We start from the raw sequence: 62,277 nt of genomic DNA on the forward strand, positions 1-62,277 counted from the left end.
GTGTCCCTCTAAATATTAATGTTGGCCAAGTAATTACCCATCTCCCCCCACAGAATATAATGATCCAGATATTGAGCTGGAGATAAGGGCACACTGTAAATATCTATTTTTAGTGTCAGTGCGTGTGCAAGGCTGCGCATCAGCATTCCTGAAATACTGAAAGTTGGTCGAGACTCTGTGCACCGAGGGTAAAACTGATGAATGAGTTAAGAGAGCAGGAATTCCGGCTTAGTGGGGGCTCACTGGGAGCAGTGATTGGAGGTTTCTGTGGGGGCAGCGGTTACCAGGCCTGGGGCAACTTTCCCGGGACAGGTTAGACACCGTTAGACACCGACACGACCGGTGTGTTCAAAACATGTATTTAGTTCACAGGTTATGAGGGTAGCTGTGGGCTATAGGGTTTGTTTTCATCAAGTCACCTTCTGTTAGCTACCACAAACCCGGATGTAGGGTATCACCTTCAAAATAAAAGCATCAGCTTATGCAGGTTCTTCTGACAGCAGAACTTTTTGTCATTTGTTTGTTGAAACACATCGTTTTCGCTTGATTTTATTGTATTAACAAATAAGAGCCACATTGTGGACACACTAACCTTACCTGAAGGGACATTACTACCCTTTTTAAGTTTCGTTTTATTTTATTTTATTTTATTTTTTTAATCTTATATTTTATTGCATTGCATTTGATTTCATTTTGTTTTATTCCCTTGAATTTACAACAAAACCAAATTAGATTATATTAACTATCTAAAGTAGCTAATTCACCTACATAGGCTACTTCTACAGAATAAATAAATGATATAAAGTGAATTTGTTGCATTACTCTGTATTTTCCCATGTTTGCAAAAACGGATTTAATAATTATTGGGTATTTGTTCACGTATTTGCAAAATTATGACAGATTTTGATAGATATCTGAGATATTCTATTCTGAGAATTTGATATAGATAAGGCTAGATATATAGATATACAGTAGATGTAGATAGAAATATGGAATGGGGTCATCCCATAGACTGTATATAAAGGGCCATCCCTATGTTCCCAGGGTCCTATGTTCCCAGCCCACTTTTTCCCAAAAGGACCCAGGGAACATGTAATTTTTGGTCCCATACCTGGAAGTGGAGTCGTGACTTTGCAGATTTTTGAGTGGAGGAAATGAAGAATGAAGAAAGGAGTTGGTTAAGTTTAGTAATAAATAAAAAAGGTCAGATAGAGGCTAGACAAGCCAGATAGACAGAGGGAGTCCAGATAAGTAACATAGGACCCTAATTTTGAAAAAGGGTCCTATGTTTTCCAGTAGCCTATGTATTGCGACCGGGGAACATAGCTACATACGCTCCCAGTGGAATTAGATCACAGACGCCTTCCCTTTAGTTTTAGTTTGGTAGTTTCCACCGGAAGTGGTGCAGTGTGGTTGTATGCGTCTTGACGGCGGTCCGTCCTACAGGTTGGACACGTTGTGCTCGCCTCAGACTTTGTTGTAGCTGTATACCTGGGAGCAGACGGGGCGCACCTGGGAGCGAGGTGTGCCTGCTCTGCTCTTCGCCTCCACAGAGTCCACTCGGTTTTCACTTTCTGATGACAAATTCATGACACAGGAGGGAGAGAGAGAGAGAAAGAGAGGGGGAGAGAGAGGGAGAGCGGACTTTGGCTGTGGATGAATAATTAAACCGCAGAGCACAGAGGAGCTGACATGAGGAGCTGAGCCAAAGCAGCAGCGGCGGAGTGCGCCCTACCTCCCGCCTGTGTCCTGACTCAGAAGAAAAAAAGCTCCACAGGTGTTTTTTTTTCTTTTTTTCTTTTTCTTTTTTTAATTATTATTTTTTGTGACACTTGACCTGAGTCCACTACACTGTGATCATCATGCTCGGGGCGGAGAGCAGGGTGGAGAGCCGGCTGAAGAAGCTGGAGTCCCTGATGAAGAACCCTGAGTCGGCTCTAAACCTGGGAACCCTCCTGGTGAGTTTTCATGTTTTCCCCCTCGGGCTCAGACTCAGGTAGACTAGGCAGAGAGGTAATGATTTACCTATAAGTGGAGCCCTTCCCTGACTTATTGTTCTGTCACGATAACCTGAAGAGACACGTCTTAAAACAACAACCGGGGCGTATAAACAAATGAATATCCAATGACACAGCTGTGGGGGGGGAGAAGTGGTAACATACAGATTGTTGTTATCAGCTGATGTCAGTTCTCTTTATTTATGGGTGAGATCATGAAGATAAGTGCGTGTGTTGACTTAACCAAAGCTCCATTTATCATCAGTAGCCTATGTACTTCTAATCAGGGATATACAGCTGAAGGGAAACTCCACCTTAAGTCTAATAAGTGTAGCTTTCCTTTTTCTGTGCTGCAGGAACAGGGAAGGAAAAAGTCAGTAAAAAGTTTTAACAGAAACTGAAACTGAGTCTAAAACAAAAGTGTTAGTTAATTCATTCATTCATTCACTCTCTCTCACCACTCCATCACTGTCTGCCTGTGATTACCTGTGATTACCTGTTGAGTGTCTTGGTGTGGCCTCCCTCTGACCTGTCCCAAGAATGTCCTCCAACAACTCTGATGACACTAGTCTAGTATTGCCCCTGCTAACAGCTGCCCCACCTCGGTCAGCAGCAACAACCACTAGCCTACACCTTCTTGAGCTGATAGGGAGACAGGCCTTTTGTTACCTGAACGTCACCTGACAGCCTTTCTTTTAGTAGGTCACCTCACCTCCCGGAGAACCAGTTTGATATAGAATTACTGTAATGCCTACACACAGAGACACGTTTGAGGAAATGTCAACACGGGAATCACACTCTGATGAAATGATGAGTTGATATTAACAGAACGTCACCGGCCATAGATGGTTGGTTGGTGAGTCAGGTTATTTTGGTGCCATCTGTAAAGAAAACCCACCCGAGCATGCAATAGGGGTCAATAATGAGGTCAACGCGTGCACAAGTAAAGAAAGATTGGATGGTGGATGTAGGCTACTAACTGGTGCATACATAAATCTGTGTCTGAAATATTTCCTGCTAAAGGGAATGTGTCTATTCTGAGAGCTGATGAGTCACAGGTAAAAGACCCCGTTCTTATCTTCACAAGAACAGCCCCAACTCACGCCGTACAAAAACATTAATGGGATTGCCCTGACGACATATCCAAACCTCACCAGTCATCATTTTCAGTTTTAGCAGCCAGCAGCAGCGCCGTCAGCTGCGCCGGGTTCCAAGCAGCTCTGGAGTGGAGATAACAATGGTCGCCCATGCTGCCTAATGCAGGGAGCGACCGCACAGGAAGCTGGAGTCACTTCCTGGAATTGAGATGGAGATAACCCCCACCGTGACCTCACGTCACTATTTCCTGTTTGTCCACAATTATTTTTGTTGTATTCACACAAAAGACGTTTTTTTTAAAGCATTTCTTTAATCTACGGAACAAAAGGATTGTGGGGTCTTACACAGTGAAGTGTTATATTTATTAAGTGCTTGTTCTGCAGGGCGTTGACTTATCTATTTTAATCAAATCATCCTATCAGTTATCATTCAGCCTGTGAAAAATACACAAATTCTGAGGGCCTGAGTGAATTAAAATGTCTCGCTGTGTTTCAATTTAAGATTAAATGAAGCGAAGACAAGGCACATGTTGTCATATTGTACAGGCTGGAACCAGGAACTTCCTGCTGTTATTGCGTAATCAAATGAATGGAATAAAAAACAATTAAAGGTAGTTGCAGTTGCAGTTGCAATTTCCTTTTTATTGACAGAGTAGATTATCAATCATCTCAGCTCTTCATGAGTGTGGTTGATGTAATATCGCCAAGAATTACATATAATAACTGATCAAATCTTTAGCTTATGTGTACTTAGGTTAATATATCAATGAAAACAGAAGTTAAAATAATAATAAAATTAGTTTACAGGCATATACCAAGGACCTTGAAACACACATTCATTTATACAATGTAATTGCATTGGAAAAAACAAATGAGTCAGTACTTTGTTACTTAAAGCGTACTTAAAGCACATTTGTTATGCTTTAATAAAGCAGTTTGGCCACATACCGATTGTGACTCTGAAAATATAAAGATTTACTGATTGGACAAATTAATCAATTATAAAAGCACTTTGATCAGCATTTTTTAGTAATAACACATTCAGTCCAGTCAGTGTACTTTAATATACTGAATGCTGTGTGTGAAAGTTTTTCTATCTGCATCCAAACATAATGATTGATCAACGTACTGGTGGAAGAGGAAATACATAATTTAATTCAGGAATCTGAGGAACAATTCAAGGCTGGCCCACGTTTGTTTCAGGGAAGTCGTCTTTCTTCAGCGCTCCTCAGGACGGTGGAGGCCGGATTTGTTCGAGTGGGACACGGTTTACATTTTGATGCAATCTGAGCAACCTTCATTGTTGGTGATCGCGCTCTGTGACGGTATGAGCTCACAGTGAGTGGAGTAGGTGGGCGGCGGTGTTGTTCTGGTTGGAGAGAGGAGACACGACGCAGCTGTAAACTGCACAATCATGTTCAGATCTGCTCAGATTCCAGAGGGGGAAATCAGACTTGATCGACGTTTTTCTTAAAGTCTTGACGGGACCAGACAGTCCGTCATGGGAGGAATCGCTGGATAGGAGCGTGATATTATGAGAGACTCAAACTGGGCTTTATCAGGTCTTAAAGGGATTTTTACCTACAATGGCAGCTCACAGTTGACTCCTGTGTCTCACTGGTGTTGTGGAATAGAAGAATGCAAATGACAGTTTATGTTTACACGATCACTCTGTATAGGGTAGATCTTAGTATATATCCTGTAATTACAATCAATGTAATTATTTCTAGTCAATGGAAGCATAAAACCCATTAACACCACATGTGTGTAGCTGAAGTAGTGCACATCTGTAATTCTAACATGAGCTGATTGATGTTTGGTCAAAGGTCATTTCTTTTTTTTTTTTCTTTTTTTTTGTGCAGAATTTAAAAGAATATAGCATAGAACATAATAGGTAATAATGAAACAGTGCAGGGAGAGGCAAAAAACCACGGTGGGCTTATTTGAAGCCTCCACCTTATAATAATATTAATGTTACAATTTTAATGTACAAAAGCACAAAATAACCTGAAAAAATTAATAAAAATATTAGTGTCTAACAACAATAACATAGAAAAGAAAAAAACAAAACAGAAAATATAAGTGTGTGAGTGTGTCAACAATCAGTCAAGTCCACTGTGACGTCCTAACACAACGAGTTAAAACACAGACACCTGAAAGGAAGAAACAAGGAAGTGATGACACTTTATATCCAGAAGGTCAAAGGTCAACAAACACATTTTTGTTATTTGTTGTTATAACTCAGGCGCACATAGATGGTGACACTGGTGGACTGTGTGTGTGTGCATTTCAGAAGTCGTAGCTTCTTTGCAGCAACATCCACATTTGAAACGTTGTGAACAAACCCAAGAAATGTGACTCCTTCCTCTCTCGGTGTGATCTCTCCAAAACCTTTTGTTAAATCTCATCACTACACACTATATTGAGTGTGGACAGAAGTGGATGTAAAAGTGCAATTTGACCGTTGGTTGGCCGGAGCGATGCGACTGTGAGGAGGTAATTCTAGTTACATAAGGTAACATGAGGCCAGCAGGACGTGTCATGGCGGCCCGGGATGACTCAAGGAGCGACTTTGTATCATGACATCAAGAGAGTAATATTTAATGTGAATGGGCGGTCAGTTTGGTCAGTGTCGACACTACTAACGCTGCTGATCCGGTGTGTGTTTTGATTTCGTTGTCATTCATTGTTCAGTTTAGTCACACACACACACACACACACACACACACACACACACACACACACACACACACACACTCTCAACATACTCCAGCTGATTATGATTTATACCTGGATCAAATATTGCAGAGTTCACCCTGGAAAACTCCATAATGCAGTGATCATTATCTTGATCCAGCACACACACTCACACACACACACACACATACACAGACACACACACACACACACACACAAACACACACAAGCTGTGTAAAACGATCACAGATCCTCGAGCGCTCAGCCTGAATCCAGAACCATAAGCTGTTTGTCCCACAATAGCTTCTGAGCCTTTAGGTCTATTTCCACTCGTCTGCGGTGTCTCTGTCTGTGTGTGTGTGTGTGTGTGTGTGTGTGTGTACGGTGTGTGTATCTGTGTGTGTGTGTGGGGGGGATCTCTCTTCACCGCTGCTATTTAAAGGTGCAGAATTGTTCCACATGCCGCTGCCCACCCACTCACATGTCCCCGAACAAACAGGCCGAAAGACACCACTGCGACTCCCTCACTCCCCCTCCTGTACCACTACCACACACACACACACACACACACACACACACACACACACACACACACACTCATACTGTTGAATGACTCTACTTGACCTCTGTTTTTGGGGGAGCTGGGGGTCGTACTTCTCCCTCACCCACCCACCCACCTGCCAGCTCGCCCCTGGCAGCCTCATCATGCGTTTGGATCTCGGAGACATTTCGGTTCTTGGTGAAACCCGACACCGCCGCTTTAAGCAGCGATGACACCACTGAGGCCCGGGGGCTTTCAGTCCTGATGCTGCCCCTGCTGCCCCTGTGTGTTCAGCTGCAGGCGGGGGAATGTGTGTTTTCTGGCCGGAGTGGGAGTGGGCGTAGGTGTATAAGGCCTGTGTTTGGGCAGAGGGGGGCTGTAATGGCATCATGTGACCAGTTTCTGTTGTTGTTTGACTTGTTATGTCTATTGTCATTGTGTTTTTGCGCCGCTGCACGTCTGCTTCCTGATGTTCTCTGCAGCCACTGTTTCATTTTGTAGAGCACAGTTCACAAAAATGTTCTTTCCCTCCTTCATTTATTCATTCATTCACTTTTCTTATCTTTTTTATCGCTCTGCAGAAGGACAGGGCGTGCTGTCCTCACAGAGTTATGAGAAAATCCTCTTAAATATTATTTCCCGACATAAATTAAACTTTACATCAGCAAGTTTCTCAATTTGTCAATGAAAAAGCAGCAATATCTGCTTCTAAACATTTTTTTAATAAACCTATAAGTAAAACAATATAATTGCAAATGACTGTGTTTCTTATTATTTACAAAGTGTGAATAATTTTTTCTTCTTCCTGTCTCTCAGGATTCCATGAATGCATTGGCGAATGACTTGAACTACCCCGCCCTGCGGAAAAACAAGAACATAGAGGCATTTCTGAAACGCTGTAAGTGCTACAACATGTTATTACTGATTTACATGTTTTACGCCTGCAGAAATTCTACCATGAGAAAGTCAAGACATACAATAATGTGTTTGTCAATGCACAAAAACTTTATGTAAAGATTCTTCTTTTTTGGGGGGGGGGATAATCAAAAGCATGATTTTACTAAACCTTGCAAAGAAAATCCACATGTTCAGAATCTTTTCTTCTTCTTTTTTTTCTCAGTTCAGCTGCAAATAGTTCATGTGCACAGAACTCATTTGCAAAAGGTCACAGACAAGATAACAAACAACTGGAATAATATTTCTGTAGCATGATGATCAGAGAAATGTTTATATAACAAAATTAACTGCTGTCTAATCCTGGCAGAATTGAAAGAACTGTTGTTTTACGTCTTATGCAGAGATCAGATTGTGTTTTATTAAGTGATACAACCTTTCAATGTGCAGCCTGACCTTTGCGTTGCTATGTTGTTGTGTGTGTGTGTGTGTGTGTGTGTGTGTGTGTGTGTGTGTGTGTCTTGACGCAGATGAAAAGGCGGTGAGCCAGCTGCGAGAGCTGCAGGTGAAGCTGGAGGACTTTGAGAAGGTGAAGCTGATCGGGAGAGGAGCCTATGGAGAAGTGCAGCTGGTGAGATGTTGAAGAGTTAATCGCTGCCCCCTTTCACTCTTTTCACATCACAACTTGCGTCAGAGTTTCTTCTCCAGATGTTTTACAAAGGCAGCAGCAACACACTACGAATGTGTTGGCCACCAGAGGGAGCAACAACCTGTGAATAGACAGAAAAATGACACGACTCTGCAGCTTCTGCGAGTTTGTTTGTTGGTATTTCAGACACGATTGGCATCTTCCTCAACCTCCTGATCAAGTGAATTGACTTTTGGTTTTAAAAAACAGGGGGATTAAAGTAGCTGTAACTCCAAACTACAAGCTTCTCAGGTTTCCAGATGTCTTGAGCTGATGGATTCTGGTCTCTGCTGAGCGTTTTGTGGTAGTAGAAACAAGTCTGGACAGGCTCATTGTGTAGGAGAGGAGTGTAAAGCCTGAGGAGGGTGTGTGTTGAGGGGGGTGGGTTACTGTGTTTTGCTTGAATTCATGTGTAAGCATGTCTTTGTACGGGTGTGCCCTAGAATTACCGCCTCCGCACGCCCCCCTCCCCTCCCCGACTGACTGTCTCACGTTATCTTGGTCATTGTGACACTGTTACATCTTGTTCTTGTTGCCCTTGTACAGTTTGTCACTGTTTGTACGCCGACGTGTCCTCTCTCTTTCTCGGCCGCAGGTCCGTCACAAGGCCTCCCAGAAGGTCTACGCCATGAAGCAGCTCAGCAAATTCGAGATGATCAAGCGGTCGGATTCGGCCTTCTTCTGGGAGGAGAGGCACATCATGGCCTTCTCCAACAGCCCCTGGGTCGTTCAGGTGTGCACATGCAAACACATGTTTTAACCCCAACGATTAGATAAAGTGGAAGGGTTTGGTTTTTGTCTCCCGTTACAAAGAAAGAGCAGCTTAGGTAGAAGTTGGACTGAGATGGTGCTCATCACCCTGGGTGCACCAAATGTTATTCCATCCTGTCTAATACTAAGTCTGGGACTCTTCACTGCTTGAGTTATAACATGAATTTAAAAAAAAAAGACTAAAAGAGAAGGGGAAGATAATGCAAAATTAAATCAACTAATTTATGAAAATGAATTTAAAAAAGACTTATAACAATATAATATGAGAGATACAGTACCTTCTTCCCCATTTCCCCTCATTCAGTCCATTTATAGTAGACTTCAGTTTGACTTATTTGAACTTATTCAAGAAGTCATCCACAAGTAGAATTATTCATATCTATCCAAGGATAAGATCTTAGAGTATCAATTTCAAACTGTATGAACAAAATAAAAAAAAAACTATTAAATAAGTAAATGTGCTATATGAATAATTGCAGGTATGAACCATAACAAATGCATGCAAAGAGTCTGGATTTATTAAATCCAGTGTAAATAGATAATAATAAATTGTTCAGTGACACAGAGCAACGAGTCTGCAGTCGACTTTGACTGACTCTGTTTCCCGTCTCCTAGCTGTGCTGTGCCTTCCAAGACGACCGCCACCTCTACATGGTGATGGAGTTCATGCCCGGAGGCGACCTGGTCACGCTCACCATGAACTACGACATGCCCGAGAAGTGGGCTCGCTTCTACACGGCCGAGGTGGTGCTGGCACTGGACGCCATCCACTCCATGGGCTTCATCCACCGCGACGTGAAACCCGACAACATGCTGCTGGACGAACACGGACACCTCAAACTGGCCGACTTCGGCACATGCATGAAGATGGACTCGGTAGGATACGAAACTATTTCTGTTCTGTGGCCTTTAATCCTGAAGAGAAAACAGCTGCTGGAGACTGGATTGACTTTTCTGTTTTATGACCAGTTTATTCTGGGCCTTAGTGCACCACCATGTGTTCAGACTGTGAAGTGCTGCACCCAGAAGTTTTTGTGCTGCTGAACAGCCCAATCTAGACTCCAGAGGCAGAGGTTCAACCTCTGTTCTGAGGCAGGAAGTGTTTGTTTTTTTTTCCACCTTTTGTTTTTACCACAGCAGTTTCAAAATAACTAGTTTGCAAGTGGACGCACTGGAGCTCTATGAAAATCTGCCAACAGACGAGGGGTCTGAAAATACATCAGCAAAACTGTCTGGAAGAGTTAAAACGTTGCTATAAATTCACTACATACATACAGTACATACATATTACATAGAGGAGGAGCCTATATATATAATTTATAATTCTTATGGGACCTATATTTTCTCAACAAAATGTAGGTCACAGCTTATAAAGCTTTTTTAATTTTTTTTATTTTAAGTATATTTTTTGGCTTTTTATGCCTTTGTTGGACAGTATAGTTGAGAGAGACAGGAAATGGGGAGGCAGAGAGAGGGGAATGACATGCAGTAAAGGGCTGCCCGATCCGGGACTCGGCGCCCCTTTGTCCCTTTTTTAAAGAGCGATTTTTCATGTTTTTTGGGTCATGGAGAATGTGAACAAATAGCCTTTTTGGTATTTTCTCTTTTTTTCTCCCCTTCTGTTGTAAATATTGTGTATTTGTGTGTGTGCAGTCGGGCATGGTCCACTGTGACACCGCTGTGGGGACACCAGACTACATCTCCCCCGAGGTGCTCCAGTCTCAGGGTGGAGATGGCAACTACGGCCGCGAGTGCGACTGGTGGTCTGTAGGAGTATTTATCTACGAGCTGCTGGTCGGTAAGTGACCCACTGTTTAGTCACACATTTTTTTCTATTGACTAATCTATTAATAGAGTATGATGCAGCGCCTATATTATGTAAAGTCCTGTCCTGTCCTGCTGGAGTAAAGCTGTAACTGTTGAGTCATCAGTATAATCAGCCCAGCAGACACATTATTACAATTCTTCCTTCATTTTTTATTATTTTTTTATTTTGTCTTTCACAGGTGAAACTCCCTTCTATGCCGAGTCGTTGGTGGGAACTTATGGAAAGATCATGAACCACAAGAACTCCCTCGTCTTCCCAGACGATGTAGAGATGTCAAAGGAAGCCAAAGACCTGATCTGCGCCTTTCTTACCGACAGGTTTGCACATGGAGCTTTAAATCATAAAAAAACAACACTTTTTTGTGTGTGCTTCTGAAAGAATTCAGAATATTTTTACAATTTCATGCTGCCTTGCATGTGCAGACAGTTGGATAATTTTTTTTCCTTTGTGACTTTACTTGTTACACCAATAGCTGTACCACACACCAGTGAAACGCTGTTCTTTGGATTGTAGAATAGAGCAGAGAGCAGTCACATCATAATTCAACTTTAACTTTTTCTTTCTTTTATCTAAAAAGTAAAATTTGTCCATCCAATCATCCTTTAACTTAACACAACTTACTCTGTTCTCTCTCTGTGCTGTAAGCTCCTATTTGAGAAGAACAACCTCATAAATGAACAGTGTGAGGAATGTGGCAAAGATAAGTGGAGCAGGAGTAAATTCACCGCCGTATCAGCAGGAGCTTATTTGATTCAAGAAATAAGTTATTAAGGATAAGGCTGAAGATGTTTAATTTGATAGTTACGTTTCTTATTTCTAACAAAGAGCCCAATGCTTCCCTCCCTCAGCCTCTGTGTGTGGCATTTATCCTCTGAGCCATTTGCACCTAGTGAAGATGAAAACATTTAAAAACATGTGACAAATAAATAGTTTTGACAGAGTTTTAGTTTTGTAAAACAGCTTGGTGCTATAGCTGTAGTTTAAAGTTTTAACATTCCTCAAACGGAAACACAAAGTGTATGTGTCGGGGACTATTTTTACCGGCGGATTCATACATATTTGAAGTTTTAGGGAGTATTTTCAGGGCGTAAAACAAAACACAGAACCCTGGTTTTATATTACAGTGAATGGACTACTGTTGTGCAGACTACTACCCATTTACCCACAATTTGAATGCAGCCTGTATCTGACTGGAAATCTTATTATTCCTTAGTTTGCATAATGCCTCATTGTTAATGGGCTGGGACATATTGACTTTTACTTGCTAGGCTGTTTTGCACTGTTTAGACCATTGAATAAGAGTCATTGTTGTTATTAATTCACATAGATTAACACATGTCATTAATAATGACATTGTGTAATTCAGTCCCCACTGTCGGATACAAAATAATAATTCATATTGGCTATTTATTGGCCAGTCTCACTCATAAATGATCAATATTAGCATCAGGGCATCCCTAGGGTGGACATGTCACTCAGAATTATTCATTTTCTCCTCATAATCATCATTTATATCAGTTTTTAGATGCACAGACACTCGTCCTCTGGATTAATCATCAGATCATTATCATTAAATAAAACCAATAAAGTGTCTGAGACCATTTAAATACACACAGTGCAGTTTTTATTTACCTAGTGACATATCATCACCATTAAAGGTAAAAAAGTTACATGAATGGGTGTGTGGGTGTGGGCGTGGGTGCTGTACTTGGTCCTCGGCCCAGCCCCTTTGGAAGAAACCACTTCCTGTTTACATTAGTGGCCCCGCCCCCTGGTGGGCTCAAACACAGGCCCTTTCTGCATCAGTACAGAGCAGCCTTTCATTTGTCCTCCTCACTCTGTTTATTTACCTTCGCACTCGCTACTCTCTGCGCCACAGACAGAATCTCACATGTGTGTACGGCGACCCAGTCACACACCCACACACACACACACACACACACAAGCCTTTAGCACTGACCAATTCACCGCTTAACCCACATGCTCTGTCACTGTCCCCCGGCGTTGCTGAATCATTCCTGTGAGCACAACCATCTTCTTCTTTTTATATATCTGTTTTCTTGGTGCCACTCTTCATTTCTCCATCCTTCCCTTTTTCTTTTTTTTTTGTGCTGTAACTTTCTCCTGCAACTTTTCTGACTCGTGTTTGTAAAAGTCCAGCTTGGTTTGCATGTCTTGACTTTTTCTTTTTTGGGTGGTGGGGTTAAAAACTCTGCTTTTTTTTCTCTTTCTTCTTCCCCGCCCCTGCCCTCTCTTCCTCTTGGCTGGGTCTGGAATGTCCCACACGTGGCAAAGCCTAAAACTGCCGCACCCCTCCGGCCCTGTACCCAGCGGGGAAGGAGGGAGTAAAGGGGAGACGAGGCAGGAAAGAGAGAAAGAGAGAGAGAGAGAGAAAGTGTGTTTTTAGTTTTCAGCAGCAGCTCTAGGAGTTGTGTTCGACTCAGTCAGGTGTGTTGCCCTCTGATCCGCCTTCCTTCACTCCCTCTCTCCTCCTTGGATCTATATTATCTTGTCTCTGACTGGTCAGTGGAGGTTTTCAGGCGTGTCCGGCGTCCAACCGGTGGTCATGCGGCTCTCCATGCTGGTCAGTGTGGTTTTTAGAGAGCCGAGTGGTCACTCTGCCTAGCCTGTGTTTTTTGGGGATGATATGTTAGTGATGGTGGTGGTGGTGGTGGTGGGTGGAAGAGGAGGAGGGGGAGGGGGAGGGGGGGCGGAGCAGGGTGTGTTTTGTGTGTTTGGGCCGAGCAGCCTCCGCTCACAGTCTCGGTCCTGTCGCTGTGTGCAGGACGGTTCGTCTAGGCCGCACCGGAGTGGACGAGATCAAATGCCATCCCTTCTTTAAGAGTGACCAGTGGACCTTTGACAACATCCGCGAGAGTAAGTGTTTGAATTGCATGTTTACAATCTTTTTCTTAACACTTCTTTTAAATGCAGGTGCAGATTTCTTTCCATCTCTGGTAATGTGTGACTTTTATTTATTTTTTTTACTTCTTGTAACCATTCCTCTACTTCTTATCAGCTCCAGCAAGTTCCCCTGGAGATCTGTTTTCTTTCAGTCTCTGTTCACAGTTTATTTCCATCTCCTGAGCCATTAAGTCCATATATATATGGTGCACATGCTCCCCATATGCCCCCTATACTCATATCTTACATTATATAGCTGGATATTGCACAGAGCAACAGAGCCCATGATGCACAGCAGATTCTTCAACAGTAACCAGCTGCATATGGATTTTGCCCCAGAGGTACAGAATAAAGAGAAGTCATTTTTACTACTAGAAAGAACAACACAGTGTTTTGCTGGCTGTGAAGTTTATTCTAGTAAATCTTAGATGTGCAAATGGAGTGCAGACAGGTTAATATAAGAAAATGTCATGGCCCTGTATCGTTCAGTGGATTAAACATGGCATACGACTAACAACACATGCAGTGATGAATGAAACAGCGAGGCAGAATTCAACATACGTAGGCATATCATGTGTTAATATAATATAATGTGTTAATTTAACAGCCTCCTTTGATATATTATTATAGTAACTAGTCTTTTTGGTGCATGATCTGTTATTATTTGCTAATTTCATAACTTTTAGCATTGTGAGAGTTTAATTACATTACATGGTTAGATTGTTACATAACAAATCGGCAATCAGCATCTGTTCAGCGTCAATATTCAGCAACAAAACAAGCTTTTATTTTAGTATTTAATGTAGTCTCTTTATGATTTCATTTATAATTCCATACCATCAATGCAAAAAACTTTGTGTACTTACAGCCATATAAAGATTTGGAAGGAAAGGATGAAAAGGGAAACCATAGCAACGGCCCAACCAAAAAGATAAACAGGGCACATCAACTAATCTGGGTCAAATCGGGTCAAACAAAATCAAACTCTGAATGGTGAATTATCTTTATATAAAACTGTTATGATATTCATTAGTTATCAGAATATTAAATCCAAACTTCAGACATCATTTGGGCAGGAGGAAATAAGAAATAAAGAAGGGAGGAAATAAGGAAAGTAGGACATGAACGGGACCTCTGTCTGCGTATAATTACACACAGGCTCTTTCCCTTTGACTCTCCGTCTCTGTGCTTCACCTGGCTCTGATTAAGACGACACAGAGAACTTCTGATCAGAGCCTGGCAGCCCTGCAACACGAAACCACTACGGTGCCACTGCTGCGCTGCACTGCGCTGCTGCCTTCATGTCTGCACATGCATGTCCTGTTGCGCACACACACACACACACACACACACACACAGACACACACACTGCAAAACAAGACACTGCTCCAATTCTGGCATCCCGCAGAGCTGCACGTCTGTTCCAGCTGTGTGTGACTCAGGAGCGCTTGTTTCCAAGTTTGAGCTTCAGTGTAGACTCACTGTCGATGTGATGTATATACAGCTCTGGAAAAAAACTAAGGGACCACTTTCACAAATGTTTCTTAAAGCAGAAGTAAGCGATATTTTTGTGTTAATATAAGTCTTAAATAGTTATATCTTCCGACAGCAATCACTTATGGAGTGTTTGGTCCGAAACACGGGTCTCTCAGTCACTCTGCTCTGCTCTGAGCCGTGGAGAAAACTTTTCTCGTATCCTACAAATTTTATCCAATGAGGAGAGAGAACGGCATGAAGGACTGTGTGTACAGCCAAGGGATGCGCGTGAATGTGGTGACGTAGGGACGAGGACCAATAGATCCATGACGAGGGCGGGGGCTGCTAACTCCATCGGCTGACAAGACGTTATGGTGCGTTCAAGGCAGCCCGTAACTCGTGTTTTTCCGACCTGTGAAGTCGTACCAGGTCGATCTGGTACGAGTTCACGGGTCGGAAGTTACGAGTGGCCGTTATAGTGACTTTCACAGGTAAAACAGGTCGGAAAAACACGAGTGGGTTGCCTGGAACGCTACAAAGTCGTAAGTCGTGACTTGAAGCTGTAATTTACGGTTTCAAAAGCCTGCCTGGAACGCAGCATTAGCCAAAACGACCGGATCGCTTACTTCTGCTTTAAGTTTCCAGTTTTAAAAAAAACTCACACAACTCATTCGACTTAATGAGAGAGAAGATTATAAAAAACACTGCTGGGATTAAACATTGTCATTATCCCACCGAAATTGATTAATAAACTCTTCCCAAGTTAAAATATTTGTTTTCTGTTGTTGAGCAATGAATATGAACATGTTTTCTCTGCATTATTATTACTCAAGGTCTGAAAAGACTTCAAACATCATTGTTATTTTGACTAGTTGTCATTTTTTGCCAATAAATGCTCTAAAAGACAATATTTTTATTTCAATTTTGGGAGAAATGTTGTCAGTAGTTCATAGAATAAAACTAAAACGTTAAAGCAGAAGTAAGCGATCCAGTCGTTTTGGCTAACTTCCTGTCAGCCGATGGAGTTAGCAGTCCCCGCCCTCGTCCCTACGTCACCACATTCACGCGCATCCCTTGGCTGCACACACAGAGAGGACCGCCCCTTTATGCCGTTCTCTCTCCTCATTGGATAAAGGTTGTAGGATACAAGGAAAGTTTTCTCCTCGGCTCAGAGCAGAGCAGAGTGACTGACAGACCCGTGTTTCAGACCAAACACTCTATATAAGTGATTGCTGTCGGAAGATATAACTATTTAAGACTTATATTAACACAAATATTCCGCTTACTTCTGCTTTAAACTTTGGGAGAAATGTTGTCAGTAGTTCATAGAATAAAACAAAAACGTTAATTTTACTACAACCTACAAATAGTAAAAACCAGAGAAACTGATTCCAGAGCTCTATGTATGTATAGATGTATAGATGTATAGATGTACAGATGGATGGATGGATGGATGGATGGATGGGAGGCAGCTCCCCCCCTCCTCTCTGTAGCGGCGGGCGGGGCAGCTGTGCGGGCCGTGTGGACTGCTCTAATGAGAGGGGCGCCCCAGCTTTGGAGGGCTGCTCCCGCTCTCTCACTCTCACTGTGGCCACGGCTGCCTGTCATTAGCCACCCGCTATCAGAGAGCATTCTGGGAAGTCGTGCCGCAAGGGCCTCCATGGAGCGGCCTGTGTCTCTTTCTGTCTCACCACATTTTGGCTTTTTTTTTTTTTTTTTCTCGGCCTCTTCTTTTTTATTCTACCCCCCCACCCCCCTCACCGCCTCGTTTGTTGTTTTGTTGCCGCTCTTGATCTGTCCCTGTATTTTCTCCACCATCCTCCAGTCACATTTGTCACGTTGTGGGCTGTGACTCGACCGAAGAGTAATAAGCTCTTTGCTCCGAGCCAGAATTGCACTGGTTTGAGGAAGTTCGATCCATACAGACTGCTTTTTTTTTCTTTTTTTTCTCTTAATTAGGAGCCATTTATAGGCCAAAGCTCTGGCTTGGTTTTTATCAGATTGGCTCTTTAACACATTTTTGTCTGCCAGTCGTGCAGACTTTTTAAAGTGCGCCTGCTCCTGTGAGAGCAGAGCTGAGGGAGCGTTCACTCCTGGTGTGTTTAGGCCTGTGTGTGCGTGTGTGTGTGTGTGTGTGAGGCACAAAGCGAGCTCTGTAGAGGAGAAGGAGCGGTGTCAGCCACACGCCAACCTGTAGAAGACTCGCTCCTGCTACAAGCAACAAGCCAAAGCTGGCACAGAGTTTAACACAGAGACATTACGTTAGAAAATATATCCTCTATTAAGAAGAAATCGTTGTAATCCTGAGATCAGGTCTTAATCGGAAAAAAACGATAGTCACCACCGTTTATGTACAACTTTCTCTTTCCTCAACCTCTCCTGGCTCGCGCCTCCTCCTCGCCCACTTTCACTCCATGACTCTCCCTCTCTCTCCCTCTCTCTCTCTCTGCTTCTGTCTTCCAGCTGTGGCCCCAGTTGTGCCAGAGCTGAGCAGTGACATAGACACCAGTAACTTTGACGACATAGAGGTTGATAAAGGAGATGTCGAGACCTTTCCTCCTCCCAAAGCCTTCGTCGGCAACCAGCTCCCATTTGTCGGCTTCACCTACTTCAAGGAGGATCAGTGAGTCTTTTTATTCCAACATCTTATTTCTTTCTTTCTTATTTCTTTTTTTCCCCCCAATCTGGATCCATACCTGCTGGTCTTATATTCATTTAGATTTTCATTCAAACAAAATGAAATGCACTAATGCAGCACTCCTGTTTGGGGCCTCTAGACTCAGGGAGCAGCGTTAAAGACAGAGCTGTGCTTTAAATGCACAAGGCAGAAAAAGACAGCTTCACACCCGTACCTTTAATACAGTCTTACTAGCAGTCAGACACTGTCCGCCTGTTTGAGCTCCACACTGCTGCCTTGTTCTGACAGACCCTTTAACTGCCCTCTTTGCTTATGGTGAAGTCTAGTTTCTAAGCCCTGGTTTCAATAGAGAGGAGGACTAAAAAAAATGGATGGATTCAACATCTTGCAGTGCTTTATCTGTGTTTTTAACCTTTTCAGGCTTGAGCTGAAGGTTTGTTTCTTTTTTTACACATAGCTCAGAAAACACAGTCAAAGTCAATAAATGTTCTTAAAGTCAGTAAGTGACATTAAAACCAGAGGAATGTATAACTACACAGTGTAAATGTATGGCTAAGACATTAAGACATTCCTCTGATTTGAGCACACATGGTCTTTTTTTAACCACGCGTATGGCTATAAAACTTTCTGAAACCAGCTTTAATTCTCTAGAAGTACATATAGGTGCATTTCCATTTTTATAAACTGTGCGCACCATGCTGAAGGGGCACAACTGGTCTCAAAGTGGTCGTAAAATGGCTTCAGATCCTGTGGTCACTGTGCAACCGTGTGGTGGTTTAATGATTCCCAGAGATAGATGCCCACCACCATCACGGAGAACAGTTGGCAGCACACAGTGCGGATTGGAGCGCTTCGCTAAAGGTAAACCCATCCAGATGTACGAAGAAGAAGAAGCCTGAAAGATGTTTCAGACCTTATTGCCTAATTTTTCCATAGTTGCGCTCGGCTGCATGAACTTATAGGTGTTCAGTACGAACTGAACATGAAGTCATGCAGTGAATTCACTCTGAGCGATAAAACATACTGTAAATCACTCGTTTGTATGTAGATCTTCGGACAAGGGTGGGTATTATTGGATGGATGATGTCAGGGCTGGAAAAAGCACCTCAGGTGAACCCAAGTCACAAACAGTCATGGCTGCTCTCCTCTGTCCTGTCGCTCTCAGGCTGCTGAAGGGAAGTAAGAGCGACTCTGATACGGAGGAGTGTAAGGAAAACTCTGAGGATAAGGAGTATTGTTCTGACAGTAAGAAAGAGGTGAGTGTCTCTGTTTGACGGGGAGATAAGAGATGGGGATGATGAGCAGTAGATGATCATATGTTTTTTTCTTCTGTGTGAGCAGCTGCAGAAAAAGCTTCATCAGCTGGAGGAGCAGCTCGACCATGAGATGCAGGCCAAAGATGAGCTGGATAACAAGTGCAAGTAAGAGCAAATAACACACAAACACAATGATGCTTTAAAAGTGTTTCCATCAAAATAAAGTGTCACAGTCAGGCAATTTATCATAGAAACTCTGGGTTTAAAAACATCAGGAGAAAAATACACAACTGTCTAAGTTATATCCAGTGTTTAAATGCCTTTATTGATCACTGCCAAATTCATTTTGGAGACATTGGTGTAATTACTGTAAGTAAAACGAGCCATTACTGATAAGATCGGCAGTTTCTATCAGGCAGCAAAGGGAGTTTCATGTTGGGGGCCATCGATTTAATGATTGTTTTCCACATCAGGGGGTGGCCGCTCATCCTACACTGCTGAAGGTTTCAGAGTTTCTGATAATGGGAGATGTTAAAAGAAAGGAAAAGAAAATTCACTTCCCACATGTTCCACCATCAGCACAGTGAAAGAACAATCTGTTGGTGAATGGTCTGGAAATTTTGAGTAGTTTTTGTAGTGAAGTTGCATATAAAAAGGAAAAACTTTGAAGTTTGTATTTGTGGTAATAGCAGAATAATGACTGATTAAATGAACTGTGGAATAAAAATGAGTAATAAAGCTGTAAATCTTTTTTCTCCAGAAATGCCACCAACCGTTTAGACAAGCTGGTCAAAGACTTAGATAAGGAGGTAAGTAAGCAATGGATACATTTCAAACCCCGGCCTGATACGGTGAAGTTGTGTTTGAGTTTGTTCCGCTCACATTGGTTTTTGATGCCCTCTCCGATTAGATGAACAGCAGGCAGAAAGTGGAGGCTTCGCTCAGGCAGCTGGAGAGAGAGCGAGCGCTGCTGCAGCATCAGAGCGCCGAGAACCTGCGCAAGGTCGAGATCGAGACTGACAGGAAACGCAGCCTGGAGAACGAGCGTAAGCACCTGGGGGAAAAAAACAAACTGTACAAAAACAAATGTAGAAGATTAGACTTGAAAGCTTGTCATCATATATTTTAATTGCAAAACTGATGTGATTTACTGTACATCCTGGGAGCCCTGAGTCAGCATCAGCATCAGAAAAGCTTTTATTGCCAAGTCGTTATTACAGTTATGAAGACTTGGTGTGTGCAGAGAAGAAGAAAGAGTGTTAACCCTCCTGTTGTCCTCCTGGGTCAAGGAAGGAAGGAAGGAAGGAAGGGAAAAACTAAGGAAAGATAGAAGGAGGGAGGGAACTGATTGGATCAACTGGGCCAAAAAGGAAGGAAGAAGTAAGGACGAAGGGAAGGAAGGAAGGAAGGAAGGAAGGAAGGACGAAAGGAAGGATAAAGGGAAAGATGGGAGGAAAGAAGGAAGGGGAAAAGGAAGGAAAGATAGAAGGAGGGAGGGAACAGATTGGGTTAATTGGGTCAAAAAGGATGGAAGGAAGGGAGGGAGGGGAAAAGGATTGTGGAAAGAAAGATGGAGGGAGGGAACAGATTCGTTCAAGGAAGGAAGAAGAAGGAAGGAAGAAGGGAAAGAAGGGAGGGAAAAGGGAAGGAAAGAAAGATGGAGGGAGAGGGAACAGATCAGGTCAAGTGGATCAAAAGAGGAAGGAAGAAGAAGTAAGGACAAAGGGAAGGAAGGAAGTACTGTAAAGAAGGAAGGATGGAGGAAAGGAACAGATTGGGTCAATTTGACCCAGAAGGACAACAGGAGGGTTAAATAAGTAAATGTACAAAAATGAAGAAACTTTCCCCTAACGCAATAATAACACACTAATTACAAGCAAAACCAGATAAAACAAAGTGCTCCAAAACACAGAGGCAGCAGCTGATGATACCTCCATTGACTGTGTTACATGAAATACAACACAGCTCTTATATGTGTGTATTTATTCGCCAGTGAACAGCCTGAGGGACCAGCTGGAAGATCTGAGAAAGAAGAGCCAGAACTCCCACATATCCAGCGAGAAGAACATCCACCTGCAGAAACAGGTAAGGCGGCAACAACTTTGTCTTTCTTCCGCCGATTATATTTCGTTTTCCTCCGCTGACAAACAAACATGCAAATTTGATAATCCATCAGCTGTGTATCGGCTGCTTTCGTTGTTCTTTTCTCTCATTAAATCTCTTTTTTTACTTTAATTTTTACTGCTGCTCTGACACAGTTTTGCCTCCTGGAGGGAAGAATGAATAGTCGCATCCTCTCTTGTTTTTTTATGAGTTGCAATTTTTATTTTATGATATTCTTATCAATCATACAACACAGTGCACACAATACAAACTCCTTCAACAAATAAACAATGTGTCATAACCGGGAGAGGTCAGCCAACTGCAGAGTGGCTGAAGAGACAACGTCGTGGATCATAAATAACCAAACACATTATTAACAAAGACAGAAATGACAGGACAGTGACAGTAACGCATCTTGTCTCTCATCCGAAAAAAAGCTGGAGGATGCCAACACTGAGCTCAAGGCCGAGCGGGATGCGGCGGCGCGGCTGAAGAAGAGTCAAGGAGAGGTGCAGAAACAGGTCCAGAGCCTGGAGGTGAGCCTCAGGGAGATGCAGGAAAAGTGCAGCCAGCTGGAAAACAGCAAGATGGAGCTGGAGAAGCAGCTGATGGGGCTGCAGTCCAAGCTGGAGGAGGAGACCAGAGCCTACAACCTGGGGACGGAAACTATTACCGACCTGCAGGGTGAGGCATCGTTGTCTATTGGATGTTGATAATAAAGGGTGTTCAAGACTGTGGAACCAGGGAGAAGAAAATAGGCAAGGCAAGGCAAGGCATCTTTATTTATATAGCGCATTTCATACCAAGGCAACTCAATGTGTCTTTAAGACAAAACTTTTTTTTTTAAATAACAGCATAAAAACAAAACAAAAAAACACAGTTAAAAGCAGGAGCAAAGAAGAATAAAAAAGTAAAAGAAAAGAAAATAGATAAAGTTAAAAATTCTTAAAAAGAGCTCAGCTATAAGCACATGAAAAGAGAAAAATACTTCATCTTGCAAGTGAAAAGAGTTCAGATCGTGAGCAATAAAACACAGTTGTTGAGTTAATTAGTCACAGATTTTACTGCTGCAGCTTCACTTGGTCTATGATGATCCCTACTCGCTATGTAATGGACAACGCTGTCGGTTTACTGATGTTATTATGAGTCCTGCACTGCTGTTATAAAAGCGTAGCATCTTTAACTAACTGCTAAACACAAGCAAATGTTATATGGTTTATTCACACTGTGGTTGGAAATTAACAATAAAAAGAAAAAGCACAGTTTTAGTGCAATAATCACCACTTTGCTAAAAAAAAAACAGCCAACCTTTATTTAAAAGTCTTTCACGTTCCAAACTTTAATGTGCCTATTAACATTTTTATAAGGTTAGTAGTGTTAGAATTCAGCAGCACAAAAGGTTAATTCACTGCCATAACTGAAGGAAATCGAGCCGGGATCTTTCAGTGCAGCAGCAGCAGCAGCCGAGAAACATCTCCTCAGTAGCAGGAGGGGGAAAAAAAAAAATGGTGTTACACAACTGGGAGCTGGAGGCTGCACATGTGCTACGTGTGAATTGTTGTTTTGGACCAGACTTTGGGAAATATCCGATCATAGGTGGAAATATCTGTTCAATAAGGCGGAGAGTGAAGCAAGAGGCTGTTAAAAAGCCAAAGCCGGACCCAAAGCCAGCGCCTCTTGTGAGTCGCTGTTTGGAAAGTTAAACACGCTCCGTCCTCGCAGAGAGGCCAGTGGCTGAGGTCAGAGGGGACGCATCGAAACAACGGCGCTGCCTGTTTTTGCTGCGATGCCTCATGGTAAAAACCTTCACGTGGGTGGAGTTTAGTCAAAGGGAAAATAAACTATGTATAGTAGCAGGCAGGAGCCCTAGGTAATGTCTCACCTTAAGATCGTGTCTGTTTTGAAGCTGAAACATTCACACACGTCCTCACTCTGGCATCCAGCACAAGCTACAAACTCTTTTCCTGTGCTGTGCTCTTATTTTGGTATGTTCTCCGTTCACCAGGACGTATCTCCGGCCTGGAGGACGAGGTGAAAGAGCTGAAGTCGTCTCGCTCCGAGGTCCAGTCTGAGAAGAAGCAGCTGCAAGAGAAGCTCAATGACCTGGAGAAGGTCGGTTGTCATTTTTATTTTGTGCATTTTTTCCCTTTCTATTGCGCACCTATTTTGTGCTGCAACTAGAAGTACATTATTTTAGCTTGTTTTATTATTTAACTTTGATTCTATGGTGTGTTTTTATTGTGTGAAGGGCATCTATCTATCTATCTATCTATCTATCTATCTATCTATCTATCTATCTATCTATCTATCTATCTATCTATCTATCTATCTATCTATCTATCTATCTATCTATCTATCTATCTATCTATCTATCTATCTATCTATCTATCTATCTATCTATCTATCTATCTCCAGTGTGAACTGTTAAAATCCGACATTTGACATTTTCTTAAAATATTCCCATTTAAGACAATTGGAAACGCTAGATCTATCTGAAACGTATAATCTATCTGTTTGTGACCCACTGTAGGAAAAGAGCAACCAAGAGATCAACCTGACGTTCAAGCTGAAGTCGCTCCAGCAGAGTCTGGAGCAGGAGGAGGTTGAACACAAAGCCACCAAAGCCAAGCTCGCCGATAAAAACACCATCTACCAATCCATCGAGGAGGCAAAGTCTGAGGCCTTAAAAGGTGAGTGAGCTGGAGGACGGAAGAGTCAAACATGACCGACGGGATAGATGAGACAGAGCTTCGGCATATGGTTGCATGGCAGTTTAAAGTTAATTTACTCACAATCACCTCACCTCAGACAGAGATATTAAGATGATTAAAAAGGAGGGAGGAAGATTGTTTTATCAGTCAGGGAAGTCAAAAAGGTCGGAGCAGAAATAAAACAGCCATTGGAAGGGAAGGGCTGATGGATGAGGACACCTTCGACAAGCAGCTTTTGAAAATAATTCTGGTCTGACAGAAAACTATAAGAGGCTGGCCTTCAAATATCGTTCTCAGATTGCCCTTCTCTCACCCTTCCATTTATCCGGTGGCCCCCAGCAGGCACAAAGAGAGGCGCAAATTGTTTTGTCAATACCAGCCGTATCAAGTGCATCATAGATTTTCCTCCTGATGGGTTTTTCCTGGTCGTTTCAGAGGTGGAGAGCACCCTGCAGGAGGAGCGCGGCTTGAAGCTGCAGGTGGACGGCCGGCTGCTGCAGCTGGAGAAGGAGCACTCCATGCTGGACTGTGACTACAAGCAGACGCAGCACAAGATGGATGAGATGCGGGCACAGAAGGAGAAACTTTGTGAGGAGGTGTGTAGAGAAGGTCAAACACTTCACACACAGTACTTACCTACAGTATCATCAATCAATATACAGTGGGGAAAATATTTATTTGATCCCCTGCTGATTTTGTTAGTTTGCTCCCCCCACAAGGAAATGGAAGGTCTAAGTTTATTTTAACAGAAAGACACAGAATGTCAACAAAAAATCCAGAAATAATATAATCATGAAAAAAAGATTATAAATTAATTTACATTTGAACAATTGAAATAAGGGCAAAACAGAATAGAATATCAAAAAAATATATATATAATATAATATAATATAATATAATATAATATAATATAATATAATATAATATAATATAATATAATATAATATAATATAATATAATATAGAAATAATATAATCATAAATTGATTAACATTTGATAAAGGGAAATAAGGGCAAAGGGCAGCAGGGGATCAAATACTTATTTTCCCCACTGTAAATCTAGCAATTACTTTTCTTTTTTTTTAGTTATTTGTTGTCAGAACTTCTACTTTTTTTAGTATACATTTTTGGGGCTTTTTATTGCCTTTAATTGATAGCACAGTCAAGAGAGAGACAGGAAATGGGGAGGCAGAGAGGGGGAATGACATGCAGGAAAGGGCTTGCACCTCTATTTTGATTTGCAGCACATTTCCTTTTGTCAAAACTGTCCTTAGGTGTGTTTCCTGGTGTTCATGCAAAATAGGAAATAACAGGATGAAACTTCTGGGATCTGTTAATGTGTATTTTCTGTGTTTTTAATCTTTTTATAGACAAAAAAATGTGCAAGAGGAGGATTAGAAAATGTTCCACCACATATGTCCTGTGTGACTGTCAGTTAGTGCGCCCACTGAAATCCTCGTGTATGTATGTGTGTGTGTTTGTGCAGGTGAAGAACCTGAGCTTACGTCTGGAGCAGGAGATCCACAAGCGGAGCCTGAGCCAGAGTGAACTGAAGATGCAGAACCAGCAGGTGTCTGTGCTTCGCTCCTCCGAGAAACAGCTCAAACAGGAGCTCAACCACCTGCTGGACATGAAGCAGATCCTGGAGAAGCAGAGCCAGGAGCTACGCAGGTCAAACACACAGTCACACACACAGAGTAATATACTGAACATCGTGCACAGTACACTGTAGACACACACAGAGCGGTGGCAGTTGTTAATATTTTAATATTGCTGGAGAATCTAATTCATCGTGTCTGATTTGAGGAGAGTGTTTTGGCTCGGTAGCTCAGTTGGCTCAGAGCGACGACTGACAGGTTTTTGGTGCTGATCCAGGGAGAAGCAAGAGGCCGACAGCCAGCTGAAGGAGCTGAAGGACCAATTGGAGGCAGAGCAGTATTTCACGGTAATTTTTTTTAATTTTTTTTACCAATATTATATCTTAATTTTTTTCTGCACAAACAGCAGTGACAGCCAAATGTTTGAAACTGAGCATGGATTAGTCAGTGTAGCAGGAGAAAAAAAAATTGTAACAGTCCAGTATTTGGCTTCACTCCTTGCTTGTATCTATAGTGATATAAAACTGTCTGAATCTGTCTGTCGTCCTCCTCCAAGACGCTTTACAAGACACAGATCCGTGAGCTGAAGGACGAGTGCGACGAGAGAAACAAGCTGTACAAAGAGGCACAGCAGCGACTGGCGGAGTATCAGGAGGAGAGGTAACTGTGATCGAGTCTGGAAACATGAAAACACCAAGCACTGAAATGACCTGAATTGTGTGGAAGCTGAACTAGCTACCCCGACGCATCTGATTTTACTTGATCCAATTCTGTCATGAATGGGAAAATACACAAGATGCTCCCTTTTTTTTAAAGGATGAAAAACAAAGAAAAGATGAAAAGCAAAGCAAAAAGAAGAGCTTCAATCCAATGAGGGACACAGAGATGTGAAGACAGCAATATGAAATGAGATAGAATAAAATTGGGAACAGCCTAAGACACAAAAAATGCTTTAAAACTGTGCATTTAAAAAGAGGATAATTAGAATACTTATAAATATCAGGCCGTCTGTTCCTGACAGCAGGGATTTTATTTCATAGATCAAAGATTTGTGCAGTTAATAAGACGGTGATAACGGTTCCTCCTCTCCACAGGGACTCTCTGGCAGCGCAGCTGGAGGCCAGTCTGACCAAGGCGGACTCTGAGCAGCTGGCACGCTCCATCGCCGAGGAGCAGTACTCCGACCTGGAGAAGGAGAAGATCATGAAGGAGCTGGAGATCAAAGACATGATGGCCAGACACAAGCAGGAGCTCGGCGACAAGGAGGCCACCATCAGCTCGGTGAGATGGAAACCTCTTCCTGTATTTTGGAGCTGTACAAGATACTCCCTGTCTTTTCTCTTCGAAACTAAATGTATAACCCCATCAAAAAAAAAACTCTCAATAAAAAGATATTATAAATAAAAAAAAAAAAGGAAACCTCATTATAAAAAAAAAGGAAACCTCTTCCCGTAGTCGGTTCTGCAAATGTCCTTCCTCATGCCGCTCATCTGTGCTGACATGTAGAGACTAACTACTACATCCACCTTAAGCTAGTGCGCATGTCTTTGGGAAGGACTGAACACAAAACCCTTCTTTCCGTGAGGCGATAGCGCTAACCACTGCACCACAGGGCCGCCCCTCATAAAATATTTGAGTATTTTATGTATTGCTTGAAACTTTCAGTTTTAATTTCAGCCTTTGTTGTTTGCATCTTCTTCACTGCCTTTATTTGGCACATTGCTTCATTTCTTGGCACGTTACTGCCACCAACTGTCAGCCAGTGGAACAGCATCAAAGAGGCAACAAGAAAAGGCAAAAGATACAAACAATACTTGACCTGCTGATGAAAACATTGCTCACAGGAAGCGTGACCAGCGGTTAAAAGCTCAAGTAGTTAAAGCAGAAGTAAGCAGAATGTTTGTGTTAATATAAGTCTTAAATAGTTCTGTCTTCCAAAAGCAATCACTTACATCGAGTGTTTGGTCTGAAACACGGGTCTGTCAGTCACTCTGCTCTGCTGTAAGCCGAGGAGAAAACTTTCCTTGTATCCTACAACCTTTATCCAATGAGGAGAGAGTGCGGCATAAAGGGGCAGTCCTCTCTTATCTGTGTGTGCAGCCAAGGGATGCGCGTGAATGTGGTGACGTAGGGACGAGGGCGGGGACTGCTAACTCCATCGGCTGACAGGAAGTTAGCCAAAATGACTGAATCATTTACTTCTGCTTTAATTTTCTTTAGCTGGTGGCCCAGTTATGGAGCAACAGGAGGAAAAGTCTCGCAGACTGATCAAAAATGGCAATGTCCACCAGAGATTAACGGATGCAACAAAGATTTAATGGTCAATCAAACAACAAAAAAGTACAACCATGGTGATAAAATAAAATAAAGAAACAAAAATAAGTAAGACAAAAACGTTTCGGCCTACACAGCCATCTTCAGTCTGTTCAGTCCAGTTATGAAAAATAAAAATAAAGTTAACATCCTTTCAGTCTCTTCTTCCTATAAAGCCCTTTTTGAAATGTGCTCCGTATGTAAAGTTTGCCTTCGTCGTATTAGTGTTCGTAGGGTTGAGACTCACCTCTGTCCTGTCGCCCCCTTCAACAGCTGGAAGAGTCCAATCGCACTCTGACTGTGGATGTCGGCAACCTGGCCAGCGAGAAAGAGGAGCTCAACAACCAGCTGAAAGACATGCAGCAACGTGAGTGTCGCTTTGAGTTAATGAGTGTCGCCGAGAGCAGGTTTTCTTACAGAAACGACATTTCACTCTGTCCTGGAGAATGTGTGGAAAAGCTGTCTTGCATATCTTTGTGATTTATGAGGAGAAGGCTTATGAGGGGAAATAAAAGTAGACGTTTGTGTCTGTAAGTTATGGATTACTTCTGAAAAACTTATGGAAAGTTAAACTGTATATAAGCCCTGAATTGACATCTATCTCTTGCTATTTATACAGAGCTCCAGAGGGCCAAGGAGGAGGAGAAGCAGATGAACGCAGTCAAAGTGTCCTTTGAAAAGCAGCTGCAGAATGAAAGGACACTAAAAATTCAGGTGTGTCTGGGCGCCCACGCAGGTCTAGAAAGCCTGGGATATTTTTTTTTATGCTTTTACACTTTTAAATATATCTTTTTTTTCACAGAGATCAGTTGTGTCACATCATCATCAGCCATAAGCTTGTGTTGAACTCTGGGCAAAAGTATAAAAATCTGTCTCGCAGCAACATTGATATTCCTGCAGGTGTATGTGTGTATGTGTATAGAAGCTAAATTCAAAGATGTGTGTTGTAAAGCTGTTTATTTGTGCTCTGTGCTGCTCAGGCTATCAACAAGCTGGCGGAGGTGATGGCCCGGAGGAGGGAGACGGGACGGGGAGGCCACCGGGGCACCGACACCGAGGTGCACAGGAAGGAGAAGGAGAACAGGAAGCTGCAGCTGGAGCTGAGAGCGGAGAAGGAGAAGCTCAACAGCACCATCATCAAATACCAGAGAGAGATGATGGATATGCAGGCGGTCAGTACACCCACGCACCTCAAATATATACCCATACATTAAAAAAAAAAAAAAAAAAAAAGTATTTCTGTGAGATACTGAGGGAAGCTGACTTTTTATTCTTAATTAAAACTCTGATTATGTAGCAGGATATAGCTGCGATGATTTAATTTCTAAAACCATGAGTCAGTACATCACAGCCAGCAAGTCATAAATTACTTTTTTCAGCACTTGAGATTATATTTAACGCTTTAAAAGTATAATATAAGCCAAAATACAAGCACTCTTTATCCATACAGTGCAGTATGATTGTTGCCTCTAGTTAAAACCTGTTCTGATTAATCAGTTAATATCCCATAATTCTGTATTTGTTAATTCAAATATGAAATTGTTAAGATTACACAGTAATTGCAACTTCCCATCTCTGGTTACAAGATTTAAGAAAGATTTGTTTTCGCATTAAGTTGTAATTATAGGTTTTTGCTAATTTTAATTGTATAGGCCCTAATTGCAGCAGCCATGGGTTCAAATACGGACAGAAGGGGAGCAAACAGCCAGCACACTCAAAATATCCCTTTGACGATTCTTTAATTCAGGACAGGAAAGGCACAGACGTTTCGACCGAAGTCTTTTTCAATGTGAATACGGCCTGCAGCCCTTTGTTGCATGTCATCTGCCCTCTGTTTCCCTGACTCTAATTTTTCTGTCCTATCAAAATAAAGCCAAAATGCTAGAGGAAAAAAAGAAATAAAAGCAAAGCTGATCTTGAACTCCAGTTGAAAGTTGTTTTCATGTGGTCGATCAGCTGATAGCAGAGGAGAACCAGGGGCGTTTGGAGCTCCAGATGGCGTTGGACAGTAAGGACAGCGACCTGGAGCAGCTCCGGTGCCAGCTCACCTCCCTCAGCGTTCACTCTCTCGACTCCACCAGCATCAGCAGCGGCAACGACCTGGACGGGGGCGAAGGATACCCAGGTATAGACGCTCAATCTCACACTCATCATCGTTATCATCATCCTCACACTGATCCAGCCACAACAAGATCCACAAACACAGTTAGACTTTCTGCTTCCTCTTTCCTCTGTCTCTCTCCTTGATTTCTTGCAATTTCCTTTGTTTTCACATCGAGTCTCTTTCTCTTCCAGACCAATTGTGTTTCACCTCTTCCTTCTTCTTTTTTTTTATCCCTTTTTTCTTCCCTTTCCTCCTCCCAGTTCGCATTACTCACTCTCACACCTCAGAATCCATGTCCTTCACCTACCAGCGCACTCACAAATCTGTCTGCATCGACACACGACCTAACCTCCGCTCGGCTCGCCCTCTCTTTGACTCTGACTCTGAGGATGAAGAAGAATATGACGGGCAGGTGGAGCAGGGCCGCCGCCCCCTGGCTCTCACCTACCAGCCGTCCCCTGAGCCCGAACCTGCAGGTGAAACTGCATGGAGTGGAGACAGACATCTGAAGCCGCAGTTCGCCTCAGAATGTTTCATAACAATTTTGCAAAAACAATATATTCATCTTTATTCACTCTTGTTTTGAAAGAAAGAAATAACCCCAGCCCTGGTTCTGCCCTGCAGCTAATCCACTCTACTGTGTTGACTCCGTCTCTGCTGTGCTCTAATCCTTTTTAATGTTCACTGGACACGAAAATACTCACAGCTTGATGCTGCCCTGCTTTGTTGAAATGTATTCCACTGTAAAAAATGTGGGAGAGAAGTTTGCAAGTGAAGTTTTTGAAGTTTTGCTTTAAGCTGTGTGTTCTTTAAGTTCACTACACCCACATTTGTCAAGGTTATTACTCACCAGCCGTGTAGTTTCCCACTAAATAGTCTGTTACTGTTTATTAGAAACAAAGAGCGGAGCTTGCTGACTTGCGCCTTTGGCTTTGGCGAGGAATCATTTCCTCTCCGATCGATGCCACTTAAGCTGAAACATGTCAAGGTGTTCTTTTAAGTGCTTCACATGATTAAAGGCCGTTTTCCTCATTGTGTTCACATCTTCCTGTTTTCTCTCTTCTGAACCAGACGCCAGGCTGGAGGGTTGGATTTCACTTCCCACCAAGAACACAAAGCGCTTTGGCTGGGACAGAAAAGTAAGGGAACCCACCACCGTGTTTTTTTCTCCTACCTACAGATTTGTTTTGTTAGTAGTCACCGCTGCAGTTGAGTCACTTCCCGCTCTGATGGTTCTTGTCCATGTTTTCTGTTTCCTTTACAGTATGTTGTGGTGAGCAGTAAAAAGATCCTGTTCTATAACAGTGAGCAGGACCGAGAGCAGGCCAACCCCTTCATGACCCTGGACATCGAGTGAGTTGCTGCACAACATGTGTTCCCTTCCCTCAGTCACTATTTAGTGTATAATAAACTCTAAAAAGTTAAAGCAGAAGTAAGTGGTCCGGTCGTTTTCGCTAATGCTGCGTTCCAGGCAGGCTTTTGAAATCGTAAATTACAGCTTCAAGTCACAACTTACGACTTTGTAGCGTTTCAGGCAACCCACTCGTGTTTCTCCGACCTGTTTTACCGGTGAAAGTCACTATAACGGCCACTCGTAACTTCCGACCGGTGAACTTGTACCAGATCGAACTGGTACCACTTCACGGTCGGAAAAATACGAGTTTCCTTGAACGCACCATAACAGTCCTCGTCCCTATGTCACCACATTCACGGCGTTCCTTGGCTGCACACACAGCCCTGCATGCCGTTCTCTCTCCTCATTGGATAAAAACTGTAGGATACGATAAATGTTTTCTCCTCGGCTCAGAGCAGAGCAGAGTGACTGAGAGACCCGTGTTTCCGTCCAAACACTCTATGTAAGTGATTGCTGTCGGAAGATATAACTATTTAAGACTTATATTAACACAAATATATCACTTACTTCTGCTTTAAAGTAACATTGGGATTTAAGATGTATACTAATCAATAGGCAATAGGGAAAGGATGGAGAATGATTTGAAACTCATGTAACTGAAACATTGTGCCATTTTTAAGTCATTTGCTTAGGTTATAAGAATTTAAATCAATCTATACCTATAGTAGACTAATAATGACTTATTATCCTTGGTGATCCCAAGACTTAAAGCTTCTCTCTTCCTCCTACAGTAAGCTGTTCCATGTCCGACCTGTCACTCACACTGATGTGTATCGTGCAGATGCCAAAGAAATTCCAAGGATATTTCAGGTAATGTGCATCAACCTTCCCTCCTCCCTTCTTTCTCTCCCTTCTCCCTCCTTTTATTAAAATAGAACAGAATAGAAAATACTTTATTAATCCCTTGGAGGGAAATTCAGATCGTCCAGCAGCTTACATAACGATGATATGATATAAATGATGATGATTAACCGTCTGCTATCAGTAAATCTTCAGTAAAGTTGCATTCTCTTTCTTCTCTCTCTCTCTCTCTAGATCCTTTATGCCAATGAAGGTGAGAGCAAGCGGGACCAAGAGGTCGTAGTGGAGCCAACGCCGTTCGGTGACCGCGCCTCCTACATCAGCCACAAGGGCCACGAGTTCATCCTCACTCTCTATCACTTCCCGTCCAGCTGTGAGGCCTGCACTCGGCCGCTGTGGCACGTCTTCAAGCCGCCGCCGGCCCTCGAGTGCCGCCGCTGCCACACCAAGTGCCACAAAGACCATCTGGACAGGAAGGAGGAGGTTATCGTTCCCTGCAGAGGTCAGTGTTGTTTCTTTTGGAGTAGATATTTAAGCAATATCACGACAGGCCGTGGTATATGCTCATTATACCACGGCTAAGGGGCGTTGTTCGGCACGACTCGAACGGTTACCAATTATGACAATATGAAAGACGAATACGCAATCAATTTCATGTAGTTTTATTCAACGAGAAATATTATCCAATAAAATAGCCTCACTGTGAAAAAATTGTCCCACCTCTCCAGACGTTAGCTCCAAGTTAGCTCTGCATGACGTCTTTTCCTCCGCTTTTTTTTTCAGGTGAAAGTCACTGCTCAATCCACTCTACCATTGTTAACCCTCCCCGGAGGTGAAAGTTAACCTTTAACATGTGAATTCAACTAATTTAGTCCGTTTTTTAACATCGTAAAAACATCAACTATCTTTTGCTACGGACTGCAACAGTCCATTGTCATGGATACATGACAACAACTTCCATTCATACATACCAGTCATACGTGTCTGACGCAGAGTGATAGCCTACGCTGTGATAAGGCTTTAGAATAGTAGCCGTGGTATATGCTCATTATACCACGGTTAACAACCAATCAGATTGCCGGATTTCACCTTTCCGTTTTCTAATGTGTATTTATGTGTCTGGATTGCACACTGATTATTTCTGATCTGCTCTCTTCAACAGTGAACTATGACATGTCCCTCGCCAAAGATCTGCTTCTGCTGACCAGCTCTCAGGAGGAGCAGCAGCGTTGGGTCAGTCACCTCCTCAAACGCATCCCGAGGAAACCTCCAACGATGAGCCCTCCCTCCTCAGCGCAGAACCACCCACCTGAAGCAACGTCGCGTTCCTCTCCAAAACTGTCGCCGCGACCTTCACCCAGAGGTTCGCCTCGCCTGTCCACCCACCGTGGAGCCATAAAGATCCAGCCCGGCAGAACGCAACAGTCATCGGGGAAGACCAGGTTAGCAGAGCACTATACAGTATAGCTATACAGACTTTAAAACTTTTCTGTATTTTTGCTTCACTATAATGACTTTTTACATTTTATTTGGCCATCTTGTTACCAGGGTCACACTGATGATGAAAAGCTTGTTTTTTCCAGATTTTAATAGAACCACAAAATAGTTTTTTTTAAGGGAGCAATATTAAGAAAAAAAAAGCTGCCCATACTCTGAATAGATGCTTCAAAATAAACAAGTACAGCTTTGGCCTTTTGAAAATGAAATCCAATAACGACAAAAGGTCAGAACGTCACAGATGTATTAGATTAATCAGTTTGGTTTTTTCTTTGTACACTTTCTATTTGAATTAATTAAAGTGATAATTTAATTTTAGAAATTTGCTGGACAGTTCATTTGTGTTTTCTACTAATTATTTTCTTCTCCTTTCACTGGAAGCGCTGGAGCAAAAAACTCTGAGCTAAAGCTTACAAAAATATCTGTATGCTTTTCAGTCAAACTCCAAACAAAAAGCCTTTCTTATGGTTGTTCCTGTTGACTTTTCTCTGTTAAGCTGAATTTGGCCACAGCTACAGGACATCTGGCTTTACACAGGATGCCTCTACCCAGCCTGTGCTTTAACGCTGTATGCAGCAACTGCCCTGACGTGGCCCCCTCACTCTGCATCAATAGCCCCCTAATTGAGTAGCACACGGCACCCACCAAACATTAGAAAAAGAACGTTACTAACCTGGTTCTCATCCCCCAGCGCTGGCCCCATGCTCCGTATCATCCTCCACTGACCCCTGACCTCTTCACCTCTGACCCCACCTTTCTAACGTCTCTCATGCTGGGAGACTGTAAGTAGCAGAGCTCTGTGTGCCGCTCCGCCAGCCGTAACGCTGCACTGCTGTGCCTATTAACCCCTCTCACCATAACGAGTAACATTTAGTCAGTCGTGAACTACTCACAGCTCTACACTGCCCCCTGGTGAACGTACATGGCACCGCCCCCCCAACACACTGTGATGATGCGATCATCGTTGAAGGACCTTTGACCCCCATTTGTGAACTCCACACTTACTGTTTCAGATTGCTTGAGTTTGGCCTGAAAGACTGGAGTTGGTCGTTGGATGATGTCGATAATGATGATGATGATATGTTCTTCTGAAGAAGTGAAAGAGGGGGGGCAGAGGGTAACTGGACCTCTGCATGAGTTGTGTGCGTGTGTGTTTGAAGTTTGTAGGAGGCCTAAATATAGACAAAGGCATGCTTTTGTGCTATTTACACATTTGCAGTTGAGTGAAAATCATGTTGTCAGTGTTTAAATTTCATTGTTGCCGCACAAATGGTTTGATGGTTGGGATAATTTCCTAGCTGCACATGCTTCGTGCACAAAAAGCACACAGGTTTGAGATTAATCTGGATGTGGATGGTTGTAAAGTAAAATATTTAAGTAATAGTTGGATATTTGGAAGATTTGCTTTCATGGTGGTGGGAGTTAGATGATACTACTCTCATACTCTTATGGTAAAGCTACACCCAGCAGTTAGTTAGCTTAGCTTAGCACAACCAAATTATTCAAATCAGAAAATGTTCCAAATTGTGAATTTGTGTTATATTTTACTTCTTGTAAACATACAGACTAAGATTATTCCCATATTTGTTTGCTTTTTATGCAAATTTTAATCATGCATTGTGTGAATATCTAAATAGCTGACTTTGTGTGAGTGTTTCTTTGCAGTGTTGTCATTCTGTTGCTACCCAGTAGCATCCCAGGTTTTCATATCATTTTCTGTCTCTCTCTTTTTCTCTACAGTTAACCCTGGCTGCTAAAAGATGAGTATTTTCATCTTTGTGGATTAATAACTGCAGCCTGGACGAAGTGCCTGCACGTGTCATTCGTACAAGAAACTAGACTGAAAAAAAAGAAAGAAAAGCTCTTATCATGGACAGAACGATTCACTGAATAGGCTGTCGTCATGAGAACTGGGACTGTCAATTTACCAAGAGGAAAATGAACATACTCCTCATGTTACAAAGAGACATCCAAAGAAAAAGGAAAACAAAAAGCAAAAAAAAATCTCAGCTCAGTGCTTTATGATTAAAACTGCCTTATTTTATTATGATGACAAAAAACTGTTCTGTCAGATGCAGTGACTAACCTGGATTTCTATTTGTGAAGTGTTAGGCATGTGTGTGGACATTTGTACATAGGATTAAGAGGTGTTTCTGTGTATTATACATAGAAAGTGTAGCTCATAGTATATGATTGTTTTATTTTTATGGGTATATCTCTGCAGCACATCGTATTCACAATGGATTCTTTATGATTGGATGTATTTGGTTATGCAAAAATAGTAACTTTACAAAATAAGACAGAGTAATGTGAATTGAACAGAAATTATGTGTTTTCTTTTTGAAATTCATGAAAAGTTCAAATAAATTCTGTTTCCCCCGAAAATGAATAATTAATGTTTCATTTATATTTAAAAGAACTGGGTTGTGTTAGCCTTTCTCACTTAGTTGTTCTGCTATCATGTTTGTGCATGATTGAGCCCCACTGTTGAAACTGTTGGCCCCGCCCACTTCCAAATTTACTCTCAAGCCCCGCCCACATTCGAGAATGCGCAGAACAATTAGGGGTTCTCAGGTGAAAGAGGTGAGCTAGGATTTCCCTCATTGGAGAGACTACGTTTTTTGTTTTTTTTTCTGAAATGTGTCTGAAAGAGTTTTTTTCTGGACTGAGTGGAGTCTGTCCCTTGACTACTTTTTTTTATACCACGATGGAGAACTACCAAATACGCGGGACTGGTGTTTCTTTCCCTAAATGCGTGAGTAACACGTCTATTTTATGTTAACTGCCTGTTTTCATCGTCAGCTACAGAAGGTACGATAATGGCTGCTAACTTGCCCTTACTGTAGCTACTATTGTTACTAGCTTGCTTGCTGCTAACTTAGTTGTAGCTTGTTTTTGTTGGTTCTCCTGTAGGCTACAGTAGGCTACCAGGGTACCTCAAGTCAGTTGTGTAGCTTACATGTAAATACTGTGTGTTTGTGGCTGCTTTCACCTGAGGCAGGCTACTACCACCTTGCTGTCTGAGAAAGTGAAGGGGGAGGAGAGAGAGGGTTGTGGTCCATTTGTGGCTTCAGGTGTGGCCAGCTAATTAGGCTAATGAGGTGTTTAGGTCTGAGAGGTGTGTCATCTTATGGCGGTGATTCTTGTCCACAGAATCTATAAAGTTTGGTGCTTTTTATTTTATTTTTTTACCTTCTCATAAAGCAAGAAAAAAACATGACATTACTGCAAACAGTAACTCGGCTATATTGTTTTGTGCCTGCATGTAGATTGACTTACCTTTTACTCAGATCCCCTTGACAGTAGCCTATTTAATCAGTGACAGTCTTCACAAGCAGCTGTGATATAATGTAGTGTTTGAAATGTACAGATAGTCAATGTTCAAAGATTCTTCAATTGAATTTTAAGTGTAGTATCACTGAGATTAGATTACTACAGCTGAATGTGAATTCAGTGAACATAATCAACTCAGACAATAGTGGAAAGTGCACTTGTTTGCGTTCTTGGCCAGAGAGACTAAGTCGATAGTACTCGCATATCTGTCCAATATCATTTGTTATAATTTGGACTCAGATTTTTGGATCTGACTACCAGATAACGTGTCACAACACACCAGTTTCACAATTTTTTATTGATATTTCAGAAGATCAAGTGTAGTGAATAATCTTAAATATGGTACTAAGGTAAATTGTAATCTGAGAAAAAAGTTATATCATCAGGCTTTTTTTCAGTGATGAAGAAATGAGTTTATAGTTTTCCTGTAGACAATACTGTGCTACAAGAATTAGTGTTGTATAGATTACTGTCAGGACTTCCAACTGCGCTGCATTGAGAAGACGTGTGTTCTTACTGTGCACCAAAATACACAAAACTGGCACTGCATTATTTTTATGTAGCATTCAGTGACAATGCTGAAGTGATCACAGGACAAAGCAATAGAAAACAGTGACAGCTATAGAGTCATTATGTGGCATCACAGACACATTATAAATGCAGCTATGTTATAGAAAGAGGTGTTATATCTGACTACGGTATATTTTAGGAGACTGTTTGAACTATACCGGAATAGGTTTGTCTCTATCTCAGTAGTGCATGTGGAATGAGTGGGCTTGACTGAAATAAATCTTTTAGAACAGCCTAAAGCCAACTGGCACTCACCATACATAATGTAACGGTTCATCATGTTGCCCATCTGCTAAAATCGTACTTCATTCTGCAGGTCTATAATCCATTCTCTCTATTGGCCGCGTGTCTGTGTGTTCTGGTCAAATTACCATGAAACCCACAGCGCTGACCACTGTGACCTGCGGTTGGCACGCAGCACACCCACCTTCTGCTGTTCCCCTTTCTCATCCTATCGGTTTACCTACAGTCTTTTAGTTTAGATTCAAGACAAGTATCATATGTTTTTTTTAGGTGTTACAGTAAAATGGCGATAACTATTGTTGGCAAACTGATTTTTTAAGTTTTATTTCTACCCTTAAAAAAAGTACCACGGCCATAATATGAATGAAAACATAATATCAAACCACTCACAAAACAAAGAAAAGTATACATAATTTTAAAAATATGAATAAATAAAAATTATGTGTGGAACATCATGCATTTCGCAAAGAGGAATGTCTTGTTTACATCATTGGCTGAAGCACATGAAAATTACCCAAACCTTGATATATGAATAATCACATTTCAAGCCTTAAAAAAACCCACAACGCTGTCATTCACAGTGGTCTGGTCCACTGCAATCATGAAGTGACTAGAAGTGTCAGAGGAGAACTCCCTGCGGTGGTCACATGGTCAATTATGCAATCAGTGGATGGTGAAACACTTGCGTGTACCACCTTGATGAAGAAAAAAAAAAACCTTGGTGTAACCCCAGAGAGCTGCTGATGTGATACGGCAGTATCAACCTGAAGTGACAGTTGTTTTCTATGAGGAGTTTGAGGTGGGCAGCAGAGTCAGAATTGTTTGCATAGTGCTCACCTGAGTGAATCAGCACATTTTAAGCATTCATTGCTGGTTCTTAACATAACAGAAGCACTATATTTCCAAACACACACATACACACAGTGTTGTTGATAGCTAGTGGCACAGTTATTTTTCATTCTGTATCAGTGTCAGCTTTAACAGATGGAGCTCTTATCATGCAACTTGCAAACCTATTGTTTTCAAAAAACCCTCAAGCCTTGTCGCAGAGAATAATTAAGTGGTTTCTAAAATGAGTCTGATGTATACATCCAGGTTATGGGATTAATCTCCTCTAAAATAATTAAAAGTAGTCTAATGTCTAATGTTTTAAATATGCTATGACAACATTAAGGCCTATCACTGTGATAGGAATTTTCAGTTTGTCACTGGCCGGACCACTTTGCCACTGGACCTCATGGCTTACTTGTTTGCTATCTGTCTGACTCTGCACCAAACAGTTATTCGTGCCAAAAACTGAAGTATCAAAATGTGTCCTCAGGAGATCTGTATTTTTTTTTACAGGGTCTGATGTGGGCCACAACAGTTTTGAGATTTGTGGGTGCACAGTCAGTAGAAAAAAGGCTGGGAAGTGGGAACCACTGCCTTAGAAGTGTGCTGCCTACACAAACAGCGCTAAACCCCTGTTTGTAATGGAATATTTCTATGTTACAGTATTGTTTGATCTACTTAAGTAAATGATCTGAATGCTCTCACATCCTGTTGCATTTACCAAATATGGGTACAATTTAAAAAAAACCCCCCAAAAAACCTGCATTGAACAGCACCTGATGTGCTGATTTTTTGTTGTTGTTGCAAAGAACACAGTGTACACAACGATGATTGTTGTTCAAACTTTGTCCTTGTTGTTTCACTACCAGTGTGTGTTTTATTTGAGGCCAGAGCAACTTTATTGAACAAACTGTCAGCAGTCTTAACAGGTCCGGATGAAGCTGCAGTGAAAAAAGACTCAATCATTATATTTAAATCATCTTAACATTTTGACTTTTTTGTTAATTAGTTTGCTTTGTTAGACACTTATTTCAAGCAATTCAATAAATGTAATATACATGAAGATAGATCACTAATCTTAAGAGGTACTATTGCACTTTTCTTTCCACTACATCTATTTGACAGTTGTTTATTGTTCGAGATTTTATCAAAAAGTTGAATGCGCTTGTAAACTATAGCTATAAATAGATGTTGTGAAATGAATGAAACTTGCAATAAATTGTTTGTGGTGTTGAGTATATATATCTCCCAACTAGACCATGTTATTCATAAATATCTAATAGGGAGATTTTGTACATAATCATGATAAATGTATTTGTAACACTTAATTGATTGAATTAAGATTTTCTATTTATATTTAACATTTATTCAAGTAAACGATCTGAATAGCTCTCATATCACTGCTTGTGAAATCAATACACTTCTACTGTGGTACAGTCCACACTATGGAAATAGATGGGGCTTAGTGCTATAGTATATTCACTGAGCCATATGACTCTACTGTATATCACATGCACAGTGAATAATTTCTTTCTGCTGAGCAAACATTTTGTGTCTTGAAGTAGTTAGCTTTTCTGATGATTAATCTAATTTCCAGTAAAATAAATCAAATCCACCTAATCTTAAAATGATGATCCTGCACTTTTTGCTTCTGTCCTACGTACAAGACCCCTCCCATCCCGACCCTTCTGCTCCTCCCTACCGATAGTAGTGTAGAAAAATCCAAGTACTATATACATCTCAGTCTTGTGACCAAATACACACTTAAAAGCATTAAACCATTGTAATTAAGTTAAATAATTAGTTTGAGGCCAAAAAGAGCAAAAAAAACCCCCACCACTTGTACTTTTGTTGCAGGTTGAAGCCACTCAGTCTGTTGCAACCGTCTGTCCTTGACAAATATCTGTGTAGTGACTAGTCCTTGTTTACTCAATAAGTAATGATTAGATTCAGGGATTCACCCTCCCAAATGACTCAGTAAATTGTTAGTGAGCACTGCTGAGTCTGATGCAAGAAGCAGCCTGGTGGACACTCATTCAATCCGAGAACAAAAAGTAAGTTTTATTTTCTTACTCATGTATCTGTACACAATGTGCATGACCTTACATGATGTCATTTGTAGTTGTGTAATTTGTAGTTGGATGTTTTACAGTTATGCAATACTTCTGTGAGATATTTAAGTGTTCTGCAGTCTCGTCCACCACATACTCAGTTCTCTGTGTCCCAACTTTCTTGTTTCCTAGCAATGGATGCCCGGTTTGCCCTTGGTTTCCTGTGGTTGGCTTGTTTCAGCCATGGTGCTCTGTCTTGCCCAGCTCTTTGCAAATGCTACTCCAGAAGAGCTGAGGTGGTCTGCAGTGAGGTTCCCCTGACAGAGTACCCCTCTGAGGGTCTACCAACGAACACCACCATGTTGACGATTCAGTTCACAAACATCACCTCCATCACTGAAGAACATCTGAATGCCACACCCTTGTTACAAGGGCTCCACCTCTACAGCAACCACCTGCGGCACCTTTCCTCCAATCTTCTCAGAGGCGTTCCTCATCTCAGCACGTTGGATCTCACTGACAACAAACTGACTGAGCTGCCTACAGACGTCTTCAGCCATGCACCACTCCACAATCTGGTGCTGAAGAATAACCTGATTGAAAGAGCGGATGCAGAGTGGCTTACTGGTAACAGCAGCCTTAATTGGGTGGACTTATCTGGGAATCAACTAAGAAAGTTCCCAAATGCTTTGCTCCAGAAGCTGCCACACCTCGAGAACCTTGACCTTTCCAACAACCGTCTGGAGACGATCGCTGCAAATTCCCTGGACTCGCTAACCCAACTTGAGAGGCTAAACCTGCAGGACAACAAGTTGGACAACCTTGACGCCACCATATTTCAGAATACCCGCAACCTCACCCATCTCTTCCTCTCCCGGAACAAGCTCAGCAAAATCCCTCAAAACCTGTTTCAGGAGCTCACTCAGCTCAAGATCCTGAGTCTGGAGGACAACCAGCTGAGCCACATCCCTCCAGGTTTGCTGGACCAGCTGAACTCCCTGGACGAGGAGGGTCTGGACCTTTCTGGCAACCCCTGGCTGTGTGATGGGAAGTTGGAGTACCTCTGGAGGTGGATTCAAAAGAACAAGAAGAAGCTTTTTGTGCCAGAGTCCATCATATGTGCTAAACCTCAGTCTCTATCAAGTCGCACAGTAATGTCACTGACTGAAAGTGAACTAACTAACTAACCCTAACCCTAACATTAACATTCAGTCTTGTTTTTATATGACATGCTAATTAACTAAAATCAACTTGTTACAGCTATCTGACATTTCAAACAATTAAATATTTCATTCATGTAACATGAGAGTATAATTAAATATGATGTAAATGAAGCATTTAAGAGTTTGTCTTTCTTTGCACTTCAACTGCAGACAAAATGTGTTGTGAAATTAATCGCCTGACAGTGTGGGAAATCTGCTTTGTCACTTTATTGCCAAGAGCTGATTGACACCCCTCTGTGCACTAAATGTGAAGCCATAAAAAGGACTGAATAAAGCAGATTGAATAAAATCTGGATGCAAGGGGAAGCAGTTGCCTGGATCCTTTCCAGACATTAAAAAAAATCTACCTAAAAGCTTCTCTAAAGCCTCCAAACCAAAACTTTCTATTTTTACTCTTCAGATTTAATATAAATAAAAAAGATAGGTTGTACCGTATCAATTGGTGAGTGAGATTTACCAGTTGAATTTTATTTTTTTGGACCGGGAGACATTGAACAGACTGTGTGTTCTTTTTAAAAAAAGAAATCCAAAACACCAACACTGTGATTATGAAAGAGGACTAATTTAATTAGTTGCATATCACACATAAAACTGTTGCGTGGAATATTCTTGTAGGAATGACAAGACAAAAGGAAAATATTTGGTAACATCTTTACTTTGAGATGGCACAGGGCTGGAAAGCCCGCACTCACTAGTTGATGATTTGCTTTGTTTGCTTAGTTTTATTTACCTCTTACAACATTTTGTCATGACTCATCGGTGGGAACAAATGTACTCAACACTGACTGCATAAAACCCAGGAAAAAGTCCAGGACCAAAACAGAAGGAGTTCTACTTCACCATGCAGGTAGGACTATGTATTTGTGATCATCATTTTCACAAGTTTACCTTTAAATTCCTTGATCATTTGTACTTACTGTATATGCTCTTTTACATCTTGTCTCTGTGCAGTGTTTAAAGATGAACTTGTGGCTGCTGCTGGCGTTCACTACACTGGCTGAATGCCGATACCAGAAAAGAAGCGCCCACTCCTGCCCTGATCTTTGCTCATGCTCTTCGGGTACAGGGGTGGTTTGCAGCCAAACCTCCCTTACACATTTCCCCGTAGATGGTTTATCTCCCGACACCACTCGACTCTCCATCCGATCCACCCATCTCAGCACTGTTACAGCAAATCATTTGAGTGCTGTGCCCCTTTTAAACAACCTCCAGCTGTATCACAACAACCTGACGAGCCTACCATCAGATCTGTTGAAGGGTGTTCCTCGCTTAAACACTTTGGATCTCACAGGAAATCAGCTGGTTCATCTGCCTCCAAATATCTTCAGTAATACCTCACTCCACAGTCTGGTGCTGAAGAATAATCGGATTGACAAAGCAGACGCTGAGTGGTTTTCCGTCAACAGCAGCGTAACCTGGCTGGACTTGTCTGGGAACCGTTTAACTGGTGTCACATCTGCTCTGTTTCAGAAGCTGCCCAATCTCCAGGACTTAGACTTAAGTTATAACAATCTGCAAGAGCTACAACCTGATGCCCTGCAGAGCTTGCAGCACCTGGAGACGCTGAACCTCGCTGGGAACAAATTAATTTCCTTTCAACCTACAACCTTCCATCACAACCTGAAACTGTCCAAGCTTTTTCTGCAGGAGAATCAGCTGAGACACCTGCCACCCAGGCTACTCCGGGGTCTCCAACACCTTGAACTTCTGCTGCTGAATCAGAATCAGCTGCAGTGGCTCCCCGGAAGCTTTGTGCAGGAGAGTCAGTCCTCTCTACGGATGATCTTAAGAGGAAACCCCTGGGTGTGTGATGAGAGGATTCTTCCTCTATGGGAGTGGCTCATTACCCACCCTGAAAGTGTCATCTTTCTGGAGGAAGTGACTTGTGCAGCACATCACGGATCTCTCACGAACCGTCAATTGGCCTCTTTAACTGATGAAGATTTGGGCCTTAAATCTGTCGGCATAATTCCCAAATGAATCATGTACTGTCTCAAATAGTGAAATAAACTCTTTTTTTTTAATCATCTCACCTTGGTCTGTCTTTGTTTGGGTATCGTCCAGCCCACTGGGTGGCGTGAGACACTAAATGAATTTTCAAAGCAAAAAGCTAAATTAAATTACATTCAAACAAATGTTTATTATATTTTTAAAAAAGCATCAATGGGCATTCATGTACAGTATGGACAAACTAAATTTAAACCCGTGATCAGTAATGTTTTCATAAATGAAATGTACAAACCAAGCATCTTAGATTATGAAAGAAGTGGTGGTGGCAATCAACTGCAAGATCCTTACGGTGAATCCCTACTCCAGCAAATCCGTCTCACTTGTTGTTTGTTGCATCACAGACTGCAGCATTGTTTCAGTCATGCCCTTTTGTTTTTAATGATGTGGAGCATGTGGGAGTGTGTGGGCAGTGCAATGCAAGAGTCTTCCAGCTGACCTCGTGTTTAAACACCTCTCTCTCTCTCTTTCCTTATGTCTCCTTCTCCCTCTCTCATATATACATGTGCGTATATATCTTCTTTAGGCCCACACACTCCTGTCGTCCAGTCTTGATCACAGTGAGTGCACGGGACTGTAATTTATTACCCTTATAAAATATAAAACATTGCCTCCTCTAGAGGGTGTTACTTATGAAAATTAAATCTTGTTTCTAAATGTTCCCCAAAGAGAGGAAGGAAAACCTCAGACGTTTGATGCATGTCTTTCATTCTCCCTCTCTGAATTGCATCCTGGAGGTTTTTAGGTCGAGGAGGTGCAGGGGTGGTGAACAGATTACTGGTCCGAATCCTAATTCCCTTTTATGAGAATTCCCTTTGGATGCAAATATCTGTTTTGGGAAAAGCCACCTCAACAACTATTCTTTGGCCGAGACATTTAATCTCCGCCTGCTCCTGCACACTCCAGCACTGATGTTTGTGAGATAGTGGGCACAGCGCTCCTTGAATACATGAGGGTGAATCTTCCTTCATCAGTATGGAGGAATGGGGTTTGCTCTCTGGCATGCCGCCATACTGCTGGCTAATGATAACTGACTGACACTGACATCTAAAAGGTCACAGACAAGGTTTTCATGCACTTGAAAATCAGATCTTTCTGACTTGGTGTTGTAATAATGTACACATTTCCATCTTTAAGAGCTACTCATTAGCACATTATTATAGGATGATTATTGGACATTTTTGTCATAATCCACCAACACAGAATGTCTCCAAATTCACTTTTTCAGCTAATAAACTCAGTACAGTTGAAAAGGCTTGACTGTAGTTCAATTCAAAATGAGCAGTGGTGGAAAGGAACAAAATACTAGTTAGTCTACACATAATGGTATAGCCAAGGGAAATATTTAACTTTTGAGTACATTTTTGCACACACATGGTACTTTTGTAGACAAGGACTTTACTTAGAAAATGTCTGATCAGCCTATAAAATATTAATTGTTATAAAATAAATATTGCATCAGTGAGGAAAATCCTGCAGTAAAATGTATGCATAACTCTAAGGAGATGTTCTGCATTATAAGTACATCTAGCTGAAACTACTGTCACCTAAAGCTTTGTGTTAAAAAAATTGTGTACTATTTAAGCTTTAGTTGGTTTTAGGACCCATAGATCATCTATGTAAGCAGGTTATTACGACCTACAGTCATGTTTTATGGTTAGGCAACTAAACTAATTATGATGGATGCAAAAGAGGATGTCAGGTGATGGATAGTGAGGAGACAAAGTCCATGTCAGGAGAAGGAGGATGAGGGTTGAGGGTGGATGGATGGGTCAACAAAACACACAGCTTTCACACAAGAGACATGTGAACCCAATAGTGACGCTTGTTTCTTTTATCCATGACTGTTCCACAACCTTAGTGACGTGTTTTAATACTGTAACCATGGCGAGCGACGTATGTCCACTGAGGTTGACACACACCAAAGTAGCTCTTCAGCATGAACTTGACGAAATTGTGACAATCCCAAAGCCTCAACGGCATGTTCACAATTATTGCCATGATGATGAAAGCCTGCAGACCTTCCACTATCAGTCCCGTCAAACCTATTTAGGTTGGAGTAATGGTTGATGCCTTTGGGAAAGATTGTGCTTTAAAGGTACTTTGTTCTCTCAGCTATTGCTTTGTTAAGGTCTCAGACTTGGATACTGCTTCCACTACTGATAATACGGTTTTACTCAACAGTCTTGTCATGTTTCACAATATATTACTTATCAGTCTTTCCTCTAAAACTGACCCCGTGTCTTGTGGACTGAAGTGTAATTAATCAAAGAAAAAAAGAAAATCCCAAGACAAAGTTTCCCCTCTAACAAAACACACATCCATCAATAGACACATCTGTTCTTTCTCTGCAGTGCTGTGTTGCACCTTTTGTTCTTCAACCTTGATATTTCACAGGTCACTCTCACCTCCTCCTATTAAGTACATTTGAGCTCAGGCAGAAATACGAAAAGTGGTTGTTAGACTCATTAAAAGCTTACCTGAAGGTGGGTGAGAGGAGTCGCACTGTGGCTGCATTCAGGAGCTTGAGGCCATTACCATACGAGCACTTAACAACAGTAAAACACTCCCACTGAGCCCTTTGTCAACCTTCCCACACGTTTTACTCCAAATTGACAGGATTCTGTTTACGCCTCAAACCTGTGCATGCTCGAGACCAGCATGCACTGCAGCTTACAGCCCCTCATCGAGCATGTTTAATCAGTTTTACCATGAGCGGCTGAAGGTAGTTTGTGTGGAAAATATGGTCCTATACATTAACCTGCATCTTCATTCATCATAATCCTCTGTGCTTTTTATTCATCTCATTCTCCAGCTCATAAATCATCACTCTCCTCGACAATATCAGCACGGGGAAAGGAATGTGTTGTTGCTTTTGTGCATTATCTCATTATTGGCAAAGAGGACTGAGGCCGCTTCCCTCTACTGTATGATTGGTTGTTGTAAATGGCCTCCTCGTGCTCTCCAGGGAAATAGGCTATCAGAGGGCTCGTCCGAGATGGACGCGGCGTTAAACACTGCCACAAATCTAGGCTGTTTTATTGCAGGAATAAAGGTTTGGATGGAGGCTACTTCCATATCCATTCCAGACACATACAGAGAAAGGTGGGAACCACATGGAAAAAAAACATTAAACTATATATATCCATCAACATCTCTGTTCACAGATGAAAATGCAGAGAGTGGAAGTAGTCAAAGTAAGCACAATTAGAAAAACAGGGCAAAAGGCTTTTCTCTTTGGAAGAAACTAATTAAAAATGAAAAAATATTAATATAACAACTTTCAGTGACTTCAGCTTGTTAAGACCATTGATGGCAGATTAAACATTCACCATATGTAGAGGACAGACAAATCACAACTTGCACCCAAATTACATAAAGACATTTTCTCTCTCCTTACCTCCAGTCATATAATTGACGTAAATGGTTTGATATGTCTGGATTTCTTTTGTCCAGGTTGTGAGATATGAGTCACTGAAGTATGTGTCTACAAACGGACACAATGGAGCTGAGCAGACCTGCCTTTTCCGAGCTCACAGTGCTGGCAAATTGCATTCAAATAATTCATCAGGATCTCCATTCATAATCAGTGCTCTTGTTACCCTACTCTAGATAATCCCCAGACCCAGTTATAGACGAGCTACTTTCTTTTCTGCAGAAATTCTGGCAATGAAAATTGTTCTCTTTTTTTTTCAATACAATTTCATGCATTTTCATTGTATTGGGGTGGGAGACAAATAAGGATAGGGAAGAGGTGGACAAATAGACACAATACAATCATCTGCAATCAAAACAGCTATAACTTCTAGTGTTTTAGTTTGAGCAAACTAGAACTGCATTGTAGTGTAATTTTTTCTGATTATGGGGTTAGTAAAAAAAATACTAAAATATAGTGAAACAGCAGCACATTTTGAAGCTATTGAGGTCAGTCAATAATCCTCCAAAATGTAGCTACCATATTGGTCACAAAGCCCAAATATGCTGAAGCAGCAATGTACATTTACTTAAAACATAGTGTTTTTCTTTGTAAAGTTAGAGAGGATCCACATCTGTGTTTTTTCATTAGTCCGCCCCCAGGAAACACAGCAGCCCTGATCTCCCATTGACATGCACATTGCCTTCTCAAAAACATTACTGACAGATCCTGTGCTCCTCCCCCCAACCTCTGCTTCTCCACTCTGACTGTATACATCCACTCTGTAATAACTATGTAAATATTCCACTGCAGCGATGGACTGTGTACAATCCCTGCAGCTTTGATGCGACGCTGCTGTAAGAGAGGAAAAATCTTTCTAGTAAATACTCCTGTCACCGCTGTTCCCTTTCTGTCTTACTCTGTAATTTTTCTTGGATGGCACATTGATCTGCACGTTGCCATCCATCTGCATTCGCCCACAGTGACCCACGCAGGGGACAAAAGGGGCCGAGGGAGTTTAATTACCGCCGAGCACAAAAGACAAGGACATGGCATTTCATCACAGTTTGACATCTAAATCTCCTCCGTGACTCCTCACATCCCCTGCCATAAGTTTTTATGTCGGCTCGCTGACACCCTTTCACGCTGAGCTCATATGGATTATCATGTAGCTCCATCTGTCCTGCGGGGCTTTATGTGGTGCCTATAACGGACCTTTCACCTGTCGTTGGCGTGGTCGGCGTGGAGCTATGCCGAGGTGCCGGCAGCCATCGAAACTTGTTCGCAGCATGTAGAGAGGAGGAAGAGGCCACTGGGGGAAGGTCATGTGTCACAGATGAGTGAAGAGAGAGGATCAGGACAACTATTTCCATAGGTTGGGATCAAAGGAGGTAGCTAAGAAAAACAGTGTTTAGAAGCTGAGGAATTCATTTAATAAGCTGCTGAAAAGCTTCAGTTTTAGTAACCTGTTATTTACAAATGTGTGCCGCTGGATCCACAAACCAACAAGCATAGTTTAGTGTAAAGAAGCAGCAGGGAGCAGCTGCTGGACTGTCCCTGTCCAAAATACAAATGAGGTGTGAGCAGCTCTAAAGCTCAGTAATAAACATAAGCTGTTTTTCATTTGTTTAAAGTGCACAGAAACAGAAATGGAAAAATGACAGCGTGTGGTTTTAAGGTGTTAGAATTATTTCCTGACAAGCTGCGTGAGCTGAGCAGGGTTCACTGCCTCCTGTCTTTTCCGCTGTTCTTATAATAATATTAGACATGGTGGGAAATTCATTTGCTGGCACCGAGTTTGATGAGAAGATTGATACCACTCCTATGCGTGTCCATTGAATACAAAGCTACAGCCAGCAGCTATTTGGCTGACCTTAGCGCAGCAACTACAAGCAGACCCCGTGGTAAAATCTATACCAGCACCTCAAAACACCACAAGTCAACATGTTATATCTTATTTATTTAATCTACACAAAAGACTCAGCTATAAGAACAATTAGCTGCTTTAAAGGTTCTCTGAATATATCTTTTTTTGTAAATAGGTAATAATATTTTGTCAATTATTCTGAGATTTATATCTTCATTCCAAGATGCTATATGATGTGTTGTTGTGTTGTTCTTTTGCCCCTGCAACATTATTACACCTCTTACAGTTGCTGTTTTGAAAGTGAAAGCCTCAATTCAGAGCTCATGCCTCGAGAGGGAGTTTTACTTTCATGGCAGAAGACAGAAGTCAGTTTTCTGGGTGTGGTTGTTACATTTTTCACAAGATGTATACAGTACTGTGCTTATGTCGTATTTTTGAATGAATCATCACTCGGCGTGAACAAGCCTGCACATTACAAGAATGGAAAGCTCTCAGACTTTGACATATGGAAAATGCATGTCCGAGTTATTCTGTGACAGAGATAAATCTTTGTGCAGAGGAGCTATAGGTCTGATAAGGCCCTCACTAAATATTGTTTTTATGACCTGCCATCTTGAATTAATTGTAATCATTGTAGCAAACCGCAGCGGGACAATGATGTTACACTCCATAAAACATCATTGTCTCTGGATGAGATAATCAGCGGTGGCAAGTGCATCAGCCAGCAGGTCAGATCTATCGACATGGCTTCGGTCTCCCAAGGCCAATTTCCTTAATTAGATGTCCATACATTTATCAGCCGAGGTGACACGGGGCCACGAGAACATGGCTGATTCAGTGTAATGCACCGTTTGCAAGCCATTTTTGATTTGGGGACCATCAGCGAAGGACATGAACTTAAGTGACTTGAGATGAATGAAAGAACAACTTGTGCTACAGGATAGCGAGCACATGTGGAGGCAGTATAGCTCCTTATCATACAGGCAGCGGCGCACCGGAGAGCCATTTCTTTCTTTTGTTGCTTCGGTGTTTATAACCTTCTAATTAAATTCTTTTGCGAAAACCCCCCACGTAATGGATGGATTGATTTTTAAATAAACTGAGGCTGCTTCAACAGGATTTAGCTTTGAACAAGTTATTTGAAGCCGTCAGTGGACTAAGCTTTTAGTGCCCAAGTTCATCTGTGTGAATGTGCTTGGTGGAAGTGTGAAGCATTGTTATTTCAGACTGGCCAGGCCTGATCAAAGACATCGGCACAACAGTGATGTGTGGAGCAGCAACACAAAACACAGCGCACCGAGACTAAACGACAAACACAATACAACAGGCCTGCACTAATGGGAAACAACATAAATAGGATTCCTGGCTTTTAATTCACATATTCATATTTGTTAAATGAGCGTTGACTTTACAGTGCTAGGCCGGCCTGGAAGACTAAAAGTGGGGTGTAAAGAAGGGATTACACATTATTTTTCTGAACCCAGTGAGCATGGTTCAGCAGAAGCCTGAGGGAAATAACCCAGCCTCACACACTTGTGACCTTCCCCACAAGCTGAGTCTGTAGGTTTTCCTTATTAATATTTTACAATTATGCTTTAACTTCATGTGGTTTTCATTTATTCATTCATTCATTTGACCGCAAAGAGAAAAAAAGACCCTTCGAACTGATCGCCCCATGTAATAGGACACATCTAAATAAGCAGCTAGTGCAGATAATTATTTATTTATTTGCTTTTATTGAAGTATAAATACGCCTGTATGTCAACTTTATGGTCACATGAGACAATTCTTACACCACGAACACTAACAAACAGTTTGGTATTGCAAAAATAAAAATTAAATCACATTTGAGTAAGATTAATGAATTTGTCCAGTACATAGTTTTATAACCACCATGTACACCTGAGCTCCAGGGTGGTTTAATTTAAGTAACAAAATCATTATATTCAGAAGTAATGAACTTTAATTTAGTGAAATTTTTTAATTAATTGTTGTTACTAAAACCAACAGGCCAATCAATAACTAAGGCTTCCATACCAGATGCCTAAAAAACAATAATTAACAAATCCAATCTAGTATAATGAAAGGTAATAATGGATTCATAAATAGTTTTTTTTGTTCCCCTTGGTTTAACATGTACAGTATAATAGATGAATGTGATCATACAGGTATTTTCTAGAGGAGAGGATCTGATGTAACTCTCCCATGAGCCTTTGTTCACAGATGCTTGGCTCGCTCTCAGAGCAGCAGAGGGCTGGTTGAGGGCAGGTCTGTCATTAAACGTACTGAGTAGGAGCCTCCACAGATGTTTTCACTGAGTTAAGGCCTCATCACCTCCTCAAGGCTCAGCATTAAACTGAGATGGCCCAGAACCACCGGGGCTGTATTAGACATAAAAGGCTCTGTAACAATCTCTCAGCTTACAACCTGAGATAAAGAATGAGGCCATAACTTCTCTGCCAAATCACAAGACACCGAGCTTACACTGGGACCAAAGACGGCACTGAACTCCAAAACATGCACTTTCTGTTTTCCTCTGGCTTCCTCGCAACTAAATGGGTTTTTGAAACAGAAAGATTCAAAGGTTTATTAAGTCCTTGGAAGCCATCTTTGGAGAACATCTATCACAGTTTAATTTTGCACCCAGGGTTCCCTGAACACAAATCCTTATTTTCATTAAAAGATAAAACAAACTGTAATAAACCACTGCAGTAGTCCATTAGGATACTCATATCTGATTTATATTAAATATTGAGTTCACTATACTATATGTACGCACACCTCAGTATCTCTGCAGCCATAACTATCATCGAGTATTCCCTTGCATCTGTCTTCACGCTCTGCAGGAGCAAAGTCTTTGCATCCGAACACGTCTCCATTAGCCCCTCAGATGAAAAAGGAACCGTCTCACCACTGAGAACTCTCTTAAAAGGCAAAACACTTTTCACATATTACACTGGCAGTTATATTTCCCCTTCCCTTTTTATGATTCCAGGGGTAATGTACCGGTAAACTGCAGAAAGCTGCGCTTCATCTTCATTGGTCAGTGTTTAGGTTGCAGAGGCACATATTGATTCTATTGTTTTAACGCTTTACATTCACATCGTGGATGGTTCTGGCTTAGTCAGCAGCGGGGCCATTTGGTAATGCATTTGAAACAACACATTGACCCGGGCACAGGTTATTTGATTGTCTAAATGCAAGCGTATTATATTCTGCAGGTTCTATAAATTCTCCCAGCTACGTCTGATAAGCATTGTGAGAAACCCACAAGGGCGGACGTGATGATTTTGCAAAAGAACACTGAGCAAGATAAAAGACGTGAAAGTGATAAGGTTAAGGGGAAAAAGAAGATGCTGAAGTAATTTTTGCGTGCTGGTTGAGTGGGCTCAGTGCAGACTCCTATTCTGCTATTTTGGAGAAGGTCATATTTAATATATGTAATTATTGTCATGCAATTTTATGCAGCTCTCCACCTGAATCGAAGTGCTCCGGGGTTCACCCACGCAGTGTTTTTAGCATTCCTGTTGGAGAAAAAAAAAAATTAAACTCATACTGCACAAAAAAACGCTCCTGGAACATGTTTTTCTTCTTCTTCTTCTTCTTCTGACATGAGGGAGATTACCTTCTCTCTCCCCTGCAGCTGAAAATATCTCTCAAACAGAGATACTGCTCGGAGGGGAGGGCTGTCGTATGCAGAACACATTCTTATTCAAATGAAAGTGTTTGACCATTTTCTGCAGGATATGAATCTATTAAATTATCCCATATTCCCTTTAGAGGGGAGACATTACCTGCTTTTACAGGGGTCTTGAGGGCAATATTTATACATAATGTAGTTTGAATTGCTCGTGTTTTTTGTTTTGTTTCTGCATTGCGATTTCCTCTTACTCGTTTCTTTTCTCTTTTCTGTAACTTCGATTCTGTTTTTATAACGTTCACCACAGTTGATATCTCAGTCTACAACTTTGCCAATTAGTAATACCAGGTTCTGATACTGTGGAACTACTTCTCAACAACTGTGAACATAAGATACATCCACATCCGCAAAATAAGAAGAAATGCTTGTTTCTAACTTCTGTTTGTCTCTGCTGTTTTTTCGCAGGTTACCCACAGGCATCCCACTATTTTTAGACGGCAGTAAAAGAAGTAAAGGAAGATTCCTGTCCTAAAGGTCGAGGGAGATGGGAGAAGCCAGTGTCGGTGTGTCCCTGCTGTCCACGAAATGGTTGGATGTAACTCAATACCAATGTGCCAATACGTCACCAGAAAACAATCGGAGCAGGGAGTCAGCTGGGTCGGATGCATGAGATTCAAGAAACGCTTTGATTGAGTATTTGAAGTGAGAAAACTGGTGACACTCTTCTCTCTCAGTACATCTACACTGAAATCCCTTGTTGTTTTGATGTATGTATTATATTATAATAGCTACACACTGTTAATCATTAGATTAAATACTTAATACATCATATACAAAGCATTCTTCCCACATTGATACTAATTAGTAGACACAGTTATTACTGTTTGATTCTTGATTAATACGCTCATCTATATTATGATCAATGACAATTGATAAATTATGGATTCACTTATATACAAGTATTTTGTCAATCACAAATCAGTCATCTAAGAGATGTCAGTGATTCATAGGATCATTGATCAAGTGTAGGTAAATGATCAATAGACTATTTAGATGCACATTAATGCTGCACTTATACATACAATGATTTAGACATAGTGAGTATGTTAATAGATGTTTTATTATAGATTATTATTATTAATTTAAAGGCTAAATGACATAGTAATTAGTATCAATATGGGAATAATGTTTTATAACTGATTAATTAAGTATTTAATGATCCATATCTAATGCCTAACAGTGTGTAGTTATTATGAAGTGTCACATACAGTAGTATAACAACTAGAGGTAACTGGGGGTTCAGGTTGTATGTCATATATATGTGTTTATTTTGTCATCCGACAAACATGATCCTCATTTTAGCACTAAATTTAATTAAGTGTTGCGACGGACACACAGCAGTGTCATGCTGAAACAAACATGGCGTGCTGCAGATGTTTCACAGTCGGTTATTCTCCTACACCCTCGCTGCGTGTTAACTGTGGAATGAAATGTCAGCGCGACAGTGTAAACACCAGTGGAAATAAAACAGAAAAGTCATTTAATGATCAGCTGTGGGATTTTAAAGAACTTTCCATAAGCACACACCCACACCAGTTGTAATCCTTTTTAGTCTGTTTAGAGCAGCAGAGGAATCTCTCTGGCGTGTGCGCAAGGCAAGCATCAGATGACTTTTAATTCAAAGTTGTACGAGTTGTGTGAGTCAAGTAAAGCAGACTTACCCCCAGCGGTCAAAACAATAGACCCTTAGTTACTCAGAATCCCCAGGAAATAACAACTATGACCATCTCGTAACATGTACTCGGTGAATATCAACAACCATTAGTAGCTGGAGGAAGTTCTCACAGTGATTGTGACTATTTTGGTGCAGGGATAATGATGAGCACAATATGGTGTAAATGCCCAGGAACACCTCTCATCTTAAACACCCACTCAGTGCCACCGATGACCAACATGTGGGTGTAAAAAATTGGTGATTAGCCAGCAGATCACAGCAGGTCACTGTAAAGTAGACAAAACATGGCTGTAGATACATGGGTGAAGGAATATGTGCGTGCATGTTTATGCGTGTGCAATTATTTGTGTGCACTTGCAGGTAGGCGGTGGAGAGGAGAGAGGGAGGGGGGGTTGTTGTTTATACACGACAATGTGTGTATGCTTGTAAATCTAAATTTGAACGTGCATGTGTATTTGCATGTGGATCTGCAGCAGGAACATTGTTGTGTCACACAAAGCGTTGCCTTTGACATTCCAGCTCCACCTGTCAGCGTGTAACAAAGGCCTTTCTCCCAGGCTTTGACATGTGTGAATCTGCTGCTGGCCAGGAGAGATAGCACAGTCCCGTTTAGGACATGAGTGGGTGGACAGCCTGTGGGGTCCTGCCTGACCCTCCTTCATGCTCTTTCTTTCTCTCAGGCAGCATAACTTAAACAGCAGCTCGGTGGAAAACAGTTCTGAGGAGGTGATAGCTGCTGATACTGAGTCTGTGTCCACCTATCAAAACAAACTGACATCTTGACGCAGTGATTGATGCAGACGCCCGGCAGTAAGAACGAAGCATCACCCGTCCTCACTGTGTCGAAAGGTGACAGGACAGATGGATGTAGGAATCACAGTACTTCAAATTCCTCATTTTTTGACCTTTTACTTTTAGCTCACTTGTCAGGACGAACACATGTTTTACTACACCACCAGAACCAACAAAACAATCTGGATTTTTAAACCTAGAAATAAAAAAAATTAAGATTACATTCCTTTGTTGCAACTGGGTTTCATAGCAAAAACTTTTACAGGTACATTAAACTTTTCAGTAACGGAGAAATTGCTTTTTATAGCTTGAAGTGAAGATAATGATGTTGCAGCAGCTTTTACTGTACTTCATACGCAACCAGCTGTCAGTATACCTCAGGGGCCAAGATTATTGAGTTCCTCAACTAAATTTAAAAAAAGAAAATGATTTAGACCTGTGTGAACAGTAAAAAATTGTTTGCTGAGGGTAATTTAAGAGTTGAATAACAGTGCTCAATAGACAGTTGAAATAGTTTGCTACAAGTTTGCTAAAAGAATATGATTTGCTGAAGGCAATGGATGGATACATAAATAAATAAATGGGTAGAATTGTTAGAAACTACGTACTGGCAGTTTGTATACTAAAGGTAACTGGTAATCTAAAGGCTACAGAAAAACTGTTAGTTAAAACTAATGGATAAAAAAGTTAACAAAATGTAATGAATGAATAGTTGGAGTAGTTAAACACAATGTCAGATACCAGTAAAGACTAGTAATGGATTTCCTACTTCAAATGACCAGCTTCTGGTCATTTTAGGGTGATTTATATAATTGATAGTGTAAAATCTAGTTTTAAATAAATTCAAATCGGTTGATAAATAGATATGCTGAGTTAATTCGGTTGTGGAGAATAGGGGTTGAGCTACTGTCGCCCAGTTCGGCGAACATGAGGGAAAGGATTTAATTGATTTTAATAAAATATGAAAATCTAGAGTTAAGTAAGAAATTGAACCCATGAGTTCAGACCAAATATGTCCACCCACCATCTGTCTTGCACATCACCGTTACACTTTTACTACCTGCTGCCATCAACACCCTCCTCGTCCTCATTCACAGAGGGAAACACCTTCTTGTGCACAAAGCATTTACTTCAAAGACATTATGCTAACTTCAGACCCTTTGACAAAGTAACACTTGGCACAGAAACACAGTCTTGACATATATCACCCCCACACACACATTACAAACAATCAAACCACTGACATCTGAGGCATTACATTTGAATTAAAATATGTCATATTTTAATTATAGCTTCCCCACTGTGTCAGCGGATGTAGCCTCTGAGGATTGTTCTGTTAGTGCGGCAGGTTTCGTGCCAGTCAGACTGATGATGCTGGAGTCGAGACCTTTCAAACTGTGAAAGTGTAACCTTTTAATATAGCACCCATTAAACTAATTTAGTTCATTTTGTGTGTGAAAAGCATCATCACTTCAAGTTCCATCATAACAAAAATACCACACGTATGTTGACAAGGGGTTATTCCCTATTTGTGTAAAATTCCTGCCTCCACATGCTGACATTTTGATGAATCAATGAAAAAAAGAAGTCCTCTTCATTCATACTTTTATTTATATTTTCATCAAGGTTCTTTCTTACTTTCCAGATTCTTTTCAGAGTCACTAGCAGAAGCTCTGAAAAACATATTTTGATGTTAAATAATACAACTGTTAGGATTATTTTCCTTTCATCCCCAGGCCTGCTGCTCCTTCACCTCACCCGTTCGTTGGTGGTCAAGTTTATTCCACTGAACCTCTGGGGAGGAGCAGAGCGGTGACGGCTGCTGCAAAATTTAAACCCGTTATAGGAACATGTCCTGCAGCCAATGAAGCTCCTGAGCTCCCAGAGCTGGCAATATGATCCTAAGTGGAACTGCAGGCCACTGACACAACCACTGCGTATAACAATCCTGTGCAGAGCGGTTCTATATCTGATACATGACCTCACAATCAGACTGGGTCACTTACAAAAAATTACACCGATACCAAGAAGATCACAAGCAGAAACAGGAACGAACAGCTCTGGTGATATGTTGCTTAATGTTTTCCTTTGCACCACTTTACCCTAGTGTGTCTTTAAAGTATTTGTAGTGTTCACTAGAGATGTATGGCATCATTATTCTTATCTTTTAACTCTTTTTCTCTCTTGTTTTCTTGTGATGGCTGTGCAGTACATCCCTCACAAGTCTGTCATGGGATATCTACAATTCTCTGCTCTCATAGAGGAGCTGCCTGTCTTTGTTATTAAAAAAAACATTCATTGTGATGTGTATATATAGATCTGTACACAGGAATAAGCTACAATGCAGTCTACAGTATGAGTGTGTGGATTGGGGATGGGGGTTGTTATATAAGAAGTCTACATGGGGGAATCAGTGTACTGACTGTTCAAACAGTAGCTACCCCTCAGCCCACAGGGACTCACTGCGCAAAGGCACAGCTCATCAAGTCAATATCTCACACGTATGTCGCTTTAATAGGCGCAATTTCTCCTTAGAGGCCATTACTGCGGTTTCTACGAGGCTATTTACAATCTCAAGTCATCGTGTATCATTAACCCATGGTTGGCGAATTGAGTTTATTAATTTTTTTTATTTATTTTTTTTTTAATGAATAATTAATTTACTGTTTCGTTTGTGTGTGTGTGTTGTTTTGCAGGGTCTTTTCGGGTGGTGCTGGGTCGTTAGTGCTCATGAGACAAAGTATTCGGTGGCCTCGGCTGTGCTTTCAAAGCTCGTGTCCTTGCTCGGGGTCGGCATGCCCGCCCCTCCCCGGGGATCCTTCAGTAAGGGGATGTATGTGTCACTGTGGCAGGAGCGCATGGCGGTGTCCCAGACCCCCGCACCGCAAACATGTCTGTGGGCGCCCGGCGCGGACTGGAGCTCTCCGGCGCCGGAGCGCAGCGCCATCAGCTCAATCTCGTGCTTGGCCGCGGTCTCCAGCACCTGTTGCTTGTTGTAGAACAGCACGAAATTGTTGATGATGGGATGGATGGGCAGCGCTATGGCGATCACCCCGCACAGAAAGCTGATGGCCGCGTTGCACCGACCTAAAGTGGTCTTGGGGTAGACGTCTCCGTACCCCACGGTGGTCATGGTGATCACAGCCCACCAGAACGACTGTGGGATGCTGGTGAACAAGGTTTCCGGGTGGTTCTGCTCCATAGTGTAGCCCAGTGCGGAGAAAAGGAAGACACCCACGCCCATATACATGAGGAGCAGCCCCAGCTCTTTGAAGCTGCTCTTCAGGGCAGATGTGAGGGTCTGGAGTCCGGAGGAATGGCGAGCCAGCTTGAAAATGCGCGCTATGCGCATTATGCGTAAAGCCTGCACCGCCTGCTGCACATTGGCCAGCTCCAACATCCCGGCACCGAAGGAGGTCAGAATCAGCACCACGTAGAAAGGCATGATCGCCATGAAGTCGACGATGTTCATAAAAGCCAGCAAGAATTTGACTTTATTGGGCGAGGAGATCAGACGTAGGATGTATTCAATGGTGAACCAGCCGATGCACACCGTCTCGATGATCTCCAGGGTCGGGTGTTCCGTGAGGTTTCCCTCCGAGTCTTCCACCTGTAGGTCGGGGATGGTCCCGACGCACATGACCACGGAGGAGATGAGGATGAAGATGAAAGAAACTATAGCGATGATGTGCGCAGGCATGGAGGAGTCCGGCTTCTCCATCAGCCTCCAGAGCCACATCTGGAAGCGCTGCCAGCCCCCCGCGGACGGATCTCCCTCTCGGTCCACCAGGATAGTTCTGACTTTCTCTGCAATCTCTGCAAGTTCGTCCTCCACCTCCTTCAGGTGGCATTTACAACAGTCATCCAGAAAATCAGAGCCGATTTTCCAGAACTCCATCTCCTTCATGAAACAGATTGGACAGATGCCTCTTTTCATGTGAATCTCTCCATAATAATACAACTCAATTATGCACTTAAACGCCTCAGGGTCTCTGTCAAAATAAAATTCCCCACTGTCAGGGTCGTAGTCGTCACATAGTAAAGATATTTCATCCGAGGACTTGAGTGAGCAGTCCACCAGCTCTGCCAGCCGGGTGTCCGGGAAGCGGTTCAACACGTCTCCATACAGCACCTGTTTGACTCCGCCGATGTTGACAACAACCTCCGTCTCTTCGCTGGCCTCTGAGCCGTTGCAGTCCGCGTACCGCGTCCTTTGGATCCCCCACATTATGTTGACAACAGGTCCGCCGCAAAAACAGCCCAAACTGGATGAGATTTTCGCGCAACTGTTTAACTGGCAAAGTCAACACAAGTCACCAGACGCCTCTGGCGCCGTGCGTAAAACACCAAGTCAGTCTGTAGATGTCTGTGTTGTAGTGGAGAAAAGATGAAGGTGTTTGCTCCTCGGCGGTGACTGCAGCGTGAAGTCTCTCCTCAGTTGAACACAGCCGTGTTTGGCAGGGAACAATGCGCCTGTGCGCTCCGAGAAAGTTGGCATTGAAGTGCGCGTAATGTCAAGCGAGCACAATCCAACCGGAGGATTTCCGGTGATACCTTTCAAAACAAAGCGATTACTGGGCAACTCCTAAGAGTTGCACTTGGCTGCTTTTTCTTTTCTTTTCTTCTTTTTATCTGTTTGGGTTCAGATGATCAAGACCAGGTTTTCATAGACAGTCTAATCCCAGAGGTTGAGGGGAAATGGGAATCATTTTGGCTACTTAAGTAAAATGATCAATACAGTGAAGTTCTGCTTTTAAAATGCCACTAAAATCTATGTAGTTGTAGCGACATCAGTATAAATTGTCCAGTTACTGTACCAACAATCTTAATTTGCAAAGCAAGCAGCGTTCAGATGTAAAACATGACTTATGGCTTGTTGTGTAGAAGTTTAGTTTAAAGGAGTGAAAGAAGTACAGCATTGTGCAGTACTGTAGGCTATTGAATTCAGTTTCTAGTGTAATGTTTTTTTTTAGTAGTGTTATCTGTCTGCTACACCATAGCATCATAAACTTAAAGTTTATTAGCTCTAAGGTCATTTCTATTTGAGTCAAACTTGTTTCAAGGCTCTGTCTACTCCTAAATGCACAGCTACAATGGGATGGTCTATAATTAATTAATATAACAGGCATATTAGTGCAGCTTTCCTCATTATTCATAATTGTCTATAAAACAATGTCCTCCAGACTCCAGTGGAACTAAAAATCGGACATGCCATGCTTTTATTTTTTAGGGCGGCCCGCGCGCCTTCCGGTGGCGTTGTGTGTGTCTGTAGTTGTGTTGGTGCAGCGCAGTGCAGCCAGGCACAGCAGACCCTAAATATCTTCGTTGTGTAATGAATTGTAAAGTAGCAAACATGATAATCAGGGACGCGCGCTCCGCTGGGGTTTGGTGGCGGAGCACCAATCAGTTAAAGGTAATCGATCAACAGGCAGCGCTATACCACTGACCCAAGGCAACCATTTTTATTACAGTATATCTTTTTATTGCCCAGACCCAAGCGCATTTGTCATCATCCATTTTGAATGTATTATAGTCTGCCACCAGATAACGAAGACGAAGTAGATTCAGGCTGAACATGATCACTTAGTCCGGGATAGATTTTATAGACTATAAACCATTGTAAAGCCCATAACCCAACTCATTAAGTGATAGTGGGTTGAGGTCTATCAGCCTCAAAAAGTCGTCATCAATCTATAACCCATAATGAGACAGTGAAATTTAATTTTCGGTTTCTGCAAAGTTATTAGTCTAGGAAAAACTTAATTATCTCATTGGTGCGTAAAGTATTAAGACCCTTTACTATGACACTTGTAATTTAGCAGCTGCCTCCTATTTCTCTTGGTCATCTTTATAATGTCTCTATACTTTGATTTTAGCCACCTTTGGCAACAATGACAATGCTGTTGATTGGAAATGATATGGAAAGGGCTCACACCTGTCTGTGTAAAGTCTCACAGCTGACAGTGGAAAACTATGAGGTCAAAAGAATTAAAGAAGTGTGAAGCATCAAGAACCAGGACTCTACCAAGAACTGATGCCAAGTAAAACTCAAGATAGGAAGGTCTTGATAGGTGACCATGACCCTGATGTTCCCTCTGGCTGGGAGCAATGCTGCAGTAAACTACACTGGATTATTCATCAGTAGACTGATCATACAGTGTCACCTACAGTGGCTACTTTACCTTGTGGTTTGTCTCCACCTAGTGACCCTGCCTCCACACAGCAGCCTTTTATTTTCTATTTGTAAACAATGGTAAAAAAAAAAGTGGATGAAAGTCGTGTTTCTTTATGTTTACATAGAGGAAAGTGAAGTGGATTGTTTTCAATTCTTAAAGCTAAAATCTGCTGTGGAGTCAAGTAAAAATTTGGTTAGAAATATTGAGTGATTTGACTTCCCTGCAACACTGCAAGATACATCCGGTCACTGGTGTGTTTACACAGATGATTTAAGGATGACATGGACTTGGTTCATCTACTTTGAACTTGCACTTCTTACAGCAGTGCTCTAGAGATCCACCTTGGATCTGACTCAGAGTCTGGTCTGGCATTTAGTCTGGCCCTGCTGGACCATCATAAAAGAAACTTCATCCAGTCTGGAGGCCGTCCTGTGCTGGCCCAGACAGATATGGTCGGGTTCATGAGATATTTTTGCCATCTATGTTAAAGACAGTCTTTACTGAAAATGCCAAAAGAAAAAATCATTCAGGCCAGCCTCTTAAACATAAATGTAGTTTTCTACTACAATCAGAATTATCTATTGATCTCCAAGGGGAAATTAGCAAGTTACAGTCACTCCCAAAGCAAGGAATGGTGAAAATTAAGTGGATAAAGATCAATAGGCCCATGTGAAAATATGACTATGTCCATAAACAAAAAATAGAATATATACAGAATGCTTATCAGTATTTTGACTGTTAACCAGACAAAACTTATTGGGTTTCAGAGAATAAGGATTGATTAAGTGATTGATTGGTCAGTGCCAATGTCAGAAAACTGTAAGTTAACAACAATAGTTGGTTGTCAATGACTGGGGTCTGGGACAGTTTGCACAGCTGGTTATCCAGACTTTGTCCACAACCTGAGACCTAAAAGCTGTCCTTATTTATAGCGAAAACAAATCTATAGGCTATCTATCTATAAAACATTGGTAAAGGTCTATTTCATACCTTTCCATCAGTGTGATCTGTAACTTTACTGATTACAGCAGCTTGTAAATATATATATATACAGCCAATATGTTACT

At 41.8% G+C, this 62,277-nt stretch overlaps 4 protein-coding genes across 10 annotated transcripts; 3 read left to right on the plus strand and 1 right to left on the minus strand.

The window, feature by feature from the left end:
* Positions 1-1,469: 1,469 nt before the first annotated feature.
* LOC146961448 (rho-associated protein kinase 2-like) lies at positions 1,470-35,711 on the plus strand. 7 transcript variants are annotated; one of them, XM_085771064.1, is made up of 35 exons: positions 1,470-1,958; positions 7,149-7,230; positions 7,757-7,857; positions 8,510-8,647; positions 9,301-9,561; positions 10,339-10,483; positions 10,692-10,830; positions 13,299-13,390; positions 17,357-17,516; positions 18,697-18,787; positions 18,873-18,952; positions 19,548-19,596; positions 19,698-19,833; positions 20,781-20,872; positions 21,328-21,574; positions 22,896-23,002; positions 23,421-23,580; positions 24,037-24,197; positions 25,087-25,271; positions 25,476-25,545; positions 25,755-25,858; positions 26,293-26,479; positions 27,785-27,878; positions 28,131-28,225; positions 28,492-28,683; positions 29,468-29,636; positions 29,876-30,091; positions 30,687-30,754; positions 30,880-30,968; positions 31,761-31,839; positions 32,065-32,332; positions 32,993-33,272; positions 34,019-34,109; positions 34,341-34,444; positions 35,068-35,711. In XM_085771064.1, exons 1-33 carry the CDS (start codon positions 1,863-1,865, stop codon positions 34,050-34,052), a joined length of 4,467 nt encoding a protein of 1,488 aa, XP_085627190.1. In that variant the 5' UTR covers positions 1,470-1,862; the 3' UTR covers positions 34,053-34,109; positions 34,341-34,444; positions 35,068-35,711. The 7 variants fall into 7 exon arrangements, with proteins under 7 accessions (XP_085627190.1, XP_085627189.1, XP_085627188.1 ...); XM_085771063.1 differs by lacking the exon at positions 34,341-34,444; XM_085771062.1 differs by lacking the exon at positions 34,019-34,109.
* A 4,579-nt stretch (positions 35,712-40,290) lies between these two features.
* On the plus strand, positions 40,291-41,689 carry LOC146961449 (uncharacterized). Its single transcript, XM_085770666.1, has 2 exons — positions 40,291-40,358; positions 40,548-41,689. Exon 2 carries the CDS (start codon positions 40,550-40,552, stop codon positions 41,540-41,542), a length of 993 nt encoding a protein of 330 aa, XP_085626792.1. The 5' UTR covers positions 40,291-40,358; positions 40,548-40,549; the 3' UTR covers positions 41,543-41,689.
* Positions 41,690-42,399: 710 nt separating this feature from the next.
* On the plus strand, positions 42,400-43,586 carry LOC146961450 (uncharacterized). The gene is made up of 2 exons (XM_085770665.1): positions 42,400-42,425; positions 42,530-43,586. The coding sequence occupies exons 1-2, from the start codon at positions 42,420-42,422 to the stop codon at positions 43,556-43,558; spliced, it is 1,035 nt and encodes a 344-aa protein (XP_085626791.1). The 5' UTR covers positions 42,400-42,419; the 3' UTR covers positions 43,559-43,586.
* A 13,036-nt stretch (positions 43,587-56,622) lies between these two features.
* Positions 56,623-59,543, minus strand: LOC146961451 (voltage-gated potassium channel regulatory subunit KCNF1-like). Its single transcript, XM_085771041.1, has one exon. The coding sequence runs from the start codon at positions 59,260-59,262 to the stop codon at positions 57,763-57,765; it is 1,500 nt and encodes a 499-aa protein (XP_085627167.1). The 5' UTR covers positions 59,263-59,543; the 3' UTR covers positions 56,623-57,762.
* Between the last annotated feature and the right edge of the window lie 2,734 nt (positions 59,544-62,277).

Source organism: Trachurus japonicus, chromosome 24 (genome assembly GCF_045865225.1).
Source record: "Trachurus japonicus isolate A0001 chromosome 24, Traja_1.0".
Classification (NCBI taxonomy): domain Eukaryota; kingdom Metazoa; phylum Chordata; class Actinopteri; order Carangiformes; family Carangidae; genus Trachurus; species Trachurus japonicus.

Excerpts from the sequence above, each read along its gene's own strand:
- LOC146961448 (XM_085771062.1), top strand. The coding sequence starts at position 1,863 with ATGCTCGGGGCGGAGAGCAGGGTGGAGAGCCGGCTGAAGAAGCTGGAG. Across the intron at positions 7,858-8,509 it reads CCTATGGAGAAGTGCAGCTG|GTCCGTCACAAGGCCTCCCA; the intron begins GTGAGATGTTGA and ends TCTCGGCCGCAG. Across the intron at positions 9,562-10,338 it reads CATGCATGAAGATGGACTCG|TCGGGCATGGTCCACTGTGA; the intron begins GTAGGATACGAA and ends GTGTGTGTGCAG.
- LOC146961449 (XM_085770666.1), top strand. The coding sequence starts at position 40,550 with ATGGATGCCCGGTTTGCCCTTGGTTTCCTGTGGTTGGCTTGTTTCAGC.
- LOC146961451 (XM_085771041.1), bottom strand. The coding sequence starts at position 59,262 with ATGTGGGGGATCCAAAGGACGCGGTACGCGGACTGCAACGGCTCAGAG.